Source organism: Spermophilus citellus (genome assembly GCF_964194105.1).
Source record: "Spermophilus citellus genome assembly, chromosome: 3".
In the NCBI taxonomy this organism is placed as follows: Eukaryota; Metazoa; Chordata; class Mammalia; order Rodentia; family Sciuridae; genus Spermophilus; species Spermophilus citellus.
This window is the reverse complement of record NC_138184.1, coordinates 136,957,760-137,029,848: the sequence shown is the minus strand read 5'-3', so window position 1 is coordinate 137,029,848 and position 72,089 is coordinate 136,957,760. Positions and strand designations below refer to the sequence as shown.

General features: G+C 35.9%; 1 protein-coding gene across 2 annotated transcripts; it reads right to left on the bottom strand.

The window, feature by feature from the left end:
* Positions 1 to 16,756: 16,756 nt before the first annotated feature.
* On the bottom strand, positions 16,757 to 59,590 carry HERPUD2 (HERPUD family member 2). Of its 2 annotated transcripts, XM_081287064.1 has the most exons (8): positions 59,434 to 59,590; positions 41,779 to 41,856; positions 38,345 to 38,458; positions 35,329 to 35,474; positions 20,958 to 21,080; positions 19,964 to 20,287; positions 19,155 to 19,269; positions 16,757 to 18,485 (listed from the first exon to the last, which is right to left on the bottom strand). In XM_081287064.1, exons 1-8 carry the CDS (start codon positions 59,578 to 59,580, stop codon positions 18,324 to 18,326), a joined length of 1,209 nt encoding a protein of 402 aa, XP_081143190.1. In that variant the 5' UTR covers positions 59,581 to 59,590; the 3' UTR covers positions 16,757 to 18,323. The 2 variants fall into 2 exon arrangements, with proteins under 2 accessions (XP_081143190.1, XP_081143191.1); XM_081287065.1 differs by lacking the exon at positions 38,345 to 38,458.
* Positions 59,591 to 72,089: the final 12,499 nt, after the last annotated feature.

The following is a 72,089-nucleotide window of genomic DNA, read 5'->3' as shown; positions in this document are numbered from 1 at the left end:
GAGAACTTACATCTGCATTTAAATGCCTTTCTCTAGAAGTGACACATTTTACTTTCTTTGGAACTGCCACGGGACCTCCACTCTACTATAAAGGAGGCTGACAAATGTGACTATCTTTTATACCCAAACAGGATTGGCCATCACACATTGCCTCGGCCACATTGCCCTTTCTCATTCCTGTCTCTTGTAGGAACCATTCCTTTGCTTTTCTTAATAATTAGAAAAAAGGAAAAAAAAATTATAAGTAGCCAGGAAGTACAAATCTGTGAGAGAGAAGGATAATATCGACACTATTATACAAAGGCTCCTGAAAAAAGATGACAAATTGCCTGAATCATAGTCTGACTTCAGCTTCCCTAAGAATTTACAAGAGCTCTTTCTGGGAATGCCAGCAGGCAAGGTCACGGGTGACCCTTGGAAATCACAGGAGTTGACACGGGTGGGACATCTAATAGAACTAAAATTTGGACCAACTACTGTATGTCCATCAGAAATAGCTTCAGAGAGAGAAAGTTACTCTGAATTTTATTCTTTAAATTCACAGTGGTCTTCCATCAGCTCTAAGAGGCTGTTAAAAGCTAACCCAAGCATTAAGAGGGAATAAGAACGGGGTAGTACATAGTTAAGACTAGTCCAATGCTGAGGAGAACCTGGGCCATTCTCACCCAGGCATTTATTCCTCAGAGTAGAAGGACAGTACTAAGGCTGCGGGATCTTGGAATGCATGGGGTTCAGTATGCACTGGCTGCCTTCTCTCTCATCCGTCCATCGGTCATCATCCCAGGGCCTTCCCTCATCATCACCCTGGGGATTCTCTGCACCTCTCCCCTGTGTTGAATTTCCTGATTCCAGGATCCCAGGGCTCCTTTTTTTTTCTTTTGTTTCTTTTTTTTTTTGGTTTACTCTTGATTTTTGTTATTTCTTGAACATAGTCACGATAGCTATTTTAAAGTCTGTAATTCATGACTCCAGTGTCTGGAGTCGGGAGGGCCTTTTCTGTCATCTGTTTGTTTCTGCTGAAACCCAACATCTAGCAGCTTCTTAAGAAAGGATACACAAGAGGGAAATTTTTTGAGAAAATGTAAGTGCATTTTTTTTATTATGCAACATAGTTTTTACAACCATCATATAAAGGATACATGACATTCCATCCAGTAGATATACACTCTTTTATCAAACCATGCCCTTTTTTAGATATTTATATTGTTGTTTTCCATTTTTTATACTACTACTAATAGTACAATGAGCATCTTTCTTCATATGGATGGCAAGTGTGGACCAGGTACCCTGGTGGGCACTAGAGAAAAAAGCCAAATGCAGTCAGTGGAGATGTACACACACACACAAACACACACACACAAACTGAGAATTAAATGATTGTTTCCCTAAGAAATTGGGGTGTTACAAAATAACCTAATGCAAAAGCTAAGTTTCTCTGAGGTCTTTACTGTAACTTAATTGCACATACAAATTCTTCATTTTAATCTATAATTGTATATGATGGTTTTGACATTAACAATAATCTCTTAAATTACCAGTTATCTCATCTGTGTCACCAGCATTGGCTGTCATTTCTCAGAATTCTTCCACATTCACATTCTGTACAATTCATCTCTCAACTTTCAATCCTGTATTCAAAGCAGTCTGCTGGTCCATTTTGCATTATTATAATGAAATACTTCAGGCAGGCTTACATTATAAAGAAGTCTAGTTATCTCAGATGTGGAGATTCAAGTGCATGGTTCCCACATGGGGACTCATGGGGGATGGAGTCACAATGGCAGAAATACATGAGGAAGAAATCACATCTGAAAAACAGGAAGCCTGAGAAGTTGGGGTTCCACAGTCCTTTCTGAGGACAGTACCCCAGTGACATAAGGAACTTCCACTAAGTCCTGCTTCTTAAAAATCGAACCTCCTGTCAGTACCACCACACTAGGAACCAAGCTCCTAACACATGGATCCCTGGAGAAACACTCCAACCATATCCAAACCACAGCATCCTTCCACCTGAAGTCTATCTTCTGCTCGTCTTCCTTCTACCTCCAACTCAGCACATCCAGACCTGTCCCAAAATCCCCATTTCCCACTTCCAATGTGTCCCTGATCCTTATGCTAGCTGGGGTCTCAAGATAAACATTACAAATATATCAGGTACCAGCTGACTCAATGAAGTGAATACTTTTATGCTCTGTAGTTATCTCACAAGAAAATCCTTAAATATACTAAAATATGCTTCCAATGAATCAGTATGGAATTTCCTCAAAAAGCTAGGCATGGAACCACCATGTGACCCAGCTATACCACTCCTCAGCATTTATCCTAAGAATTAAAGTCATCTTATACAGTGATACATGCATCCCCATGTTTACAGCAACATAATTCACAATAGCCAAACCTATGAAACCAGCCTAGGTGTCCAGCAATGGATGAATGGACAAAGAAAATGTTGTAGATATACACAATGGAGTCTTCTTCAGACATAAAGAAGAAAGAAAGTATGTCATTTGCAGAAAACAGATGGAACTAGAGACCATTATGTTAAGCAAAATAAGACCAACTCAAAAGGTTAAGGGTCGCATGTTTTTTCTCATATGAAGAAGCTAGAGAGGAAAAAGGAAAAGAAAGATGGAAAAGAATCTCATGAAAATCAAAAGGAGATCAGTAGACTAAAGGGAGCAAGAGGTAGGAGGGAGGGAGCAGGGAGGAAGTGATTTTGGCCAATTATATTGTTATGTTATGTGCAGGTATGACTGTGAAACAACAAGTCCCATCAACTATAATGAACCAATAAAAAATGTGGAGGAAAAAAAAGAAAGAAATATGCTTCCAATGGACTTCCACACACTGCCTTTAAGAAAAACATAGGGCCACCCTTCACCATTCTAGAAGGGCTCAGAACACCCAGAGAGCCCAGAAGCCCCAGCATCGACTTCTGGTGCTTATTTCTGGTATGGGAAGAAGAATGGAGAGAGATAACCATATGTTGGAAAGAGAATCACACTGGGTGTTCTCTGAATGCAGATCTATAGGACTGGGCCACAAAGAGCCTAGTCATTTAATCAGATGCCTTCACGCTGCTTAACTATGCCTCCGCTTCCTCAGTAGTAAGACAGTAAGAGCAGCTGTCAGCTTCAAAAAATGTGGTCTCAATTGTTTGATTCTTACATGTAATAAATATCTCTAGGGCTAGGGTTATGGCTCAAGTGGTAGAGTGCTGGCCTAACGTGTGAGGTACTGGCTTTGATCCTCAGCACCACATAAAAATAAAATAAAAATATTTTAAAAATATCTCTAGAATATTAGCTGTAGAATCAGTACTAAAGATATTGATAAGGGACATAGTCTCTGCCTTCGTGTTGCCTATTGTCTGCCTGTGAGAGGAAACAGAAAAAAAAATGCAATTGCAATACAGTCACATAAGTGTTACCAAGATGTGCACAAAATTAGATCATGATTATACAGTGGAGTTACCAAACTTCTGAGTGGTGTACAAATGTTTGGTTGTATAATAACAAAGTACTAGACTCTCGTGATCCCACTCAGAGATCTCTTAGTCCTCTATCTCTATCTCTCCTGCTTCTCCAGACCAACCCAGGAAAACAGGAGAGCCTTGGTGCCCAGATCCCTTAGAAGCAGACTTGACATTGAAGCTGCTGTTCAAGGGGCCACACTAAGTGAGCCCTCCCACCAAGCTCCCCTCATTGTCAGGCTGCAGGTGACAGAACCAGGTTAGCACTAACCCAGGGAAGCCAGTGTCTGTGCCAGCTCCCAAAATGTGATGCTGTCTGCCCAAAGACTTTGTGTCAAGCCAATCAGTTTCTCACTCTCAGGAATTTGGACTGGGAAACATAGTAAGGATCCTGCAGTCAACAACAGGGACTAAAATTGCAAAGTTACCTAGAGCCTAACTGAGAGGCAGAATCAGGACAGTGAGGGGCCATGGCCAGCAGAGGTTGTGAGGAAGCTATGCAGAAAGAAAAAACATACTAAGCCAGTAGTGAGAGGACAGCAAAACAGGTGCACAAAGTAGAGTGATAGGAAGATTTGTCCTTATGTGGAAGCTGTCAAATTTTAAATGGCCTTTGCCTGAAAAATAATGGTACAACTTAACCATCAGGAGTGGAGTCTGGACATAGAAAAATCACAGGACAACAGTGAGTAATGGTTAATTTCTGCAAAAACCACTCCATTCCTCACTCTAGTGCCTCCCACCAACACTTCTGAGTAAGTTGTACAAGGAGATGTCCCTATTCTCTATATCTTTCTATAGGTTTGAAATATTCTATGATGGTGATATATAACACATGTAAATTTTAAAAATGTATATTTTTTATTTAACTTTCAAGTTTGAAATAACCTCAGAATTGACCCCCAAAATGTTTTAAAATTAATACAAAAATTCTCATACACCATTCACCCAACTTCCCCAAATATTAACATTTGACATAGCCATGGTTCAATGACCAAAATCAAGAAATGAACGAGCAATACTATTAACTAATGTCCTTTTTCTGCACTAGAAACCTATATTGCATTTTGTTGCCTTATCTTTTTTCTCTTCCAGTCCCCCTCCTTGACTGTGGCAATTCCTCAGTCTTTCATAACCCTGACCTTTTTGGAGAGTCCAAGTAAATCATGGAAACTCACTGACTTTAGGACAAAGTCTCCAAAACAGTATTATTAGAGGGTGCTCATCAGTTATTCACCAGGATGTGAGAGCAGAGTCTGATGTAGATTCCTGCACCAAGGCTCCTCAGAAGCAACCAAAAGGTGGTGAGAAAGTGGCTGGGAGAGCCAGGACTGTAGCCCATTGGGATTACAGAAGAACGGAGTTTGTATATCTGTAGTCTCTTGAGTATCTAACACAGTGCCAAGCTCTTTGCTGCTTAGACATCCCACATCCCCCACAGGAGCCTCTGAGGTGGATGTGTGTGTGTCCAAGTCTATTCTCCAGGACTGGGTAAAACAAAGAACTCAATTTACAAAAAGACTTGGCTGCAAGTCCCAGAGTTGAAAGTCTTCAGCATTCCCAGAATTTAGCATCAAAGACTAGATTATTAGAGCCAAGAAAGTTTCCTCTCTTCCATGCTTTTTCATACTGAAGTAAGGTAGCATCCTCCTCACCAGCGCCTCAAATGCTGAAGAAACTTTGTCCAAGACCCACAGCAGTAGAGATGTGTGGTGTTATAGCACCATCTAGTGCCAAAAATAGAGAAGTTGAGTCATCTATGCCACAATTCCAGTCACAGCCATGGGAAGGTAACCAGTAATTGAACAGAGGTTCACCACCTTGAAAAAGCAACACACCAAGATTTAATAAATTCACTCTAATTTCCTGGTGTGACAAACAGAGTAACTTAAGAAGAAGCAAAGAAGAAAAAACACTGGAATCAGATGAGTCTCTGCTCTGCTCTTAACTCACAATACCTGGTTCAGCCACTATTCCTGGAGCTCTTTCCATATTTAAAATGTGGCTAGGGCCAGGTGCAGTGGTGCACACCTGTAATCCCAGTGGCTCAGGAGCCAGAGGCAGGAGGATCGTGAGTTCAAAGCCAGCCTCAGCAAAAGTGAGGCAGTAAGCAACCCAGTGAGACCCTGTCTCTAAATAAAAGACAAAACAGGACTAGGGATTATTTGGCTCAGTGGATGAGTGCCCCTGATTTTAATCTCTGGTACCAAAAAAAAAAAAAAAAGGTGGGGGTCAGGGGGTTCTGAAGATGGCAGAACAGAGCTAGGTAGTGATTTCCAATCTCCCACAACACAGAAAGAGGGTTCTGGGAAAACGGGAAATCCATATGCAGCAAAATGTAACTAAACCCCTATCTCTCACCCTGCACAAAACTCAACTCAAAGTGGATCAAGGACTCAGGAATTATACCAGAGACCCTGCATCTAATAGAGGAAAAAGTAGGTCCAAATCTTCATCATGTTGGATTAGGTCCTAACTTCCTTAACAAGACTCTTAAAGTGCAGGAAGTAAAATCAATAATTGAGATAGATTCAAACTAAAAAGCTTCTTCTCAGCAAAATAAACAATCAATGAGGTGAAGAGAGAGCCTACATTTTGGGAGCAGATTTTTGCCACACATGCATCAGAACACTAATCTCCAGGATATATAAAGAACTCAAAAAATTTATCATCAAAAAAATAAACAACCCAATCAATAAGTGGGCTAAGGAGCTGAGACACTTCTCAGAAGAAGAAATACAATCAACAAATATACGAAAAAGTGTTAAGCATCTCTTGTAATTAGAGAAATGCAAATCAAAACTACTCTACCATTTCATCTCATGCCAGTCAGAATGGCAGCTATTAAGAATACAAACAACAATAAGTGTTGGGAAGGATGTAGGGGAAAAGGCACACTCACACATTGCTGGTGGGACTGCAAATTGGTACAACCAATATGGAAAGCAGTATGGAGATTCCTTATAAAACTGGGATGGAACCACCATTTGACCCAGCTATCCCACTCCTCAGCAAATACCCAAAGGACTTAAAATCATCATCAATGTTTACAGCAGCTCAATTCACAGTAGCTAAACTGTGGAACCAACTTAGATGCCCTTCAATAGATGAATGGACAAAGAAACTGTGGTATATAGTCACAATGGAATATTACTCAGCATTAAAAGAGAATAAAATTATGTCATTTGCAGGCAAATGGATGGAGTTGGAGAATATCATGCTAAGTGAAGTTAGCCAACCCAAAACACCAAAGGCCAAATGTTCTCTCTGATAAGTGGATGCTGATCCATAATGGTGGGGGAGGGGAGTATGGGAAGAATGGAGGAACTTTGATTGGGCAAAGGGGAGGAGGCATGGGGACAGGAAAGATGGTGGAATGAGATGGATATCATTACATGTATGACTGCACATATTTTGCGACACTACATGGTGTACAACCAGGGAAATGAAAAGTTGAGCTGTAGTTGTGTACAATGAATCAAAATGCATTCTGCTGCCATACATACCTAATTTGAATAAGTAAATAAATATATTTTTTAAAAAGGTAAAAAAAAAAAAGGCAGTGAAGGAAAAACGGATCTGAGAGAGCTTGACTACAAGTTGATACCTGGATTAGAGGGATTGTGGAGAGCAGTATCAACAAGTTTTTCAATTTTCATAAGATTGAATAGTATGTGGCTTGGCTCTGAAAGTCAATAGAGTTCAGTGGCTTCTCTCAAAGTGGTGCTGATGCTGGGAACAGCAGAGGCCACACATGAAGTTAAAGTACCAATACCTGGATATTCACCCAACCCTGGCTCTTAAGAGAAAGAAGCTCATGAAGAAGTCCCTTGCTCAAAAGGAGAAGCAATAACCAACCCAATAGATGGACATACGTATAAACAACATGGAAAAGCAAAGGAAGAAACCACACCCAAACAGCCTATAACAAACACTTCAACCACCGACTTCATCAACACCACAGTATAGGAAATGTCAGAGAATAAACTTAAGTACCTAGTTAAAATGTTCAGTGACCTAAAAGGAGACATAATTAGTGAAATTGGAAAATATAGGAAGTGAAAGACAACTTCAATAAAAAGACAAGAGATAACAAACAGAAATCCTAGAAATAAAAGACTCAATAAACTAAATTTAAAATTCAATGGAAAGCATTACCAATATATTAGATCACTTTGAAGATAGGTTTTCAGGCCTTGAAGACAAAGTATATAATATTGGAAAATAAAGTTGATCACAAGGAAAAAAGATGTTAAGAGAGCATGATGAGAATGATCAAGAAATCTAGGACAATGTCAAGAGACCAAATTTAAAAATCATTAGGATACATGAAGGCTCTGAGATACAAACTAAAGGAATGCACAATGTTTTCAATAAAATAATATTAGAAAAATTTCCTAATCTTAGAAATGGGATGGAAATTCAAATAGCATGTAAAAATCCAAACAGAGTCAGAATAGATTTTCTCTAAGACACATTATAATGAAAATGCCTAATATGCTGAATAAGGATACAATTCTCAAAACTGCAAGAGAAAAATGGTAGGTTATATTTAGAGGTAAACCAATTCAGATTTTAACTGATTTCTCAACCCATATCCTAAAAGCCAGGAGGGAATAATACATAACAAACTCTGAAAGAAAATAGGTACCAACCAAGATTACCAAACCTAGAAACATAATCCTTCAGAATTGAAGATGAAATAAAAACCTTCCATGATAAGCAAAACCTAAAAGAATTCATCATAACGAAACCTATACTACAAAACATACTCAATTATTTCATGAAGAAGCAATAAAAAATAAAAATGAAAACCAGCACAGATATGAATTGCACTAGAAGAACAATCAATTAAAGGAGACTCCAGTCTGAATTAAACATTAGAAGTACATCAAAATAGCACTAAATAAAGAGCATCGTTCTATATAAATGGTCTAAACTCTTCAATCAAAAGACAAAAATTGGCTTAGGGATATAACTCCATTGGTAGAATGCTTGCCTTGCATGCACAAGGTCCTGGGTTCAATCCCAAACACCACACATACAAAAAAAAGACAAAGATTGGCAGATTATATTAATTAACAAGATCCAACAATATGTTTTCTGTAAGAGACAAACCTCTAGGCAAAGACATCCACAGACTGAAGGTGAAAGAATGGGAAAATATATATCATGCAAATATTACCCATAAACAAGCAGGGGTGACTACTCTTATATCAGGCAAAATAGACATCAAGCCAAATTAATCAAAAGAGACATAGAAGGTCACTTCATACTGGTTAAATGAATCATGCAGCAATATATAATAATTGTAAATATTTGTGCCCCAAATAATGACACATCTATATACATAAAACAAACTCTTCTTAATATTTAGAATCAAATAGACCACAATACAATAATATTGGGTGACTTCAACACACCTCTCCCACCACTAGATAGATCATCCAGACAGAAACTAAATAAAGATTCTTCAGAACTAAAAAATACTATTAATCAAATGGACCTAATAGACATCTATAGAATATTTCATCCATCAACGACTAAATTTACTTTCTTCTCAGCAGCACATGGAACAGTTTATAAAATAGATCATATTTTAGGCCAAAAAGCAAATCTTAGCAAATACAAAAAATAGAGAAAATTCCTTGCATCCTATCAGATCATAATGGAGTGAAATCAGCAAGATAAAAAACAGAAACCACTCTAACATCTAGATATTAAAAAGTACACTTTGAATGATGAATATATATCAGAAGAAATAAGGAGAGAAATAAAAAAAATTATTACAAACAAGTGAGAATAGTGATACAACATCAAAATTTCTGGGACAGTATGAAGGCAGTTCTAAAAAGAAAGTTTATAGCACTGAGTTCATACATTAAAAAAAAAGATAATAAATAATCTAATCTTATACCTGAAGGGCCTAGAAAAAGAATAAATCAATGCAAAAATCAGTAGAAGACAGAAAATAATTAGTATCAGAGCTGAAATTAATAACAATGAAAATTTAAAAATACAAAGGATTGATGAAGCAAAGAGTTGGTTTTTGAATGAATAAGCAAAATCGATAAACCCTTAATCAAACTAGTCAAAATAAAGATTAAAATTAACAAAATTAAAGATGAAAAAGGAAATATCACCATAGATGAAATCCAGAGGATCATCAAAAACTATTTTGAAAGTTTACTCTCAATAAACTAGAATATCATGAAGATATTAACAAATTCCTAGAGATATATAACCTACCCAAGTTGAACCATGAGTGTATAAAAAAATCTAAACAGATCAATATCAAATAATGAAATTAAAGCAGCTATCAAAAAAAGCCTTCAAATTAGGGGCTGGAGGTTGTGGCTCAGTGGTAGAGCACCCACCTAGCGTGTGTGAGGCACTGGGTTCGATCTTCAGCACCACACAAAAATAAATAAATAAATAAGGTATTGTATCCATCTACAACTAAAAAAATACATTTAAAAAAAAGCCTTCAAACTAAGATAAGCCCAGGACTGGATGTATTCTCAGCTGTGTTCTGCCATACCTTTATAATTCCATGAAAGGAAAAAAGAGGGATCACTGCCAAATTCATTCTATGAATTCAGTATCACCCTGATACCAAAACTAGACAAAAACACATCAAGGAAAGAAAACTTCAGGCAGATATACTTGGTGAACATAGATGCAAAAATTCTTCATAAAATATTGGCAAACTGTATGCAAAACACATTTTAAAAATCCCAGGAATGCAAGGTTGGTTCAACATAATGCAAATCAATAAATGTAATTCACCATGTAAGTAGATTTAAGGACAAGAATCACATGACTATCTCAATAGATGCAAAGAAAGCCTTTGACAAAGTACAGCACAACACCCATTCATGTTTAAAACACTAGCGAAACTAGGGATAGAAGAAACTTATCTCAACATTGCACTGGCTATATATGACAAACCCAAGGCCAAAATTATTCTGAATTAAAAAAAAACTAAAAGCATTTCCTCTAAAAACAAGGATGCCCAGTCCCATCACTCCATTCAACATTGAAACCCTAGCCAGAGCAATCGGGCAAGAGAAAGGAACTAATGGGATACAAATAGGCTAAGAACTCCTCAAATTATTTGTTTGCTGATGATTCTATATTTAGAAGACCAAAAAACTCCACCAGAAGGTTTCTAGAGCTGATAAAAAACAATTTAGTAAAGTATCAAGATTTAAGATCAACATACATAAATCAATCATGTTGCTACAATAATGAATCTCCTGAAAAAGAAATTGGGAACATTTTCCTTTCACAATAACATAAACAAAATAAAATACTTGGGAATCAATCTAATGAAGGATGTCAATGACCTCTACAATGAAAACTAAAGAACACTGAAGGTAGAAATTGTAAAATACTTTAGAAGATGGAAGGAACACACCAATATCATTCTTTACAGAACTACAAAAAGCAATTCTAAAATTCACTTGGGAAAAAAAAAAAAACAGACTCATATGATTTGTCAAGAGCTTTGTAATGTTGTGAACAACCAATAAAAAAAAAAAAAAAAAAAGACTCAGAATAGCCAAAGCAATCCTAAGCAAAAAGAGTGATTGATGCTGGAGGCATAACAATACCAGACCTCAAAATACACTACAGAGCTACAGTAACATAAACAGCATGGTACCAGTAAATGGAACAGAATAGAAGACACAAAGACATACCCATATAAATATGATTATCTGATACTAGACAAAGGTGCCAAAAACATTCATTGAAGAAAAGATAGTCTTTTTTAACAAAAGGTGCTGGAAAAACTGGAAATCCATATGTCTATCTCTCATTCTGTCCAAAAGTCAACTCAAAGTGGATCAAAAACCTAAGAATTAGACCAGAAAATTCTACAATAGCTAGAAGAAAATTTAAGCCAAACATCTCAACATATGGCACAGAAACTGACTTCTTTAATAATATTCCTAAAAATCAAGAAATAAAACCAAAAATCAATAAGTGGGATGATATCAAATTAAAAAGCTTCTGCATAGCAAAGGAAACAATGAAGAGCATGAAGACAGAGCCTATAGAATGGGGGGAGATCTTTGCCACCTGCTCCTCAGATAGGACATTAATACCCAGAATATCTAAAAACCTCAAAAATTTGACAACAACAACAAAAAAAACCCTAGTTAATACATAGGCAAAAGAACTAAACAAAAGAAGAACTACAATTGGCCAACAAATATACAAAATATGTTCAATATCTCTAGCAATCAGGGAAATGCAAATCAATACTATATCCAGATTTCATCTTACTCCTGTCAGAATGGCAATTATCAAGAATACAAATAATAATGTTAGTGAGGATGTGGGTAAAAAGGTATAGTCATACATTGTTGGTGGAAGTGAGAATTAGTGCAACCACTCTGGAAAGCAGCATCGAAACACCTAAAAATCTAGGAATAGAACCACCATATGATCCAGCTATCCCACTCCTTGCGACCAAAAGATCTAAAATCAGTATACTATAGGGATGCGTTCACATCAGTGTTTATAGCAGCACAATTCACAACTATGGACCCAATCCAGGAACCCATCAACAGATGAATGAATAAAGAAAGTGTGGTATATATAACAATGGAATACTACTCATCCATAAATAAGAATAAAATTATGGCATTTGTTGGTAAATGAATGAAACTGGAGATTATCGTTCTGAGTGAAATAAGCCAGTCCCCAAGTCAAAGGTCAAATATTTTCTTTGTTATTTGGAAATTAGTACAAAATAAAAGGGAAAAAGAGAAAAAAAAAAGGGAGAGGGAATTCCATCAAAATAGAAGACAGATTGGTGTACTAGATGAAGGGAACTGAGGGGGAAGGTGGAGGGATGGAATAAGAGAATAATGGAATGAACCTAACTTTCCTATGTATGTATATGAATATACCAGAGTGAATCTATCATGAATAGCCACAAAACACTAACTTTTTTAAATGATAACATTTATCCAGAGTCAGATTATAAAATCTGGAGTCTGCTCCATGACCAAGAGCAGGGACTCTGGCACCACATTGACTTGCTTTGCACACTCTTAACAGTGCGGGTTTTCCCATCTGTGAAATGAAAACCTCCAGGGCTGCTGTGAGGATATACTAAATGAACACATGCAAAGCCCTTATATCAGGAAGCATTTGATAATTGTGAGCTAACATTAACATTTATTAGTGATTCTGACCCCGAAAAGTAGGGCAAGGGGCATGTATAGGATCCACATCATATTTACCAAAAAAAAAAAAAAAAAAAGTTGCATTTCTTGGCCTTTTAATAGTATGCTCCACCCTTGTGTTTTTCTCTAATCTCTCTTGCTTCCTCCTGTCTCCCTGTATACTTTTTAATCTAGTTCCTCTCTGACCAGCTCCAAGGTGAGGCAGGGCTATGGGCACCTTTGTGAACCTCACAGGCAGCTCAATTACCTCTGCAGGCTGGATACTCTGCTAAAATGAACCATTTATCATTATAAAATACTCCCCTGGCCCTAGAAAGTATCTCTTATTTGATCCCCTAATCCCCTACTATCTAGAACACACCTACTTTTTTTTGGGGGGGGGGGTATTGGGGATTGAATCTAGGGGCGCTCAACCACTGAGCCATATCCCCAGCCCTTTTTATTTTGTATTTTGAGATAGGGTCTGAGTTTCTTAGGGTCTCACTAAGTTGCTGAGGCTGACTTTGAACATTGTGATCCTCCTGCCTCATCCTACTGAGCCATTGGGATTTCAGGCAGGCACTACCTACCTGCTTCTTTTTGCTTCACTTAAATGATAGATCTCTTCTCATCTTTGTTCCTTCAATTCTTTTGTATCCTGATATTTAAGCTGTGTTGTTTTTAAGTCTCAGATTGTTCAGATTTGTTCTTTATCCAGGCTGACAATATTGTCTTTAAAATGGAATGTTTAATCCACATGTGCTTGATATACATACTGATGCATCTGGGTTTAAATCAACCTTCTTAATGTTTTCTCTTGCTCCCCTTGGTTCTATGACGCTTTTACTCCTTACTTGCCTTCTTTTGGATTACTTTGCTATTTCAAATTCCCCAGCTATTATCTTGTTACTCTTATGTTGTTTTAGGAAATACCACAGAAAGTGAAATGTGCCCCTTGCTTTATTGATTGCTATTTTAGTGTCTTCACCATCTTCCAGACAATTCAAGAACCTCAGAGTAACTCGGATCCTGGGTTTTGTTACCAAGAAGTCTTACAAGAATTATTCAGCTTCTCAGCCACTGTCCTTGAATTAGCAAGAGCTTTGAGGGGGAAAAAAATGACACCAATTATAGGTTTCAACTCTGGAATATAGGCTCTTACTTTCTCAACAACCCTCCAGTGCCTTAATAGATATGCATATTCTGGCTTTTCCAATTGTCTCAGCAGAAGGGTTGGTGTAAGACAAGCTCTTCAGTCTGCCTAAAACCAGGTCTCCACAAGCCTTATTTGTGTATAATTACTTTTTAAAGAGTGAAAAATCTGGAGAACAGACACCAGTTCAAATCTGTTATGTACTGTGTGACTTTGGCAAGCTATGTAAATCTTGGTGTTCTCATATGTGTTGTTGTAAGGACTTTTTAAATTGCAGGTATAATGGTTAGCACAGAGCAGGAATACAACCAATGTTCAAATATCAATAATAGTTTGAGCATTCTAGTTCATCATCTTATTATCATGTAGCTGGAAAGGATGGCACAAAACCAGCCTCTCCCCTGCATTTCCTCCTTGAGAGGTGGTAACAGGTAAGGACCATACACAGGTCATAATCTTCCTTCCCATTTGTTCATCCTGTGGTTTTAAGATTCTTGTGTGCAATGGCTTGCCACCCTATATGGCAATGTATGCAGACACTGGAAGGTTTATTTTGGAAAGCAGATCCATTGGGGGAAGAGAGAATTTAGCAGTAGGATCAGGAAGTGAGCTTTGACAACATAACTCATGAAGTTGATCCCCTAGACTGGGGCCTCTAGGGTGTACCCCCCAAATGTAACCACAGGGATTTTCTCTGGAAAGAAGAGTCAGAGCTTCTGTGTCCAATCCTCACCATGGCTGAGGCCTCATGGTGCTTGGGCTTCTTCCCATTTACTAATAAGCATCTTAGCCAGTAAAGAAACCTGAGGGCTCTGAAACAGGAAAGCTGAGTAGTTACTGTGGGCTCCCTCTATAAGAAACAACTTTTTGTCAAGTACTCCACAGTATTTTTTAATAACAGACTTGCATCACTCCACAGAACTTGACATCAACAGCATTACCACTGATTTCTTTGGTTTTAAATGTTTTAATTCTTCTTAAATGTCTGAATATTCAAACATCCAAAGTGTTTGAATAATTCATAATTCATTAATGTAAGATCCAATAAACATGCTTTCAACACACTCTGTAGGTTTCCATGACTTTCCCAGGCTGCAGTTCAAGCTTGTGATGCTGGCATTACCACCCACAAGAGGGAGCCCTCTGGCCACACTGGGCCTCCCAAACAACTTGGTAGTTGAGGTAACTACATGCCAGAGCCTGGGCCAGTTATGCAAATCCCACACCACCATTCCACACAACAGGCCCCAAGCTCTGACTCAGAACTAAAAGCTGATGTGTGAGTCACCACACTGCAGCACCATGAGGCAAAAACTGCCAGTGTGACTGTACAACTGAGGCTACAAACAGGGCCTTTTCTCCCACTAATTTGAAAAACCAAATTTTAGTAGTGATGATGAAAAGAGCCAAAGAAACCAGTCAAAATCCTGATGGGTTGTGGCATCAAATGTCACCAAACTACAATGCAAAGGTCCAACTCTCCAGCCCACAGAATCACTTTTCTTTTACCCACCTCTCACTGCAGAAAGACTAGTTTTTAATGTGATGTGTAAGTAATTGTGAGAAGTTCTTACATAAGGACTTATAAATATGCAAATATTAACATGTTCCAGAAACATATATCCTTGTTGTCACCAGCCACCACTTGGTCTAAGACCAGAGCCTAGGCTTCTCTGTGCTGCTCTCCTGCCATCTGGAAATCTCTAAGCTACCACAGCCATTTTGACACCATCTGGCCCCAGTATGGACAGAGCCCCTCCCTGAATCATCCAATACACAGCTAACACTGGACTGTAGTTTTTTGGGTTTTTAAAAATATTTATTTAGTTGTAGATGAACACACAGTATCTTTATTTTTATGTGGTGCTGAGGATTGAACCGAATGCCACACACATGTGAGGCAATCACTTCACCACTGAGCTACAGCCTCAGCCCCTGGACTGTAGTTTTTGATGAGGACTTACTGAGAGTGAGGCTAATATAAGGGAATTAAAAACTTAGGGAACCCCTGGCCACACCCCTTTAAGGGGGATCTATGACTAGGAACTTTCTCCTTAAACCTCAGCCTGAGGCTGCAGTGCAGTGACCTGCTCATTTCTTCCAGAGTAGTGTCCCCCACAAATTCCACAGTTCCAATTCTCCTCCCTCTAGTTCCCAACAGAAGAGACAGAACTCCATCTTCTCTCCCCACCCTGACCCTGCCTTAGGATCTGACCCATGGAGCATTTCTGCCAGCATTAACAATTAACTCCCAGATTAAAATTCAGACCCTCTTTCTGGATGCAAGGATTCCATCAGCCCTGAAAAGCCATCCCTAGTCATGGACTCAAACAGCATTCAAACGTACTCCTCTGTTGAATAACTGCTAGTTCTAATTTCTTCCAATTACAAAAAAAAAAAAAAAATGCCATGAATATCTTGAAAGCTAAATCTCACATGCAGGATACCTTTTCAAACTTTTGCTGATTGAAACGTATGCACTCACTCAGTGTTGAGTTAAATACCAGGCACTCTTCTAGGGCTAGGGATATAATAAATGAGCACAAATACTCCCCAACCTCAAATCCCTCATATGTTGTGGTAAGTCAAATAAAGAAACAAATGTAAACAACATCATCATTAAATGCAAAGAAGGAAATTGTACTTCCAAGGAAAAGCTTCCGTAAGGGAACTGGCAATTGTGCTGATGTCCATTCATGATTAATATTAATGAAACAAAGGAAGGGACTATGTTCTGAGCAAAAAGTACAGCAATTTCAAAAGTCCTGGAAGGGGAGAGTGCTGGAATTGGAAGACCAGAAATTAAGAGGGAGCTCAGACTGAAAGGAGGCAAGGGCTACCAGATCTTTCAGGATTTTGTAAATCATGTTAGTTTTATCTTTATTCTAAGAATAACAGGATGACAATGAATGATTTGGCACACAATTTTGCTACTTCACATTCCCCTATAGCTTCAATACCAAGTATCATCTTACAAAGTTGATAGTAACTTCTAGATACTATAGTACTTTGCTCCACCCCCACCACCCCAGTGTTTATCACCCACTTCTTAATTGGGTGTTTTTGTTTTTTTAACTGGACCTCAATTTTTTTTTTCTACCGGCTGGAGACTCCATTTATTATATTTCCATCTTTTTTTTCACCTATTTGCCTTTAAATTATATATGCTAAAATATTACATATACAGCAATCTTTTCTTTTAGGAATTCTGCTATAAAGATAGTTTCTTACCCCAATATTATTTTCCTATATTTTCTACTCATATTTCCAAGGTTTGATTCTGAGTCATGATGTCTTCATTGACACATACAGATAGAAGCCTAATTTTACTTTTCAAGGGGTAAACCAGTTACCCCTTGAAATGTCACCTTTAACATTATAAGTAAACAACTTAGATAATAATTCAAAGATATTTTCTAAATCTCCCACTCTGTTCTGTTACCTAACTATACATTCCTATGCCAGTAGTACCTTCATAATTTTACAATGCATTTCACATGACATAAGTTCTCCCATCCACATTTGTTTGATTTTAATTGGCTATCTTATAAAACTTTGCTCCTTTCTTGAGAAATATTACATTGGCTTTTACAGAGATTTTTAAATAAATTGCAAAGGCTCCAGATTACCTAAGAATTAGGAAATATCCATCAGACAGGAAAAAAGGTAAACATGACCTTAAAGACTTCAGCAACCCTTCTAAACAACAGCTGAAGTTTACATAGATTTGTGCAGGTAAATAGGTTAGTTACTGAAAGTTTGAACAAATATCCCATAAGACCATTTACCATAATTCATAATTGACTTTTTATTTAAAAAATTACAGGGAGCAATTTCTGGCATTTTTTTTTATAAAAGTACTGCCTGTATCAAACATTTTATATCACTGTTAATTCCACTGAAGAGCTGCCTTTTTTTCTTTTTAAAGTACTAATTCCAACAGATGGGATACATGCCCTTAAAATAGAAAGTTTCCATCATTTATTCAAATGTCAAAATTAATATTATTGACAAGTTTATTGCTTATGGCTGGGCAAGATGCTACTAGCACATTTTAGGTAAATAATATTCTTTATTAAAAACTATGAGGTCATTCTGTTTAAAACTTTCAGGATAATTCACAGAAAATAGATATATTTATTCAAATTACGCATTGAAGGGCTGGGCTACTAGCTATAGACATTTATAGTTGAAGCAGCTCTTTAAAGAAATAATATGCCCAAGTAAGTCTGTCTTGATACACTACACATAATTGAAATGGAATAAAAAAAAAAAAAAACCTGGAAGACCAATATTGTTATGCTATGTTCTGTTAGGATCTTTTAAAAAAAAAAAATCACACATTTAGTAGTCCATTTGTGCTTAAAATATTCATATGCATGAGGAGCTTAAAGAAAAGAACACCTCTGTACATGATGATCAAAAGAAAGTTATAAATTTTTTTTTTTAAATTGCACTGTTATTTAAACCACTTTCCTAAAGTCAGACCCTCCTTTGCTGCAGGCACAGTTTTTCAGGTCTAATTGGCAACCTGGGGAGGCCCCTCTGGTATTAGTGACGTAAAGAAGGTGGTGATAAAAGACCAAGCTGAAGCTATTAATCCAGGCCTTTGAATTGCACCGACATCTTCACCTCCATCTTCTCCACTCTCATCATCAAACCCATCATCCATAAGGCGCTCCTTTTAAACAAAACAAGAAACATACTCCTGAGTGATCTGAACCACTGGTATCAACTCACAAAAGAAAAAGAGAGTTAAGTTCTTTTTGGAAAGGAAGAATATGTGCATTTAACCAGAAATGGTTAATACATGGTCACTAGAAATCTTTTTGGGGGAGTTGGGATAACTGGGGCATATTCAGGGGCAATCAGCTACAGACCCACATCCCTAGCCCTATTTTAAATTTTATTTAGAGACAAGTTCTCACTGAGTTGCTTAGCACCTTGCTTTTGCTGAGGCTGGCTTTGAACTTGCAGTCCTCCTGCCTCAGCCTTCCAAGCTGCCATTAGAAATTTTGGGGAAGGTCAAAACTAATAAATTTGAACTTACATATACTTGAATTTGGTGGTGAAGTTTAAAGGGAAACCCACCAATGTAGTGCAATAAAGTCTCATCATGTGCATAATTTCCTTTTTAGGCTATTTTCAGGAAGAATGTTAGTCCTTCCCACTTAATTTTAATACATGACTAATCTAGTATTATATTCTAAATTCTCACCAATAAAACCACCAAAATTTATGTTTGCTTTTCTTCACGCGCCATTCCAAAAATATTTATAGAATATGTTGGTCCCACACAATGCTAAGGAAATATCTGTATTTATAGTTTAACAAAACTTCAATAACATACCATTTCTTCAAGTTCTAAGTTGTTTGCATTTTGCCCATCATTGTTAACATCAATGTTGTTGGGAGCCTGTTGCTGACCTCCTTCTTGCCTAAAAGGAAACCATCCAGCTTGGTGTCTGTTCAGTATAATACAGGAAAGAGAAAATAAGTTGAAATTGTTTTTATTTGCAACATTATAAAACATTAATGTCCTACAAAAGAAAAATGATGAAACTATTACAAATGAAAAAAAACAAATCTCCCACTTCAGGTCAGGAACTACCCTTCTCAAAGCAATGACAGCAAAACAAAAATCAATTCAAATATAAGTCTACCATGAGCTTAAATGACTCTATGTGAGATATTAAGAGAAATCGGGAGTCACAAACCTTTTTTGGCATTTTTCAAAATGAAATATAACTAGATATTTGTTGGTTTGTTGTAGAGGAGGGACAAGGGAAAAATCAGTCTACTTGTGAAAATACATGACCTGTATTTATAGGACATCCTATTGGTAACTATAATTAAAACAAACATGTTTAGGCAGGAGTACATCATACATTTCTTCAAGTTCTAATTAAAAGGCCATATCTCATTGAATTCATAATTTTAATAAAATACAATAAACAAAAACTGATTCTAAAATTCTGATAAACATTCTTCTCAACATAGCCTGTCCCTGCTTTTGGTATAAAAATATGCCAGGTATTCAAAGCATAATATCCATAACCCTGCACTCAACATTTACAACAAATATCCTATGTCAGGTTCTGTGCTGAACAATTTTAGAAATTAATTAAAAGAACCCACAAGTTCATGAACATCACTCACAAATAAACCAGTAGCATGGCTCCCATTACCATGATAAACCGACTAAAAGAAGAATAGAAGTAAACAATGCTAAGGAGAATGGCAGCACGTGAGAATGTGTACATCCAGTCTAGCCAGTCACGATTGAAGTCTTCTTCATTCAGCACTGGACCTCCCTGTGCATTCATTTGAACATTCTCATTCATGGGTCGATTTTCTTGGGCCACAAGGTTTGGGGGTGGTGGGGGTTCTTCTCCAGGAACATGTGGCAAATTTAGAGGCTGTGATACAGCAGGCTGGGCTGGGTTAGCAGTTGATGTGGCCTGAGCTGAAACTGCAGCTTGACTGAAATATTCACCAAAAAAAAAAAAAATTAATGAACAAAAAGCTTTACCATACTATATTTTTTAAAGACTTCCTATGGAATTAAGATATTCTTCATAAACCTAATATGGAGTATCACAACTCCTGTACCACATTTTTTAGGTAAGTACAAATTCCAGTGGAAAAGTGGAGCCAAGATTGATCCATGTCCAGCTAAGAAAAGGATGCTCTCTCAGTCTAGTAGTCAAAGATGACAAGGGAGAGGTGGAAGAAATAAGAATAGCCACATTCACCACTCTTCTTTTTCATTAAATTACCTTATAAACTAATTATAAGCTATCTCTTCATGTAGACCTGATGCCATCCAGTGAAACTCTCCTATGTCTTCTCCTCTTGAATTTATAAAATGTTTTACTAGCAAAAGCATCTGAATACTAATAAATATAATAAGGGGAGGAGCCAAGGCCAGGTTTACCTCATGTGAACTAAGGTGAATCCTTTTTCCTTTAGACAAGTAAATTTAAAATAAAGTTATCTGCTGAGATGTTTGTGAATTCTTTCTCATAATTTTGAATAACTGATTAAATACATAAGCAGATAAAATCCCAAATCAACTTACTTAGGATAAAATACAAAATAAAGCAAGTAACAGTGAATAACTGAAAAAAAAAATGAATTCATATTAACTTACTATTGCATATAATACTGATGAGCATACATCTGTTGCCACCACAGCATCTGCAGTGGGCTGAAAGCAGGATACACTGGGATTGCAGGTGCTACAGCTTGCCCAGGAAACTGGTTGTCTATGTTTCTGCAATAAAGAAATGAAAAAATACAGTATTTCAATGCTTCAAGAGTTAAAAGCACTTCTTCTCAATTTTTATTTCTGAATTCAAGTCAACCATTATCAAAATGTTTCAAATCATACTGGAAAGAAAAATTTTCAACATTCTTCAAATAAGACCATGCAACCTAGGACCAAGTATATAGATAAAGCAAGTCATTCACAATGTGTGTAGCAAGCCTGAACATTTCCTATCTTCTCATCTCAGCCCATAAAGCCAAAAAGTACTTTATGTACATTCTCCTTAAGAACCAAAGTCCTAAAATAAATTTCATGACAAAATGTCTTGAGGAATGAGAAAATGAGCCAAATGAAATTTTACATTAGCTTAAAATATTATTAAAAATGTCAGCCGGATGCAATGGTGCATGCCTGTAATCCCAGCGGCTCAAGAGGCTGAGGCAGGAGTTCAAAGCCAGTCTCAGCAACTTAGTGAGGCTTTAAGAAACTTGGCAAGACCATCTATAAATAATATAAAAAGGGCTAGGGATGTGACTCAGTGGTTAAGTGCCCATGAGTTAATCCCTAGTACCAAAATACACACACACACACACACACACACACACACACACACACACGAGCTAATTAGTTGCAAAATAAAAATGAAGATGACAAAAATCTGTGAAATACATTTAAAGAGCCAAGAGTGGCCTAAATGTTGTGCGCGTATAGAAAGTGTGTGTATACATACATATCTTTAAATGTATACGTAATTGGGGAGAGGTTCCTGTGGTGGGTGCTCAAACACTGAACCACATCCCCACCTACCCCTTTTTACTTTTTAAGACAGGGTCTAAGTTGCTTAGGGCCTCAAAAAGTTGCTGAGGCTAACCTCAAACTTGCAATCCACCTGCCTAACCCTCCTAAGTCACTGGGATTATAGGGATGTATCACACTTGGCTATGCATATATTTTTAAAGCTTAAAATTCTATTAATTCAGTAAGCTTGTGGAGAAACTCATTTAACTTCATTATTTCATTATGCCTCAGTTTCTCCATTTCTTTTTTTTTTTTGTAGTTGTAGATGGACAACTATTATTTACTTTTATGTGGTGCTGAGGATTGAACCCAGTGTCTCATACATGCAAGGCAAGTGCTCTGCCACTAAGCTACAGCCCCAGTTCAGTTTCTCCATTTCTAAAATGAAGCTAATAACAGAATCTTCCACAGAGGGTTGTTACCTACATTCCATAAATGTCAGCCTAGTTTTGTTTTTAATTCCCCACAATCCCTATCTCAGAACATGTCTCCAAAGTGTGTAATGTGAGATCCGTAGAAATTCATATATATCCAGACAACTATGGGGATACACATATAAGTAAGGGCAGAATTTATGAATTTGCTAACTCTCCTTCATATTACTTGAACTTTTTAAAAAAATTTTTAGTTGTACATTGACACAATACCTTTATCTTATTTACTTATTTTTATGTGGTGCCAAAGATCAAAACCAGTGCCTCACATGTGCTAGGCAAGAGTTCCATCACTGAGCCACAACCCCAGTCCATATTACTTGAATTTTATCTTGGGATGATAGTAGTTTGTTTACCCAGAGTGTGATGAGTAATTAATGATAATTATATATATTCTAAAAACCATTTACACATACAATTGGCAATAGTTGATAATACAGATCTAATTTAGAACAGCTGGGGGTGAGGGCTAAAACTTACCAAGAGGCTGTACTTTAGGAAACCTGGTACTAAATGAGACACAAATACTCATTTCCATATTCTTCAATGTTCCCTATGTATTACTGAAACTTTCCTTATCCTTGAAGAAGTAATGGGAGCCAATATGAGTATCCTGATAACAGTTTTCCCCCTACTTCCTAAGCTTTCCTGAATACTCAATTAAGATGGAAAAGCAGAGCAGCTTTCTTAAAGTGGCTCCGGGCAATTGACAAGTCCTGTATAAGAAGGGAAAATAAAACCTTAACACAGCTCTTCCCTTAAAAAGATGTGAATTGTTGAACAAACCTAGAAAGAAAACCAGGGAAGAGAAATATTATAAAAAAATTTCTACAAAGATCTCAGCATTTATAACACGGGAAGCTGATACATCTCTGAAAACTATCTAAAGCAAGTACTACCAGTAAGATGGTTTCCAATGAGGAAAAACCACCCCCTTCCTCTGAAAGCATAGCTCCACCAATCTCTACTATAAATAAGAAACACAATCTCAAACAAATCTGTTACTTGAACTTGAAAAATGGGGAGACTGAACTTGGTCATTGTTTTTTAAAGTAGACAGAAGAAAAGCCACAAATAATCACTCAAAAATTTTTCTATAGCTTCCCACCTCACCCTATTACAGTTCAAAACACAAGGCAATTATTTAACACATGTTGCCAAACTAAATGAACTCCCCTAGATGATTCTGACATGCTTTCTTCCTTTTATTCCAATATAAAAACTACTAGCTGGGCATGATGGGGCAGGCCTATGATCCCAGAAACTCAGGAGGCTGAGGTAACAGGATCCCCTGAGTCCGAAGCCAGTCTCATCAACTGTTAAACAAGGCCCTAAACAACTCAGTAAGACTCTCACTCAAAATAAAAAATAAAAAGGGCTAAAGATGTGGTTCAGTGGCAAAGAGCCTCTAGGGTCAATGCCCAGTACAAAAAAAAAAAAAAAAAAAAAACTACTGAACTATATAGAATTGCTAAAATACATTCCAGGCTCAAGTTGGCATACTATAATTTTCAATTGTGCTTATTACCCTTCAGATAACATGATACACATTTAGCACCCTCCATAAAAACAAGAATGATTGGATATTAAATTACAAGTTAATATTAAAGTATATAAAAAGAAATCAATGAAACATATAAGAATTTAATATATTTTGGAGGATGCATCATTAACAAGAAGGAAATTATCTGGTGCTAGAAAAAGTGATTACCAAAGTTGGTGGCAGGGAAAGGGAAATTTAAATGCTTCACTTTTTTCCATTTGTTCAGATAAATTTCAAGTAGACTAAAATAAAGTAATAAAGAGATAATCTAAAAGAAAATGAGAATTATTTACCAAAATTTTGGACGAAGAGCTTTCCTAATTTAAAAAGCAATAGGAACAAACAGCATAGACACACAAAAAGCAACATATTGGACATCAAAATTTACAGAGAATTTTAAAAAACACTTGGCAATCATTAGAACAACAAATGCAAATTAAAACAAAGAGAGGTTTTTTGATTATTTGAAAGTTAAAAAGATTAAAGTAAAATCCAATTCTTTCAGTGCTAGTGACAGTATAAACTGGAAGAAGCCTTTTAAAAACAAGTGTACAAAATTAAGGACCTATAAAAAATGTTCTTTTATACCTATTTGTCCTAGTAATCTCGTTTTTGAAAATTAGCTCACAGAAATATGAAATATGGAAAAAATTCACACCTCTGCCTTTTTAGTCTTTATACATACTAACTCTCAAGACCCACTCATAAAACTATTCTCAGCCCTAATAATAAAGTTTTCCAATGGTGTTGTGATTAAGTTTTTGAAGTTTACACCTACCAAATCTGTTATAAAGAACAGTAAAGTATTGCAGATGAAATGATATATCCAGGTTTTGCTTTAAACTCTGAGTCAAGAATAAAAAAAACAAAGAAAAACCAGAGGAAAATAGATGGAACATGGTAGTTTGTTAATACTTGCTAAGGCTGGTATTAGGTACACTAGTGGTCATTATAATATTTTCTGGGTTTTTAAAAATATTTTAACCTACATCCTGGGAACAAATTTTTACTCCTCACACTTCAGATAGAGCCCTAATATCCAGAGTATACAAAGAACTCAAAAAATTAAATAAGGAAACAAATAACCCAATCAACAAATGGGCCAAGGACCTGAACAGACACTTCTCAGAGGAGGACATACAATCAATCAACAAGTACACGAAAAAATGCTCACCATCTCTAGCAGTCAGAGAAATGCAAATTAAAACCACCCTAAGATACCACCTCACTCCAGTAAGAATGGCAGCTATTATGAAGTCAAACAACAAGTGCTGGCGAGGATGTGGGGAAAAGGGTACACTTGTACATTGCTGGTGGGACTGCAAATTGGTGTGGCCAATTTGGAAAGCAGTATGGAGATTCCTCGGAAAGCTGGGAATGGAACCACCATTTGACCCAGCTATTCCTCTTCTGGGACTATTCCCCAAAGACCTTAAAAGAGCGTATTATAGGGATACAGCTACATCGATGTTCATAGCAGCACAATTCACAATAGCTAGACTGTGGAACCAACCTAGATGCCCTTCAATAGATGGATAAAAAAAAAAAATGTGGCATTTATACACAATGGAGTATTACTCAGCACTAAAAAATGACAAAGTCATGGCATTTGCAGGGAAATGGATGGCATTAGAGCAGATTATGCTAAGTGAAGCTAGCCAATCCCTAAAAAACAAATGCCAAATGTCTTCTTTGATATAAGGAGGGCAACTATGAACAGAGCAGGGAGGAAGAGCATGAGAAGATGATTACCATTAAACAGGGACAAGAGGTGGGAGGGAAAGGGAGAGAGAAGGGAAATTGCATGGAAATGGAAGGAGACCCTCATTGTTATACAAAATTACATATAAGAGGAAGTGAGGGGAAAGGGAAAAAAAAACAAGGAAGAGAAATGAATTACAGTAGATGGGATAGAGAGAGAAGATGGCAGGGGAGGGGAGGGGAGAGGGGATAGTAGAGGATAGGAAGGGCAGCAGAATACAACATACACTAGTATAGCAGTATGTAAAAACCTGCATGTGTAACAATCTGTATAGGGGGTAAATATGGGAGTTCATAATCCACTTGAATCAAATGTATGAAATATGATATGTCAAGAGCTTTGTGATGTTTTGAACAACTAATAATAATAAAAAAAATTTAAAAATATATTTTAAGAAGTTTAAGTCTTTAAAAGTTAAAAATAATGCAATGGGTAAAAAACACTGTTTAACCTTAATATACATCAACAGGAATCAGTCCATTCAATTATAATAATCCACATTATAGAACACTCTGCAACTATAAAAGATGGGGCAGCTATTTTGCATTAATATAAAACAATTATCGACATATTTAGTGAAAAGGCAAGATGTAGTCTAGTATGTATAAAAGAATGTAGTATGTATAAAAGAATGCTATAATTTATGTTAAAATACATGCATGTGTATGTATGCCACGTAAGCACATTATATCCCTGGAATAATACAGAGGAAATAGCTAAGATTGGTTGCCTCTGAGGAGGGCAATTGGGTAACTAGGACACATAGTAACAAAACTCTTGTATACTTTTTTGTTTGTTTTTTATGGTACCATGCACACGTATAAGCTGTTAAGAAACAGCAAAAAGGAAGAAATTGCCTGTTTATTCTCCTTTCTAACCAAAGTATTGTGTTCCCAAGAACACAGAAAGGGCTTTATTCATTATTATATCTGTAGAATTTAGCACAATAAATGTATACTGAACAACTTTATATGTGAACAGCAAGAAAACACTAAAAATACAGTACTGATAGTAAGCAATTACTTAAACTTGTAAATTGTAAATTTCACTTAGTTTATTTTTCAACACTGAATGAAAACATGTAAGGTAAACAACACAGTAAAGAATTACAGCTATATTAAAGAAAATCATTTGAAAAGAAAAAGACACTAAAAGGGAATGCTAACTGTTAAATACAAACTGAGTACTTCTTATCTAAAATCCTGAGAACAGAAGTGTTTCATATTTCAGCTGTTTTTGTATTTGGGAATATTTGCATATACATAATCAGATACCATGGAATGGGAGGAGACAAGTCTAAACATGAAATTCATTTACCTTTCATATACACCTAATACCCAGAGCCTAAAGGTAACTTTATACATTTAGTGTGACTGCATTTTCACTGCAATTGGTCACATGAATTTTTTACTCACGGAACCATGGTGGTGCTTAAGAAGTTTTAGATTTTGGAGCACTCTGGATTTTAGACTTTCAGATTAGAGATGTTTAATCTGTAGTTGTCTCTAGATGAGTGGATAGGGTAATTTCTCCCCTTCGTTTACTGTTTTTACTCTTTAATATACACATATTGCTTTTGCAACTGAAAATAGTTGCTCTTTTGGGCAAAGAGTCAAATAAAATAGCAGAAACATAGGGGAAATGTAACACTTGGGGACGTGTAATATGTCTGTCTCCACAGAAAATGTTTTATTCTTTATGCAAGGAAAACAAAGTAAGAGAATAACTTGGTCTCTCATGGCCCAAGAAAATTCACAACAAGAAAACTGCTGATACAGTCAGTCCTCTGTATCCATGGATTCTCCATCTAAAAATTCAACCGACCATAGATGAAAAATATTTGGAAAAAAATAAGTTGCATCTCTAGTGCACATGTACAGACAGACTTTCTTACTTGTCCTCATTCCCTAAACAATAGAACTTAATAATGAGTTACAATGTCCATCATCTATTTCAATATTCTTTACTATCTTTTCATTTGTATTTATAAAGTCAAAATACTAATGATAGACAGTATTTTTTAGAAAAAATACTTAATCAAATGATAGACAAAATAGCCACTTCAGTAAGATTGTTAAGAACAAAGACTTCTAATTCAGATATGGATTTGAATTCTAGTCCTGACACTGACCATGTTTGTGAATTTCAATAAGCTATATTATTATATTAGCCTTTAAGTTTTATTCTCCCCATCCATAAAATGGAAGAATATTGTACACAGACCAACAGGGTTGGTATAAAGTTTAATGAAGAAAGGCATGTATAAATGTTTATTAATACAATGCCTAGCCTGTGCTAATACTCAGTATTATTAATATCCTTTTAGATAGAGAACTGTCACAAATTTCTCAACATATCAATGAACCAATAAGTATGCAATTCATAAAACAAAACAGAATGTCACTTTATCCTGTATCAAATTAAAACAAGGACATTCCAATTTATCACAATGGCAAGTATGTGCACAGACATGGGGACACATGCTCTTTAACAACTGTTATCGGCAGAATAACATAGCATACAACTTTTCTTTACTGGAATTTTACAATAATCTTTAAGAGCCTCAAAAAGTCTTAAAAACACTTTGACTCAGGAATTTCACTTCTCACAATGTATCCTAAAATTATGACCATACTTAAGAATGTTGGTTTCAGTGAAGTTTAGTAGGAAAAAGTTAACCCAAATATTTGTTACAATTATCTCAAATTATTCACTCTTTGATAAATTATTTGTTACAATTATCTCAAATTATTCACTCTTTGTAACCTCTGCCACACAGTGGCAAAGGTGGCAAGTGCTGATGCATACTGGCTCACAAGAGCTGATGGCTAAAGTTCAGGAATTTTGTGAGTCAAACCTTGGTGTCTTAAAATTGGCCACGGTGAGAGTATTTACACCACAGAAATCAGGAAATCCAGGGCTTATTTTTTTTCCTGCAGAAACACCAGCTGTTAAGCTTTTCTAGCACAGCACTACCTGTAACTTTGTAATATCTCCCCCATGCTAATGAGTATCCCTGTGACTTGCTTTGGACAATCAATATTAATAAATGTAACACATATAAGGTTTTAAATATGCTCAGGGGTTAGCTTGCCTTCTTGTGTTTGTCATTTACCATGAGAAGAACATGTCCTAGGGAATTACTGATCCACAGAGAAGGAACAACATGAAACAGAACTGAACTCAACCTACAGCCTGAAGCAGAGCTATCCTGGGTGACTTACAAACCTGGGAGCAAGAAAAACAAGAGTTTTATTGTATGCGACTGAGATTTTCAAGTTATCAAACAGCAAAACCAATAAATATACTTTCCACTGATAGAAGAGTAAACAATTAGTATATCCAGATAATTAAAAAAACAGACTTTAAATGCTGGAGATTTATATTTATCTGAAAATATATCCAAGCTATGTTATTTTAAAAGCATTTATAAAATAAAATAAAAAGTATGATATTTCCATTGAAAAAGTAGACAGAGAAAAGTGTTTAAAACATATTTATAAAAATGTAAGTAGCAACTATTTTTAAGTGATGGCTTCAAGCAATTTTTACTTTAAAAAACAGACAACATAGGAAATGTTAGTCAGCTTTTTATCACTGTGACCAAAATACCTGACAGAACAACTTAGAAGAGGAAAGGTTATTCTGGCTCATTACTTCAGAGGTTCAATTCCTTAGTTCTAAGACTGAGACAAGGCAGACTATGGCAGAAGGGCATGGAAGAGGAAAAATGCTCAGTTCATGACAGCCAACAAGGAGAGAGAGCTTAAGTTGAATGCAGAGGTAACATAATCCTCCCAAAGCAAGCCCAGTGACCTACTTCCACAACCACACCCTACCTGCCAGTTATCACCATTCATCCACTCAAATTATTAACCCATTAAAATTGATTAATTCACCAATTACATTATATCTTACCTCCAAACATTCCTGCATTGTCATACACATAAATTTTTGGGGACACCTCATATTTAAACCATAACAGTATAATGAGTAGGATTTCAATTTTATTATAAAACAAGGGCTATTACTATTTCAGAGAGAAAAACTGAATATATAAAAAACTGGTTATTCTATAAACCAGTCATCAATTTTTAGAGTTAAGATAAATAAATGTGACAGCACAACATAATGAGCCAAAAAACAGTAAGATTTATAAATGTGACTTTGTAAATGGATAGACAGTGTGGTGATGTGCAGTTCTGCTATGCCCTTCTCATGTTTCCTCATGAGCTGGTTAGACAACTAATCCTCTACATAAGGACTTCTCAAAGTGAAGTTCCCAGGTCTTGTTAGGTTGGCAGATTTCTAAAAACCACCCCAAAACTAGTGATTGAAAACCTCAGGGAGTAGGAAATAGGAATCAGAAATTTTAATAAAATCACTAAAGATTGAGAATACTAACCTACATGATAGAAAACACAAGCCTAACTAATTAAATGTAAATTTTACTGGAATTTAAAAATGAGGAGCAGAGCTTTTATTCTGATGGTGGTTATTTCAGGTCACCATATTACTGCTTTAGTATATTTAAGACTGTGTTAAATAAAATTTAAAGATATAAAGCCTTCATTTGTAAAATATAACAACTATATAGTCAAAACATATTCATTGTTGAACTAAATAATGTATTTATTGAACTTTCTTATCAATTGTTTTGTAAATCATAAAGTATTCTCTCCAAATATAAAGTCTTATTTTCTAGCACTATGCACTGGCATTCATTCATTTGAATGCTTTAGTATACCAGGCACACAAAATGCCTATAAATTGTCTGCTGAATGGATGTCCAATATTCACTCATAAGGATGAATGAATTTAAAAGTAATTGCTAACACATCACTATGCACCTATTATTACTGTTTTAACCACTTGACATCCACTAATTCTTTTAATCCATATAGAAATCCAACAAGTACTATTGCCCTCCAAGTAATGAACAAACTAAATAAAGCATAGTAGTGAAGAGACTTGCTTAAGTAGTGAATAAATAAATTCTGGATTTAAACCCAAGCAGGCTGGCTTCAGCATCTGTGTAAACACTAAACTATACTGCCCTGCTGACTAAATATACGTATTATCTAGCAATAGACTCCCTAAGTGAAGCTCAAATACCTAAGTGAACAGTTTTGTTACTATTTTCCCCCTCACTTCTGGCAAAATAAATACTATTTCAGATTTTTCTAATCCATTTAATAACACTTTTATGATCATTCAATTTCTTCCTCTGTGAAGTACCTGTTCAGTTCCTTTGCCCATTTATTGATTGGGTTATTTGGGTTTTTTTGATGGTATGTTTTTTGAGTTCTCTGTATATCCTAGAGATTAATGATCCATATATCCTGGAGATTAATAATCCATATAAGGTGCAGGTAGCAAAGATTTTCTCCCTTTCTGTAGGCTTTCCCTTCATGTTCTTGTTTCCTTTGCTATGAAGCTTTTTAGTTTGATAACCATCCCATTTATCAATTCTTGATTTGACTTCTTGCACGTCAGAAGTCTTGTGAGGAATTTGGTTCCTAGGCTGACTGGATGCATAATTGGGTCTACATTTTCTTCTAGTAGGTGAAGGGTCTCTGGTCTAATGCCTAGGTTCCTGAGCCACTTTTAGTTTTGTACAGGGTGAGAGATGGGGTTAAATTTCAATCTACTACATATGGATTTCCAGTACCATTTGTTAAAGAGATTATGTTTTCTCCAATGTATGTTTATGGCACTTTGTCCAGTATGAGATAATTGTATATATGTGGGTTTGTCTCTGAGTCTTCTATTCTGTTCCACTGGTCTTCATGTCTGTTTTTATGCAATGCCATGCCATTTTTGTTACTATAGCTCTGTATTACAATTTAAGATCAATTATATAATTTAAGGTTTATTTAATGGTTAACATACAAAAAAATGTTCAACATCTCTAGCAATTACAAAAATATAAATTAAAACTAGACTTAGATTCCATCTCACTCTGGTCAGAGTGGCAATTATCAATAATACAAGTAACAATAAATGTTGGTGAGGATGTAGGGGAAAAGGTACATTCATACATTGCTGGTGGGACTGCAAATTGGTGTAACCATTCTGGAAAGCAATATGGAGATTCCTCAGAATATCTGTAATGGAATCATCATTTGACCCAGTTATCCCACTCCTTGATGTATATACTCAAATGACTTAAATCAGCATACTACAGTAATACAGCCACATCAATGTTTATAGCAGCTCAATTCGCAACAGCAAAGCTAGGTGCCCTTTAACAGATAAATGAATAGAGTAAATGTGGTATATACACACAATGAAATATTACTCAGCCATAAAGAAGAAGAAATTGTCACATTTGCCAGTAAATGGACAGAACTGGAGACTATCCCGCTAAGTCAAATAAGCCAGTCCCAAAAAATGAAAAGGCCAAATGTTCTGATATGTGGATGCTAACATACAATGGAAGGTGGGGGTGAGGAACAGAAGTTCACTAGATTAGACAAAGGAGAATGAAAGGAATGGAGGGAGGATGGGATTAGGAATGACAGTAGAATGAATTTGACATAACTTTCCTATGTTCATATATGTATATGCAATCACTGAAATTCCACATCGTGTACAACCACAAGAATGGGATCCTAATTACGATAAGTTAGATTCTACACATGTATAATATGTCAAAATACACTCTACTAGCTGGGCTCGGGGTTGCATACCTATAATCCCAGCGGTTTGGGAGGCTGAGGCAGGAGGATCACAAGTTCAAAGCCAACCTCAGCAACAGTAGGGCACTAAGCAACTCAGTAAGCCCCTGTATCTAAATAAAATACAAAATAGGGCTGGGGATGTGACTCAGTGGTCCAGTGCCCCTGAGTTCAATTCCTGGTACTACCAAAAAACAACAACAAAAAACCACTCTGCTGACATGTATAGCTAAAAAGAACACATTTTTTAAATTTTAGAAATTTGAAAAATAAAAATAAATTTCATTAAAAGCTAAAAAATAGTAATAATACCTTAATTAGCTGGCTTTTAAAAATTTTTTAATTTGTCTTAAGTTATACATAATAGTAGAATGCATTTTGACATATTGTACACAAATGGAGCACAACTTCTCCTTCCTCCTGCTGAACATGGTGCAATCACACCAGTAGTACAATCATACATGTATATAGGATAATAATGTCCATCTCCTTCCACTGGCCTTCCCATCCCCATACCCCTTCCCTTCCCTTCACTCCCCTCTGCACAATCATTGCACATTCTCCCTGCCTCGCCCCCCATTATGGATCAGCATCTACTTATCAGAGAAAACATTCAGCCTCTGTTCTTTTGGGTTTGGCTTATTTCACTTAGCATGATATTCTCCAGCTCCATCTACTCATGGGCAAATGTCATAAAGTCCTTCTTTTTAAGGCTGAGTAATATTCCATTGTGTATATGTACCACATTTTCTTTATCCATTCATCTTTTTAAGGGTACCTAGGTAGGTTCCACAGCTTAGCTATTATGAATTGAGCTGCTATAAACATTGATGTGGCTGCATCACTGTACTATGTTGATTTTGAGTCTTTTGGGTATAAACCAAGGAGTGGGATAGCTGAGTAAAATGGTGGTTCCATTCCAAGTTTTCTGAGGAATCTCCATCCTGGTTTCCATAGTGATTGCACCAACTGGCAGTCCCACCAACAATGTATGAGTGTACCTTTTTCCCATATTCTTATCAATACTTATCATGCTTATATTCTTGATAATTGCCATTCTGACTTAAGTGAAATGAAATCTTATTTTTGATTTGCATTTCTCTAATCACTAGAGATGATGAACATTTTTTCATGTTTGTTGATCGACTGTATTTCTTCTTCTGTGAGGTGTCTATTGAGTTCCTTAGCCCATTTATTGATTGGGTTATTTGGGGGTTTTTTTTTGAGTTCTTTATATATCCTGGAGATGAATGCTCTATCTGAGGTACATGTGGTAAAGATTTTCTCCCATTCTGTAGGCTCTCTCTTCACATTATTGTTTCCTTTGCTGAGAAGAAGCTTTTTTAGTTTGAGTCTATCTGATTTATTGATTTTACTTCTTGCACTTTAGGAGGCTGGTTAAGGAAGTTCATAAGCCAACGTGGTGGACATTTGGTCCTACGTTTTCTTCTATTAGGCGCAAGGTCTCTATTCTAGTGCCTAAGTCTATAATCCACTTTGAGTTGATTTTTGTGCAGGATGAGAGATACAGATTTAAATTCATTTTTCTGTATATGGATTTATAGTTTTCCCAGAACCATCTGTTGAATAGGCTATCATTTCTCCAATGTATGTTTTGGGCACCTTTGTCTAGTAAGAGATAATCGTATTTTTGTGGTTTGTTTCTGTGTCTTCCATTCTGTATCATTGGTCTACATGTCTACTTTGGTGCCAATATAGCTAATTCTTTTTCTCTCTTGTTGACTGATTTCCCCTATAACCTAGTTTAGAAAAATTACTAATCTTTTACTAATATGTCTTATTCTGAAGACCTGCTATCTTACAAGCTTTATTTTGTTTATTACAAAATAAATAAGTATGGAAAAGTTTAAAATCATCCAGAGATAACCACTATTAATATATCATATTATATTCTTCTAGGCTTATTTTTAAAACTCCCACCTTCCGCCACTATACTAAATAAAATAAGTAAAATCATCTGTATAAGAGGCACTGTACTGTCTTACTCTGACAAAAAGAAAGGAAATGAATCACTGTCATAAGACACAAAGTATTATAAGCTACTGTTCCACAATGAAAATTCTAAGAACTCTGCCTGTTACAAATAACTAAGTTTTGGCTTATACTTATCATATTCTAAAAATAAAAATATTTTCATAGGGCCTTATAAAAGTCTATAACCAGCTTCATCTTTAAATGCTTACTTTGACACGAAAGTCTTTATACTAAAGAAATATGAGACAAATGAGGCTTCTTATATTTTGCTGTATATTCAGTTTTATTCTTCTATATTAAAAAATGAACTAAGATAAAAGTTCTAAGTAAAAGGTGTGAACCTGAATGTTCATGTCATCCTATTTAGTATAGCAGTCCTCGGTTACATCACCTACTCTACCATTCTGGGTCCTAGCCATTTCTAGCTCGCCAACATACACTGGGAACAGTGCCACACACTACAGCCCCAGAGTTTCATGTACAATGCAAAGCAATCATCACTACCTGTTACTTACATTTCCTTTACTTCAAAATACAAATAAATGAAAGTATCCCAATAAAGCATCTGCCTTCACACAACAACTGAGGTCTAAACTATATTTTCTAAGATCCTATCTCTGATTTCTGAAAAATGTGCTTTTACCCCGTGGCTGTTAGCTGTATTTCCTACGGAATTGCCAAACTAAAGAGGCCTGTTGTAGTTGTTAAACATAAGGTAGGCATAGTAAGCTTCTTTAAAAGCCTCCTCTATAGAACACTCAATTCAGTGATTCTAGATAATATAGAAGGGTCATGTATCTTTGTAAGCCAGGGTGGTTTTTTACTCTATCTCAGTTGTTCCTAAGTCTGGAGGATCTGAGTAGAGCTTTTTAAAAACAGATTGCAATTCCTACTCTCACAAGTATACCTTCCCTCACCCACCTACTCTCCAGAAGAATAAATTGAGTAACTCAATAGTGAAACTGAATGAAGGAAAAAAAAAATAGTTTCCTAGGCGCCTACCTACTCAAAAGTATGATCCAAGCACCCTAATTTCACTTACCCTTGCATTACATATGGAAACTGTGCTGGGTCAGTTTGTGCTTGTGGAAGGGTACGCTGCCTCAATCCTTCAGAGGAAGACGCGGCAGCTAATGACAAAGTTTCTTGACTGGATGATGGAGTTGTTGATCCTGAATGATCTGAACTCTAAAACAAAAATGGAATTATTTTTTTTCAAGGAAACTTAATTTATTACACTCACGAGATTACAGGCATGCTAAAAAATGTACTCATAAATACCCTCCGCAAAGTAACTGAATTTTAGAAATGACCCAATATGATTCAATCTTAATAAAACTAAAGAAGTCAGAAAGTTAAAACTGCTTAACTAAACAATAAACATAAATGCATTTATCAACTACATAAAGCTGAGTAAAAGAACAATAAACAAAAACCGCATACCACATTTTTGGATTAAACTAATGAATGCAAAGTTCCTTTCATGATGCCTACACACAGAAAATGCTCAATAAAACTAATTACTAGGTCATTTAAATAGATACTATGCACCAGGTACTGTGTAACATGCTCTTGGTAACACACTAGCTTAACATGATGAGGAACAGGAAGGAATAAATGATTTACAATCTGATGCTACCTCTGATATTAACAAAGACTACAACCTTAAAGATTCACTTAATCTCTCAAGAATCTCTATTTTCTTATAGAAAATGAGACTGAACCAGATTTTCAAGATTCCCTTCAGTTCTAAAAGTCTATTAGTTCACAGATGCCACAAACAAATATTGGTTTTTTACAAAATGAGTAAAATATCAAACAGGACTTTTTAATTCTCATGTTCAAATGATGTAATAACTCACTGATTCAATAACCTTAACCAATATAGTGCCTAAAATATCACCTCTGTTTGTTGAAAGTAGTTTATCCAACTGTCTTATGTAAATTTAAAACATAATTTCATTTTATATAAATTACAGTTTTTTCACTTTTGTAAAAGTTGGGTATAACATTGTTTTAACATCCTTTCAACTTTGGTGAAACTGTATTTTACCTGTACTGCCTTCCAATTGACAGAAGTCTTGGTCCCAAGCACATAGGTCTCTTGCAAAACTAACAAAAGCTTTAAGATGTTAATTCGGGGAGGAGGAGAAGGAAAAGGAGAGAACTGGGGAATGAAGTTGACCAAATTATGCTATGTGCATGTATGAATATATCACAATGCATTCCAATTTTATATATAACTATAATGCACTGAGTAAATTAAATGGAAGATCAACAGAGCAGAGGAAGGCAATAGGAGGAGGGAGGAGAGGAAGAAGGGAGTACTGGGGTTGAAAATGGAGAAAACTACATTATACGCATTTATGAATGTTAAAACGAGTTCCACTGTTATGTATAATTATAATGCACTAAAATTTAAAGCAATAGGGATAGGAAGAGAAGAAGGGAGTACAGGGGATAAAAATGGAGAAAACTACAATATAGGCATTTATGAATGTCAAAATTAATTCCACTATTATATATAACTATAATGCACTAATTTTTTTAAAAGTTAAAAAAAATTATGCTACTTCACACAAACTAGATACCAAATAAAGACTCCAATTATTTGGGACATAAACTTGGAAAGGCTTTTCTTGGCGAGATTTCTCACTAAAGGAACATCTTGATATAATATTCATTAATATAGTTAATAGAAGAAAAACCTAGTCATTCATCAGCATAGCCTAATTTCACTAGACCTAATGACTTTTGACCTTTTAGGTAATTCTTTCGTGATTAGATTTTTAACACTTTTTTTTTTCTTTAAATCCCTCTGAAGGTTTTGAGCCACAAAACATTTAGGGTAACTCAATTTAACATTCCTTTGATATTCTTTAAATTTTTCTTAACACTCTGAAAAAAATATATACATACTAATGACATGAAGTCATAGCTTAGGAACCACTAGACAGGAAAGAACCTTCTGATTTAATTGACTTGTCTAACAAAAATCTGAAGCAATACAACTGTGTCTAAGACTACATACAAAACTTCATGCCAATGCCAATATTTGACCCTTGGTCATAATCAAGGTAGGAAGCATATAAAGAGTTTTGGGTGTTCAGATAAAGCATATTTCCATTTGATGTAAGCTAAATTCCGATAGCTGTTACTAGAATTTACCATGCTATATTATTAAGTAAAGCAACTAGAGAACCTAGTTTCATAAAGAAGCAGTTTACTAGCATGTATTGGAAGATATTTCAACTAGTTATCACTCCTGCCACTCATCCCTTCCTTAAAAGTTTTGGCTAGATTCTTGATAAAAAGTAAAGTATACTTATCCAAATCATAGCTACCTGCCTGAAGTTTAAAGCAAGCTTCCACTAATCCCAATCCTCTCACTCTAAATCTATCGTTTAAACTTCAATGGAAAAATCAAAAATAATTTAACAAAAAGATATCAGCATCAATGTCTTTAAAATTTGTAGAGACTGTTAAATTGAAAAGTTCAAATATTACAAAATTTTTCAAAACAATTTTAGGCAGATGGAAAAACAGAGAGATAAATAAACCAAGTCTGAAATAGGTAAAATAGGTAAGTACATTAAATACTTCTTCCCCTGTAGTCTGAATGTATGCCCAAATCCAGTGATTTAAAATAAAAATACATACAAAATCCTTGATCAATTACTATTTCAAGAAGATTTAAGGTATTTGCAAATTTAAACAATTTAACCTACCTTGAATAAATACGTTAGATATATTATTTTGTTGAAATTTCACTGGCCTGAAAATCTATATAATATAACCATTTCATAATTCTGTTTTCTGAGTATTTCAGTCATTAATTAAATCTGTGAAGATAGGCTCTATTAATGCCTGCCATTCAGTAAATTATAACCCACAGTAAATAGGATTCTAAAAACAAATTTTAAATGCCATATTCCAATTATTCAAAAAACAATCTCAAAACCCACAGGTTACATCTCTTCTGTTTTCCATTTAGATTTTGAGAGGCAAAGAAGAAGAATCAGAAAACTTCAATGTTTACTTCTCCTAAAACAACTCACAGAATTGCTGCTGGATGCCAACGCTTCCCGACTTTCTCTATTGGTACTGGATTTTGGAGAACTGGGAGGAGTCCGAGAAGTACAAACTAGATGAACCATATGATACTCATCTTGCTAAAATTAAAGAAGATTACATATTTAAAAGGGAGTCCTAGAAAATATAATTCAAAAAAGTTAGTACCTAACCTAAAATACTTAAAACTTACATTCCTTTCTAGTCTAGCCAGTTATTAGTAATAAACTGTTGTCATTTGAAGGTAACTTTGCCATTTTAATATTTGAATTAATTATGTAATTCAAATATTGAATTCAATATTTTCCCTCCCTGTTTGAAAAATAGTCTAAGTATGTGCTATATTAAAAAATTATTATTTTGCATTCTAAGCAGTCTTGAAGCAAACAATGCTGTAAAGTTGGGAGAGCAGAATCTATTATTTCAATATATAAAAGAAATAGCACCTTAATATCAGAACTGTTAAGAGTCACCATGAAGCTTAAGCCTACCAACTTTCAATAGTGAAATTATTTCAATTACTTAGAGTTAGCACCCATAAAAGAAACTCAAATAACTTCATTGTAGTTTCATTTGTCTTAATTTTAGCTGTTGTTGAAATGTGCCCAATTTTTAAGTCAAACATTTTTTATCTGGAACAATTATACGTATGTTTAAACTCTGTTTTATAAACATTCCATGTGTTTCCACAAACCTACAACTGAAGGAAAATATGCTAAACAATGATTAAGCATGGCATTTTAGCTTAGTTCATGCATATTTTACACTCAGATAAAGCTAGTACAAGATGAGGAAAAAATAAAGGTCAAAGAAGAATGATGCATTAGCAATTTAAAAAGAAGAAGATGAAGAACAACAACAGAATGATAAAAAGAGGCAGAAAGAGAACAAGAGATTTTTAGTGGTGAGAAAGGGAAGCAAAATTACTAGAAACTAAGAACTGATTATCAACTGCCTACCACGAACCCAGAATCATGCTTAATGATGAGATGAACCCAAGAAAGATAAGCTCAGCCCCTTAAAAAGCCTCAAGATATCTGTTAAGAGATCAGACAAGCCCATTAGAGCATAGTTAGAGAAACATATAAAAGAGTCTCTTGCATAAAACCTGAGAAGCACAAACTCTAACTGATTTAGGAATTCAGGGGAAGAAGTTAATGGGATTAAAATGCTAAGAAAAGACATCACAGATAGTGCGCAACATAAAATATGCTTGAAGGTGCTACTAATTTACAATGTTCTCTCAGCTTCTGAGTATGAATATCAAAAAGTATTTAAGTATAGGTTGGGCGCTGTGGTGCATGCCTATTAATCCCAATAGCTCAGAAGGCTAAGGAAGGAGGATTTTGAGTTCAAAGCCAGCCTCAGCAAAAGCGAGGAGCTAAGCAACTCAATGAGACCCTTTTTCTAAATAAAATACAAAACAGGGCTGGGAACATAGTCAGTGGTTCAATGCCCCCGAGTTCAATCCTCGGTACCAAAAAAAAAAAAAAAAAAAAAAAAAAAAGTATTCAAGTATAGAATGTTTACCCTTAGAAACCTAGGTTCAAATTTTTCATACTAATCATAACTCAGTGTTCATTCACTTTGGGGGCACGTTTCTATAAAATATTTTATAACTAAACAAGTAAAGCTAATGGCAAAATTTAACAATGCCTTTAACAAAACCAGTTCAATGGTCTACTCAAAATGTAAACATACTGCTCAAAATGCTTGATCTAACAGTTCTTTCACTAAAGCAGTTTAATTTTTAAATCTTCTTCTCTAAAACTATTTCTGGCAGCAAAAGCCTTTAAAAAAACTTTTTAAAGTATTTCTTTAGTTGTAGGTAACACAATATCTTTATTTTATTTACTTATTTTTATGTGGTGATGAGGATCGAACCCAGGGCTTCGCATGTGCTAGGCAAGTACTCTACCACTGAGCCACAACCCCAGCCCAGCAAAAGCCTTTTATTTATTTTTTTTTTTAAGAGAGAGTGAGAGAGGAGAGAGAGAGAATTTTTTTTTTAATATTTATTTTTTAGTTCTCGGCAGACACAACATCTTTGTTTGTATGTGGTGCTGAGGATCGAACCCGGGTCACACGCATGCCAGGCGAGCGCGCTACCGCTTGAGCCACATCCCCAGCCCGGCAAAAGCCTTTTAAAGAGTATTCATGTGTAGGTCCAAGCTATCCTTAAGATAAAATAGTAAGATATCTACATTTCAAAGCAGACAGCAGAAATAAACAGGAAAAAAAAAAAAAACAACAACCATGCAGACACAGAGGTTTTTTGGGCTATTCAGCATGATGCTATAATAGAGTCATGTCATTATTCATTTGCCAAAACCCACAGAATGAATGTACACCAACAAGAGTGAATTTGAATGTAAACTATGGACTTTAAGTGATAATGTGTCAATATAGGTGCATTGATGATAACAAGTGTACTACTCTTGTGCAGGATGTTGGCACTGAGATGGGTTCAGCATGTGAAAGGAAATCTCTGTACCTTCCATTCAATTTTGCTATAAACCTAAAACTGCCCCTCCCCCAAAATAAAGTCTACTGTAAAAAGAGAAAAGAGAATCTGCCACAAAATTCCACTATTTCTGAGAGGGCAAATATTAAACCACTTTAGCTATTTGAAACTACATAATGAAAATGACTGTACCAAATCACACTGGCAAAGCTAAAATGTCAACTAAGCAGAAAAAACAACCGAATACATAAACATCACAATAAACATCAGAATAAAATGCAGATCTTCTAAATCAGATCAGGTCTATCCACAACAACATTAAGAATTATTCAAAGATCAAAAAATATATATATAAAGCTATTCAACTCTGCTATAATCACAAAAAGTAAAATTTCAAAGTATAAATCCTACAAATAAGTATGAACTAAAAGCTGCCATTAAAATAACTAGTATTCAAGCTCATTGTCAAAAAGATACACTGAAATAAATATATTTTAGTGATGAGGATTAGCATTCAGAGCTTGATGATGGGAACAAAAGTAGAACTTCATTCTACTTCCTATCCTGAAATGAAACTTCCAACCCAAACAATCTGTATTAAACTGTCATGCAGTGAGGTTTAAAGGGTATTAGAGGAAAAATTGGTACTAGTCTTTCACTACCTACTGAGCACTCTATTCCTATACCACTTATATAAGTCATTAGTGTTTTCTTCCAAAAGATGACAAATAACAACACAAATATATAATCCTTCCTCAAATTTAGCTATCAGATGAAAATATAACACTGTTACTCAAACTAATCTGAACCTATTACACTGTTTACTTTCTAATTTATTTTACCTGTTAGGCTAAACCACAGGGGTTGATTTAAATAAAAACCGAACTAGATAAAACTGCAGAAACGTCTCTCACAAAATAAATATATTTGGTTTCAAAAAGTGGAAGAAAAGCTTACTTTTCTGAGAATGTCTTTCAGCTGCAGATGATCAGGAAGCAGTCTGCCAGAATAAACCAATCTCTGATCCTTTGTCAACTATAGGATAAAGAAAAGAAATCACTTTACTAATTATACAAATTTTAAGTTGGGAAAAATATGACTAAATATAGGTAATATAAAACCCCCTTTAGGGATAATTCAGCAAAAAAACTGACATAATTAATAATTTGTTTTTCTAATTCCTACTTAAGATAATTAAAGTGCTCAGCAGGGCTGGGGATGTGGCTAAAGCGGTAGCGCGCTCGCCTGGGATGCGTGCGGCCCGGGTTCGATCCTCAGCACCACATACCAACAAAGATGTTTTGTCCGCCGAGAACTAAAAAATAAACATTAAAAAAAAAAATTCTCTCTCTCCTCTCTCTCTCCTCTCTCACTCTCTCTTAAAAAAAAAAAAAGTGCTCAGCAACTGGAAGCAAACCTATAATAAAATAATACAAATAATTATCATATTTTTAAATTGTGGCCAAAGAAAGGAAAAATTGGGAATCTGTCTTTTCAACTATAATGCATGTATGACTATCATTAAAAACCTCCAATAAATGAGAAAAATGGTTGGCCTATTAACAGTAGGCCAGGTATGGTGATGCACACCTATAATCTCAGAGACTCTAGGAGATGAGGCAGAGGATCACAAGTTCATGGTCAGCCTGGACAACTTAGTAAGACACTGTCTCAAAAAATTAAAAGGGCTGGGAATGTGGCTTAGTGGCAAGGTGCCCCTGGGTGCAATTCCCAGCACATACACAAGAATATTTAAGTAGTCAATAGCAGGATAAAATTTCAAGGTCACCAGAATTATTTTGCATTGTTTTATCAGTGCTTTTAATCTAAAATATATACATAAGACTTATTTTCTTCTTTACTAACATAATGCAGAACAATTTATTGGTTTTAATTCAAGAGCCACTTGAATTTAATTACAATTTGGGTAACTATTCTAGTTTTTATTATCTCTGACACCGTGCACAACTAGCTTTATATATTTTCAGAATCACAAGACTTGAAAAAATTTAACACAAATTCTTGGAGATTCAGTTGCCATCTCTATATGCAACCAGGATACAAAATATATACTGGTTAGCTCTGTCATATTTTATTCTTAATGATAAATCTGCTAATGTCTATACTGCTTGCATACTTAATATTAAAGCATCTTCATTAGATTTATTTGCCTTGAACATTCACCTGCAAATAAGCCTATTAAAACAATATCAGCTATATCAACTGTTAAATCCAAAAATCAAAATCTATAACAATTTTTAAACAGACTATACGTTCAACATGGCTACTATAAAAGACTATGTGAGTAGTTACTATATATATAGTTATATATACTATAAACAGTCATAACAGAAATTATCCTACTGACTAAGATCTGAGGTTCAGGTATCCTTATACCCCACAGATGAAGGGAAAGGCACTGTTTGCCAGGATACTTAACTGTTAAGTACAGTTTCTCCTTTAAGTAGCCATTTCTAAAATAGATAAATAGACACTCCATATGAAAACAACCAAATACAACATAAGAGGTTTTTTGGATAAATATCACAAGTCTCCAAAGTTCTTATTAATTCATATAAAGTCTGAGTGGGGTACCACAATGTTGTGAAATATGTATTTGGTCTTCATCCTATTTCCTTCCAATACAGCTCCTAAAATCCCTAGACTCTGCAATGATAAATGTATCTCTTGCATGCTAAGGAATGACTGGTGGCTAGGGGTCCCTAAAGAGCTCATGTGGGGCTGGGGATGTGGCTCAAGCGGTAGCGCGCTCGCCTGGCGTGCGTACGGCCCGGGTTCGATCCTCAGCACCACATACAAACAACGATGTTGTGTCCGCCGAGAAATGGAAAATAAATATTAAAAAAAAATTCTCTCTCTCTCTCTCTCTCTTAAAAAAAAAAAGAGCTCATGTAATTATAAAAAGTTAAAACTTTCAGTCTCACCCTCCAAATTCCAAAAAGAGAGGCCAAATTTTGAATTTGAATTAACAAACGAATGGCCAATGATTTAATCAATCATGCCTATGTAGGAAAGCATCCATAAAAGACTAAGTTCTGAGAAATTCCTCAGCAGAATATGTTAGTAGTAGCAGAAGTTCCACTAGAAAGTGGTATGTCAGAAAGGACACAGAAGCTCTCCAACACCGCTTCTCCATATCTCCCCATATGTATCTCTTCCATCTGGTCGTTCATCTGATCCTTTGTAATATCCTTTACAGTATATAAGTAAACATAAGTCAATGTTTCTCTTGGGTTCTGTGACCTGCTCTAGAAAATTAACCAAACCAAAAAGGGAGTCTAAAGAAACCTCATTTATAGCAGGTTGGTCAGAAATACAAATTGTTCTCATACTAAGAATTTATAGTGGGGAGAAGGACTGAGCCCATCTCCAGATAGTGTCAGAACTCAACTGAATTAGAGGACACCCGGCTACTGTCTCCTGGAGAATTATCTGCAGAGTTGCTTGCTTGCTGGTAGGGAGAAATTCTCACATTTTTTTCAGCCGAGATCACAGAAGTATCTGTATTGTGGATGGTAGGAGAAACTGAATTTATTTTTTTGTTTTTCCCCCATATCCTTACCATCAGTGAAGTGTAAATTACATATAAGTAACTTAAAAGCTAAGTAGATAATGAATGATGTAAACCCCTGGCAAAAATGAATTATCTAATTCTTTATAAATTTCTATAACATGATTATTGAAGGACAGCCAAGTCACAGATCTAACCAACTTCATTTTATCCCTTTCTAATTCCATTTACCTCTTTTGTTTTCCTTCTGAGCCACATTTTTTATTTAAAAAAATTTTAGTTGTAAATGGACACAATAACTTTATTTTATTTGTTTTTATATATGGTGCTGAGGATCAAACGCAGTGCCTCACATGTGCTAGGCAAGCACTCCACCACTGAGCTACAACTCCAGCCCCCAGAGCCACTTTCTTCTGCAGATATCTTAGATTCCAGGACCAGAGGTCTGATTGACAAGCATCTTTATGATAGGGAAATAAAATTGTCCCCAAGCAATGGCAAGCCTCCCAGAACAGATCATCCCATGATAAGACTGCCCCACTAAGCAGGAACAATTATCCCATGACAGAAACACCCTATTCCTATGAGGCATTTCATCCCCATGACAGAAGCACCCCATGACTGAAGGAAGGCTTCCCACCTACACAGAAGGAATCATCTCACCTAGGAATTAAATTGTCCCCCCTCAGGTGATGATAGCCTTCCCAGAGTTTCACAGAACTAGTTCTGAAATAATGATCAACCAGACCACGGCCTTACCAAGATGGCCTGCCAGCTATGCAAACACCCCACCCACCTAAGTCCCCAACTTTTTCTTTTATTATAAAACCTCACATTTTCTGTCAGCCCCTGAAAGAATTGTTGAAAGATTGTTGATCAATGAATTCCTAATCTAATCTTCCCTGTGTGGTCACACTGATTAAAGCTGTTAGTGCCCTTTACCATTGTTCATCTCTTTGGCATATTGGGACAGGTAGCCACGTTTGGTCTATTGAGATCCCCAGAGCCAGGGCCTGCACCCTAGAACTCCAGAAATTACACTGGAACTTAAAGAAATTATCAACAGATACTTCTATATCATATCATTATTCTGCATAAAGGACACCTGTCTTTTTTTATGAGTTTTTGTACCTTACTATAAAAATTCTCAAACATACACAAAGTGGAGGAAATAAAATGAACCCCCAGGTACCATCTTCAAGAACTCACAGAATACTCAGCCTCAACCACTACAAAGATTCTTCTATTCTTATTTTATCTATTCCATTTCCCCTTTCTCTCTCCTCCACCCAAAGTATTTTAAAGCAAACAACACATATCATCTCTTTCTACCTGTAAAGATTTAGTGTGTATCTGTAACCCATTTTCTTAAAATAACCACAATGTTACCACATTCAACAACAACAACAAAAAAATCCTTATTATGTAATACAATACAGCTCAATCTTTCCCACCTACTCAAAAATATTTTTTAGAGATGGTTTATCTGAATCAGAATTCAAACGAGGTTCACACACAGGTTTGGGTTGTTATAATTTATTTAAATTTTTTAACAGTTCCATTTCCTTTTCATTTTTCCCATGTTATTTGTTGAAGGAATCATGAAATCTGTCTTAGTGAATTTCCCAATCTGTTCTGGCTGACTATATCCTCCTGATACTATACACTGTGGTGTTAGCTGTACAGGGTTGATTATATTCAGATTCCTTTTTCTTGGACAAGAGTACTTTATATAACAGTGCTATGTGCTTCCTGCATTACATCATTATCAGCACATTTGGATTAGATGATCTACTTTTAATAAAGCTGTGATCAATCAGTTCAGATACTGTCAGCCTAATCCATCCCTTATAAAGATCCCATTAACCTTATTGATTACCTACATTCACTTGCCTATTATTTCTCTTATTTCATTAGGGTAGAGAACTGTTATTTTTTTTAAACCCTATAAGTCCTTCTGTATTTATTAGATACAATTCTTTTGAAAGACCTTTACCTATAAACTATTCAGTTACCCAGTCCATATAAGCAGCAAAGATGTACAAAGAACTCTTTCCCTTTATCACTTTTCAAGGTGACTGTGCAAACCACCTCTACAGTGACCAATGAGCTTTTTTTTTTTTTTTAGTATCATTATAAGCTTGCAGAATTGTATGTTTTTCAATATAAAGATATCTTTCCCCCCCTTTTTTATACTCAACTTGTTCCATCTTTGGCCAGAAGATCCTTCAAGTTGGTTCTAGTATGGCATGACCTGAGTCTACTCTAATAGCTTCCTTTTTTCAGATACAAAATCCTAGGTTCATCCTCTGTACTTATAGACCTGGAATCAGTCATTGCTCCAGGAGCTTTGATTCCTTTTAACAGGAAATGATATCTGAAGACCAAAATCTGAGAGATAACAAGTGCTTATTTTTACTTGTCATCACTTCTGGGATTCTTCAATGAGCAAAGCTAAAAAAAGTATTTTTTAGAAGGAGAAACTTAAATCCTGAGTTCATATTTTTATTTTCCATTTAAATTAAACATTCTTATTTTATCTTCTTGAAAATCTTGCTTGCTAATGACATTAAAAAATGTGCCACTGGTAAGTGTACTTGTTTTCTCCTACCATATATAAGCCCACAATAAAGGATTGGTTACTGTCAGTATTATATGAAATCTAAGATTTCTTGTAGCATTTTTCTATCCTTCAAATATATGCCACTAGAAATATGCAACCAAAATATTGCACTTCAAAGTAAGTTGAAATAATTCTTCTCACTGCTTTGACCATCATCATATTGTTAAGTTCTTAAATTACTTCTTAGGAATGATTTACTATTTAATTGGGTTTTTTAAAAAAAATGTATATGACATACATGGGAATAACGTTAAAACTTTAGAAAAAGGTACAGAGAAATTTAATTTTAGATTACTTTCCATCGTTTCTTTTTAACGATATAACAAACCTGGACACACATTCTTCTATTTCTCCTCCTTTCTTACATAAAAGGTTGTACGCTATACTTAGCTTCCATGTTAAAAATACTCTCAACACCAAAGAAGAATAAAACAGAATTCCAGACCCTCTCTTGATGCCACTTTCCTTCCAGCTATTGTTCTATTTCTTTTCTTTCCCTTCATGCAAAACTCCTTGTATATATTATATATATTTAGTTGTATATATTTACTATTTCTTACTATCCTCTCCTTTTCTCCTCATCTATAAAATGAGGACAATAATAATATCTAACTCACAGAATTAAATTTTCATTAACACTAAAATGCACATCAACCTCTTAGAGCACAATGCTTAGTGAGCATTCAATGAACATTAGGTACTAACTTCTAGTATATGCATTTTGCAGTTTCATCAATATCCAATGTGATTATGTGAAAGTATTGAAAAGTTATGTGTAACATCAGACTGCATATGTTCATTATGCCTAAGAACATGATTAAGACACCACAAAAATAGGTTTAAAACTACAACGGTTATCTTTTATTAATTAAAAAGGACAGTTCCAATCAATATTAGAACAACTTCCAAGTCTCATATTAAAATGACATTTGTGGGCTGGGGATGTGGCTCAAGCGGTAACGTGCTCGCCTGGCATGCACGGGGCGCTGGGTTCGATCCTCAGCACCACATAAAAATAAAATAAAGATGTTGTGTCCATCGAAAACTGAAAAATAAATATTAAAAAATTCTCTCTTCTCTCTCTCTTTAAAAAAATAAAATGACATTTGTAAATAACAAAAGGAAGTCTTAATTCATTTTATCTTCTCTACACAGAGAAAAAATTTAAAGTTTATTAAAATAAATTCATGTCCAAAACATGAGTCAGTTTGCTTCAGATTTTTATTGAAAAATGCAGTTTACCAACTACTTGTAAATGTAAATGATCTATATATTATCTGCTTTCTATATGGATAATCTCCATTTTCCTATTAAGCTATCATTAATCAGATGCTTTATCAAAAGTGTCATTTCCAAATAAGAAACAAAAATGCTAGAAAAATTTATATTTGTAATCACTGGATAAAAATACATACATTAAGTATACTGACTATCTAATTTTAAAAGTTTACTTTCATAATTCACTAGTAGATAGGTTTTAGACCAATTGGTTCCAGAAACAAAAACTCAGAGACTTTACAGACATCAAAAGCCCAAGCTTGAAAAATCTACAATTGTCGGACACAGTAGCACAGGTCTATAATATGAACAGCTTGGGAGGCTGAAGCAAGAGGATCACAAGTTCAAGGCCAGCCTCAGCAATTAAAGAGCTGTGGATGTTGCTCAGTGGTTAAGCACACCTGAGTTCAATCCCTGGTACAAAAAAAAAAAAAAAAAAAAAAAACTACAATCCAGTTAAACATACTTAGGAAGATTATTTAGCTAAAAACATAGAATCTCTTGATAGCTATAAAGTGATCATCCAGACTATCAAAGATTTTAAATACTCCTAGTTTGAAAACTGTGGGTCCCAGTTTGAAAACATACACAAACAATTAAATTTTAGGAGCTAACACAAATCTTATTTGACCCAAAATATAGTTGACTGAATTAGTATTACTAGTACCCAGAGAAAGAGTGGTAATCCCTTATCCCCAAATTCTTCTTAAAGCCTATACCTACTGAACAGAAAGGCTGGGCAATGGCTAAGTCCCAGGACAAGGGAAAGACTCAATAGCACCCAGCAAAAGATCCTGACATTTGCAAGAAGAAAAGACCCCCCAGCTTTCCCCACTGGCACCTCTGGAAGAAGGATCAAGGCACAGAAAAAAACATTATGAAGCATTTATACACTTCTTCAAATGACTCTTCTTTGCCCTTACAGAGTCCTTTGCTAAAGTCTCCATCCAATTCTAAAAGCTAGATTTCTTCATATGTTTTACAAATTTGTCTCTCTATAAGTCCTCTCTCTCCCTCTCAGACCCAGACTCATATCCAACTGCAACAACACATGACACCTTCAGATGTCTTAACAGGCAACTCAAAGCCAAAACATCTACAATGGATCTCAATTCTCAAAACTTTCCTCGTTTCTTCCCTATCCTAAAACAACTTGCCATCAGTTGTTTAAGCAGAATACCTAAGCATAATTATCCATTCTTCTTTCTTTTATCTTGCCTCCCATATCTGGCTGGAAGTAAATCCTACAGATCATATCTACAAGTCCTTCACAGATATATCTACATTCTTCCATCACCATCTCCTAATCTAAAACATTATTACTTACTTACCCTGGGCTTCTGCAATAGCTTCTTAATTGATTTCCTTGCTTCCATTCTAAAGTCAGTAGTTCGTGTGATCTTTTAAGAACAAAAATCATTCCTGTCACTCTCTGATGGATCACCACTATACTGAATTTAATTCTAATTTCCTAACTATGGCCAGACCTGGCTTCTGTCTCTCTCCAACCTCTTATGATAGTATTCTTTCCTCCTTACTAGAGAAGAGAACTGGCATTCACTTAGATCCCCAAGTTCTTTCCCAACTCACACACCCTTCCTGCACTACTCTCTTCCAGCTCCTATATAACTGGGTCTTATCATCTTTTAGATGTTAGCTTTAACAATGTCCTCAACCAGGTCTCCCTGACTTACAAACTTAGTACAGTACTTATTCCCTTTTGCACACTCTGCTTATTTCCTTTGTAACAAATCACATTCTGTAATCGCGCTCACATATGTACCCCTAAGTGGAACATAAATGTCAAGAACAAAAAGGTCCCTATCCCTTTTACTGAAAATAGTAAAAACCATTATGTTTGTACCTTGAGAGAGCAAATTTTATAGTATGTAAATTATAACTCAGTAAGAAAAATATTGTTAATCTCATCTGCATATTCAAATGCCTTCAGATTATCTGAAGTTATAAAAGGAAAAGAAATTCTTTCATTTTACTATGACTGAAAACAGAAAAAAATAAGTTCTTTATGTGCCTAAATTAGGCAAAAAATTAGACTTGAAAATTTTTCTGTCACTAAAAATATTGCCTCTTCAGTTTAATTAAATGTAAATATCAGGTAAAATACTTGTCAGACATAACAAATGACAGTTAACTGAATTTTCAACCAGTTATTTTGTTATTATAAGCCATAGCATTAAACAAGGTACAGATTTTGAGATCTCAATCAAAATTAAATCTAACTTTAAGTTATATTGTTATATCATGTGCATGTACAAATATGTAACAACAAATCACATCAAAATGTATAACTAATGTACCCACCAATAAAAATGTGGAAAATTTTTTCAATTAACTTTCAAAACTGATATGACTTTATTTCTACAAACTTTCTTATAACACTTTTTCCTTGATTGAAAAATCTCTTTCTTACCAATGGTACAGAATAGAGGATACAGAGACTAACTCACAAAATTATAATTATCTTATATTAGACAAAGGTGCCAAAAACATGCACTGGAGAAAAGACAGCATCTTCAACAAATGGTGCTGGGAAAACTGGAAATCCATATGCAACAAAATGAAATTAAACTCCTATCTCTCACCATGCACAGAACTTAACTCAAAATGGATCAAGGACCTAGGAATTAAACCAATGACTCTTCGTCTAATAGAAGAAAAAGTAGGCCCTAATCTTCAACATGTGGGATTAGGCCCCAGCTTCCTTAATAAGACTCTTACAATGCAAGAATTAAAACCAAGAATCAATAAATGGGATGGAATCAACTAAAAATTTCTTCTCAGCAAAAGAAACAATCTGTGAGCCTACATCGTGGGAGCAAACTTTTACCCCTCACACATCAGATAAAGCACTAATCTCTAGGGTAAATAAAGAACTCAAAAAGCTAAGCACTGAAAAACAAATAACCCAATTAACAAATGGGCCAAGGACCTGAACAGACACTTCTCAGAAGAGGATATACAATCAATCAACAAATATATAAAAAAATACTCATCATCTCTAGCAATCAGAGAAATGCAAATCAAAACTACTCTAAGATATATCATCTCACTCCAGTCAGAATGGCAGCTACTATGAAGACAAATAACAATAAGTGTTGGCAAGGATATGGGGGAAAAGGTACACTCATACATTGCTGGTGGGGCTGCAAATTGGTGCAGCCAATTTGAAAAGAAATATGGAGATTCCTTGGAAATATGGGAATGGAACTACCATTTGACCCAGCTATTCCTCTCCTCGGACTATACCCAAAGGACTTAAAAACAGCATACTACAGGGACACAGCCACATCAATGTTTATCGCAGAATTCACAATAGCTAAACTGTGGAGCCAACCTAGATGTCCTTTGAATGGATGAAAAAATGTGGCATATATACACATCAGAATTTTACTCAGCATTAAAAAAGAACAAAATCATGGCATTTGCAGGTAAATGGATGGCCTTGGAGAAGATAATGCTAAGTGAAGCCAGCCAATCCCCAAAAAACAAATGCTGAATGTTTTCTCTGATATAAGGAGGTTGACTCATAGTGGGATAGGGAGGGAGAGCATGGGAGGAATATGAATTCTAGATAGGGAAGAGGGGTGGGAGGGAAAGAGAGGGGGCAGGAGATTAGCAAGGATGGTGGAATGTGATGGACATCATTATACAAAGTACATGTATGAAGACCTGAATTGAGTATCAACATATTTTATATACAGAGATACGAAAAATTGTGGTATGTATATGTATTAAGAATTGTAATGCAAAAAATAGCAACAAAGTAAATGTATAAAGGCATAAATTGACGTGAACATACTTTATATAGAGAGATATGAAAAATTGTGCCCTATATGTGTAATAAGAATTGTAATGCTCTCCACTGCTGTTGTGTATTTTAAAAATAAATAAATAAAAAGAAATAAAGAAAATGCTATCCATAAATTTAATGAACCACTCATGAAAAAAAATCCCTTTCTTTATTAGTTTGCATAAGTGATGCTGGCTGTTATAACAAACCCCAAGATCTCAGTAGCTTAACATGATAAAGATCATTTTTCTCTGAATTAAAAAAAAAAATACGGGCATACCTTTTATAAGAATCCAGGAAACTCAGGATTAGCAAATCAAAAAGTACTAACTAAATTTTCAATTAAAAGATTCTACTGATAAAACTACTGGCTCCACAGAGTAACATAATTAAAACTATTTCTGTTAACACCACCACTATTCTTCCCAGCACTCACTCCTATAACAAATAGCAACTCCTATGAGATACACACCTTTTATCACATCCACTATCCTACCTTAGATAAAACCTGGTCATATATGATAGAGCAGAGTCAGCCAAACAAGATCAAGATCAAGATGGAAACATCCTAATGGTATTCTGAGTAGCCCAGACACAGAAATGTTCCATTCAAAATAAATGACTGCTTAACCTTAATAAACAGTGGGTCAAAAAAGTTCTAGTACTCACTTAACAGATATTGCAAAATAACAAAGCAAGGAAAGCTCACCTACTCGTATATTATTCAAAAATAAGTCCAAATATGAATATTTTTTCTTTTTAAAACATTTACATAACTATACCATTAATATATATACTTACATATTAATATATATACTAATGTCTAACTAGACATCAAAAACAAATGAAGGAGCTGGGGTTGTGGCTCAGTGGCCGAGCACCTGCCTCACATATGTGAAGCACTGGGTTTGATCCTCAGCACCACATATAAATAAATAAAAAATAAAGTACATCAACAATTAAAAAATATTTTTTAAAAAATGAAAATAATGAATCCCACTATTATTTATAATTATAATGCATCAATACAAAATTTTTTAAATTTTAAAATATTATCCAACTCAAATACACTTAATACAAAAAAGAGCTGAGTTTACAAAACAATATTTTTATATTTCAAAAAATTCACAGTATTAGAAGATTAAATTTTTTATGTGAAAGATTAAATGTATGTCATAATTATGTATGCCTTAAAAATCACATTCCTACTACATTTGACTTTAGTATAATCAAATTCCACCTGGAAATTTTTTTTTAATATTTATTTTTTTTTAGTTTTAGGTGGACACAATATCTTTATTTTTTGTATGTGGTGCTAAGAATCAAACCCAGTGCCTCACGCATGCTAGGGGAGTGCGCTACCACTTGAGCCACATCCCCAGCCCATCCACCTGGAAATTTTAAAATCTTAATTTTTAAAATTTAAAATATCTAGTCTGTACTGGATCAGTAAGAGTAATCTTTACCTAACAAAATAATTTAAATAACTATAATTCAAATCCTTTGAAAGTAATAACTTTTAACATTTCAGTATTTACATATAGTTCAGTCAAAAGTGTCAAACAGCTTTAAAGCACTAAGTACAAGGAAATGCACAAAATTTCTGTGGAAAATAAATTGTGTGAATTTGTACTGGATACATCTCCCTTCCATTTACAATTAAACTCACCCAATCTAAAGCCCCAGGAAATTCAGAAACACTATGAATGCAAGCATGGTTACCCAAACAGCCTTGTCCAGTTGTTGCAGCAACAAATGGTACAAAGACTAAACACAAATATTCTGAGCCAGGTGCAGTGACACACATCTATAATCCCAGAAGCTCAGGAGGCTGAGGCAGGAAGATCATGAGTTCAAAGCCAGCCTCAACAATGGTGAGCGGCTAAGCAACTCTAAATAAAATACAAAATAGGGCTGGGGATATGGCTCAGTGGTCTAGTGCCCCTGAGTTCAATCCCCAGTACCCACCCCCACCCCACAAAAAAGAGTAATATTCTAGAGTTCCAAAGGGATATTTCCTGCTTAGCAGTTTCCATTCACTGGCCATTCACATAACAGATGTATGTACAATAGAGAATACCCAAACACAGAAACTATGAAAAGATAGGCCACAACAATGTAGTTTGCAGAGTTAAGATTATATTCCCACAGCTTCCCTATAAATTTATCAGGATAAACATAAATAACTACATACTAGACTGCTAAGTGTTAGCATAATAGCAAGGCTACGTTACTCATTCAACACGGCTGTTATTAGATAACAAACCATCCAAATCTGCCTCTTTTTATAGTGGAATTGGTTCTTTTTAGTTCACAGATATAACTGACATGGCCAAGACCCTAAATGCCTTTCTTCATCTACTCTACAGTCCTCATAGCTAATGTGAATAAAATGGTTAAGGGCCTAGGTCAAACCAACCTGGACTCAAATTCCAATTCTACTGAGAGTTCTATGACCTTATGCAAAAAAAAAAAAAATCACTAAACTTAAGTTTTCTCATCTATAAATCTTATGCCATAAGGTGTCTATAAGAAATAAATGTGATGAAGCATAGCAAGTAGAATTACACAATAGTAACTATTTAGCAAATGGTAGTCTAAAAATCACAGCTGAAAAAAAGGATAATAGACAATAAAAGGATTATAGACAATCAAATCAGTAGGATGTAAAGAAGGGAAACTTAAACTACAAATTCTTAAAAAATCTTTTTTAAAAAAGCATTAATGCACGATTAAAACAAACGTTACCTTCAGAGTACTTCTATTTTTCCAAAAAGATATTAGGAAAAGGCTTTAAATGACTGAAATTTTAGTCAGCAGTCATTAAAGTTTTCAACTTAAGTCTATTTCTCACCATCCTTCACATTCAATTTGATAGTACTTTTGTTCACAAATGGTTTTAAAAATTTGAACTATATTGCGGTGACATTTATAAGACAACAGTCTTATATCTATGTGTATGGATTATTATAGCCCCTTGAAATCAAGAGTTCTGAAGTGGTTACGCTGACCGATTTTTTAAATTACTATGTAAGGTAATAGGGAATTACAAAAATAACAGATACAAATTTCAAATGATATAATACAAGCTACTTCCTCTGAAAATGAATGGAAGACTTCCTTCTGGATTGTAGGCACTTTGGTTATGGAATGTTATTATAGACTCAGAATATATTCTCAGAATAGAACCTATATGCCTGGTTCTATTCTTGCTTTAATTCTAACAGAATCTCAGAATTAAAAGAAAAATTTGAAAAAGTAGCAGACCAGATCGGCTCATCAGCAAAGCTAAAAGACCTAAATATTCAAAGTCACTGCTTTAGTGTAACAGTAAGAACAGCCAGCAAGAACAGCAAAGACAGAGGGAATGTACCCAGAGAGGAGACAATCAAGAAGCACTTTGATCCCAGAACTGGAAAATGGGAAACAGGGAATGCAAGCGCAAAAAAAGGTTTTGCCTTTAACACTGAGTTCAAGGTGAGTCAGGTCCATCTTAGTTACAGTTTGCCTATAAAAACAGATAGTAAAAAGAGATAAAGAAAAAAGTAAATAATTGAACTTACAAATTTGTATTTTTTAAGTTTTCTTAGTCCATTCTAACTGAACAACATTAAGTTCAACCATTTAGGTATCTACTTCTCTGATAATTAAGTCTAAACTCAGATCAAGGTCCCAAACTCAAGTGAAAGTGACCTTTCTTGACAAGTATCTTCACCATCTAGTAGCAATTACCTAAATTTCAGATTTCACACTACAGTCCAATTTCAGGACCTAACTAAAGTCATCAAGTTAAAAAAAAGAAGTCATATTAGAATAGGATCCACAACTAACTATTCATACTCTCATCAATATGAACTGATACACTTTCCAGTTCCTAAACTAAAGCTTAAACCAATTATCAATACCATTCAAAGTTAACTAAACTGCAAAAGAGCTCAATTCCACATCTGAAGATTTTAATGATTTGGAAATAATTTCATAAATATGGCAACTTCATGAATTCTTACCTAGAAAGTACCTTCCCCTCCATAGCCCATTAAAGATCTATCATCTTTTTACTAAGGACTGTATTACTATGTGATAAAGTAATAGAAAGCATCTAGACATCAATTCAACATTAACTACGAAAGAACACTTAAAAAGGAAATTATTAGACTCTGACTTCTCTCCTTCCTTAAAACTGCTATCAACTCTTTAATAAAAATGTAAATGTCCCTGTGAACCCTGTGAATAGCTACATTCCCTTAACACTCCCAACACAAAAGCTAACCATTCCCTTCCTGTGCTCCTACAACACACTACACCCCTCCTGTATAACACTAGTCACCATAGTGGTATAGTTACTTATTTATATGTCTGTATCCCCCACTAGACCTGAGCTTCATAAGAGCAAAGGACAGTCATCATCATCTTCACACTGCATAGATATTTGAATGCCAAGTCAATAAAATCCTAGTTAAATAAATAAATGAAGCTCAAGAAATGTGCTTTTTGAAGAGCGGGGTACGTGTATGGTAAGTTTACAGGGGGAGGGGGAGTTGAATTTTAAATATTCATGTGGAGATTAAATATTCACCTATGATTAAGTCAAATCAATATCTGACCATACAGCATGTAAACATGTGACCTATCCTTACAGGAATCCTAAAAAAGACAACTTCAAATCTCTATTCTTCCTCCTCCCCCAGCAGATTCCATTTACTTTCCCAGAAGCCACTGCCACAGGAACCAAGGCCCATCAGATCCAAATAGAGTGGTATCAACCAAAGCCATCAACTTTTCTCCTTCTTACTGGGGGAACTCCTACTCCTACAAGGCACTGGAACCCCTGCTTCCAAGTCCACCTACCTCCACCAGGCAGATATTAAGGAAGAGGCAATAAGAAATGATCTCTTAAAAACCAAACAGCAGGGCTGAGGCTGTGGCTCAGTGGTAGAGCGCTTGCCTAGCATGGGTGAGGCACTGGGTTCGATTCTCAGCACCACATATAAATAATTGAATAAAATAAAGGTCCATAGATATAAAAATATTAAAAAAAAAAAAAAAACAGCAGCCAAGAGTGGTGGCACATGCCTGTAGTCCGAGATTCTTGGGGGCTGAAGTGGGAGGACTTCTTGAGCCCACAAATTGCATACCAGCCTGGGCAACACAGCAAGACCCTATCTAAATAAATAAATAAAATTTAAAAAACCACCAAAGAGCACTTGAAAATCTGTAACTGTGGGTGGACATAAAAAACATAATTTCTGCTATACTATTGCTTAATTGTGAAAATAACATCAAAAAATAAATTTTTAGGACCCCAAGTTCCACGTTGATGACTACCATAGCTATGGGATACCACTGAACAGTTGATTTGCTCAACGACTGTGATACTTCAAATTAATCTCTAATGATCATAACATAAACCTGCCAAATCTAATAACCATACAGTTTTTAGTGAAATTTGTAATAGTAAACACATGCACCCCTGTCCAAATCTCATTAACCTGGAAATGACAGTCTATTACTTGATATTACAATCTACTTGGAGAAAACTTGCTGGAGGATAAAAAAGTTAGGTTTACCACAAGGCTGAGTCATGAATAGGATGCATATTATTTGGTAAAGCCTCAAAAAGCATCTCTGTGTGTCTACAAAAGGCAGAAGGGTTGAGAAAGAAGTTTTGCAACTGATATCCTCAAGCAGCTAATAAATGACGGCACTTACAGTCCTCCACTAGTGATTAGCACTACATGGGGAAAAATGCCAAAAACAGGTTTCTCCCAGGCAGATAAGGTAAAAAGGTTTCATATTCCCTTCTCTAATACTTAAAAAAAAAAAAAAAAAAAGTTACAGAACAGTAATAATTTGTTCTATCAGACTGCAGACCAAGTCCCTTTTGCTTTAACAGTACAACATGAAGATCTCACATAAGTACACATATGATCAAGAATGTACTTGGGCTATGATATTAATATTATGATATTAAATGATATTTTGGCTGTTGTGAACAGCACTATGACTTTCAATTCTGACTACTCTGAAAAGCTACTTTTCATTTCAAATATGTGTAAAATTAATCATATGCAATAGAAAATTTTTTTGTAAAGCAGAAATTTTTTAACAAACTGCTACCATGTGAAACTTTTAAACAAAAGTTCTGAATAAACCAGAGCTCCAGCTATTCTGTTCCAAGTACTTACATACCTCAGGGGGGGTTTTGCCCTCTACTAAAAATATTTGTATCATAAAATACTGACAAACACAGCTAATGCCAATGAGTTGTTTTTCTAAACCTCCTGTTTTCACAATAATTGTCCTAATTCCCTGATTATTCTAGAAATCTAAAAGCCTAACCAAACTTAATACTGCAACATTGAAAGAGTCCTAATTCATAAATATCTTAAGTGTCTTCCTAATTTAGGCTGTAAAACAAGACTAGAAGGCATTGTAAACCCATGTGTATATCTGTCTGTTGCAAAAATAGTTCCCACCCTAAAATCCACACTTTTTCCATATTTAAACAAAAGTTTAAGTAAATGAACACTGTTCAAGAATGAAAAATTTATACAACAAAGAATATGGAAACCTCACTCTACATGAGACTATCCTTCTTTCATTAACTATTTCAAGACTTCTTAACTACCAATTAGGTTCTTTCAAATCCGACTTTAGAAACAAACAGATCTACACTGCCCATCTGTATTTATCTTTGCAATCTCCACATATGCTTCAGAATGGGAAACAAAGTCACACTGATCTTGGGGAAACAGGTGATGTGAACTCCCTATGAAAGGAATAAAAAGATACTAAATGGTTGGGAGGTAGACAGAGGGTTGGAAGGACTTTTCTAAATTAAAGAGATTTCTGTGTCCTTCCTCTTCAGGAGAAAAACGAGAAAGGAGTGCTGGTGGAAGAAAATTAATATACAACTTGCTCCTTGAAACACAGGCTTTAAAGTATAATTTTGGAATCATATACTTATTTTCAAGAAAAAAAATTATCTTCACAATGAATGAATTTCTGGATGAGGTACTTAAGAGTAAAATGGAATTCTAGTGTAGAAGGGCTGTAGCACTTCTTTATCTTTAAAAAAAAAAAAAAAGAATGCATGTCATTCTCCTTTTAGGCTGTTGACTACGGAAAACGGTCCCTTTCCATATCTGCCAATTTTATGTCTCTTGATATTTCTGCACCCTGCACCCTCTTACTAATTAACTGGTCTTCATCAGGAAGATATTAATAATGGTTGAACACTCAGGAGACACCCACAGCCTCAAAACTAAAGAGACCTATTCAAGAAGAGACGGGATGAACCAGCAGAAGGAAGGTACATGGCAAAAACACAGCAGGTCAGAGCAGTTGTGCCCGGCTTTGCACACTTACTGGTTTGCTAGGGTACACGTTAGATAGATGCGTTTTTAGTTTCCCCACGGTCCAGTTCAAGAAGCAGCTAATAGTCTGGTCACTGTATTTCTGATTCGGTGCTTTAATGATGAGGGTCACAGGAATCTCCATCCCACTTTGGTCCATGGTGCCCCCCAAAGTCGGACGGTCAAAGAGGAGCAGCAATGAGCCCTAATGAGCCGAAGTGTTTACCGCCGGCGAGGCTAGGATGGGGACGGAAGTGAGTTCTTAGTATTCTGTGTTCAATTCAGTCACAAGTGCATCGGGCGATACGAAGGCCATTGCCAGTACCAAGGATGGACAGAGACGGTGGTGGCGGCGGTGGCGGCGGCGGCGGCGGCGGGGTCTGGGTGCCCGGCCGTGGGTGCAGCTCTCCCCGCCAGGTCCGGGCTCCGCCTGGCTCCGGACTGTGGAGGGAGGCGGGGGGAAAGAGAAAGCGATGAGAAAGCAGGATGGGAAGGGTGGGGGCGCGACCACCAGGGTCACCGCCCCGCCCCTACAGCGACCCCCAACCTGAAACGCAATAAGGCCCCTACGCGACTGCCCCGCCGCGCAGGCTGGGGAAGTAGCTGGGCTGCGCAGGGCGGCTAGTCGGAAAAGGGGTACCTGAGACACGGCAGCGGGGCCCGCCACCGCCGCCCTCCGCGCCCAACAGGGCGGCCAGCAGCACAGTCGGGGCGGGCGTTCTCGGCGGCGGCCGCTCCCTTCCTGCTGCTCCGCGGCGGCCGGCACGGCCCACCCCGGGTCTCGCGAGGCGGAGCGGGTAGCAGTCAGAGAAGTTGTCCGAAGGGCGCGGCCCGGCTCTCCAACTGACCCCTCGGGCGGAGGCGGCGCAGGTGGCAGGAGGGCGGGACGACGACCGCGGCGCCAGCCCCGAGCGCGCAGATTTTGTTGTTGTGTACGGGGTCCAGCTCCTCTTTAAGCCGGAAGGCGCAGAACGGAAGTGCGTCACGCGCGGAACGCCCCAGCGTGAGGCCGGGTCAGCCCCGCCGCCTCCCGCGGTGTTTGCACTGCGGGTAACTGGACGTAGTCCTGAACCTAGCTGCGCATCGCCGTAGGCTGAGGCCTGAATGCGGTGGCTCTTGGTGCAACCCTGGCCCCCAACACCAATTTAGGTGACGTTAGCATATCTTGTTGACCACACCCTGGAGGTGCAGGAAGTGCTTCTTCATCCCATGGGTTGTCTCTGCTAAAGTTAATACCCTCCCTAATGCTGACTCAAACTGCTCAAAATTTTTTAAATATCGACTATCTGCAAAGCACGGTGCCAGGAGGGGAGGCCATGGGTACATCGTGTAAGGAGCACTCTGCTTTGTGGGAACCTAGCTAACCTTTCTGAGTCTCTATTTAGGGAACAGTCCTGCCTACCCAACTGCATGCTGATAAAGGAAATGAACTATCCATGTAAAGCGAGGTATAATTAGGGAGTATGGCAGTCTCTCAAACGTCAATTCGTCTTGGTTCTCTTAACAAACATTGACAAGTGCTTATCAAATACCTACTACTGTGTGTTCGGTACAATGGGGCTTGAAGAGGGATAATAGTATTTTTCCATTTTACAGGTTTGATATAGGAACAGAGGTTGATTTAAACTTTTTCACATTTCCTTGCAACTAGGATAGGTTTGATATAGGAACAGAGATTGAGTCCACAACTTATTGCTGGTTTATTCTTCGTTGTTTGCATGGGTTTAGGAGTCAGTAAATTTAAGTTTGTTTAATGTGCATTTTCACTGCTTCAGACTTCAACTTACAGGAGAATGCAAACTGATAATACAGGGAATTTGGGGAAGTTGGTCTTTTTCTTTCTCAATACAAAAAGGACTTCAAACTACCACTGGATTAGTGACCAAGTGGAAGAATTTCCAGTCAGCAGCTAATGCAGCAGTATCCCTTCCATCCTCCTCCCCCATTACACACCACCTTTTTATGGTAGGACATTTTACCTATGTTAGCGGTAGCCTCCCAAGTGCTGTTCTGAAATAAAAGTGAAATCCCCTTTGTTGCCGCCAATCATGGAATGACCACAGCTTTCTGTGATCGAGTTTTCTATAGCAAACTCTGCTCTTTGTTTACTCTGTCACCCAAACAGAACCTTAACATTCTAGGTTAATAAAAAATAATTTTTTTAACTTTTTCACATTTCCTTGCAGCTAGGAGCAACCATATGACACAGGTCAAGCAAAGGAAATGAAATTTGAAGTTACTACTGGGGTTCCCAGGAAAGTTTTTAGAAGACAAGCTCCATACAGCAGAACTCATCCTTATCCTACATTTGTCTTTTGAAGGTATGTTATGCAAGAGGTGCAGCAACCATGCATGAAATAACACGCAGAAGAATAGAAAGTCTGCATGCCAAGCATGGTAGAAGCTAGGTCCTTAGTGGCAACATCATGTCATCATATAAACCCTTGACTGTCTTTTCTAAAACTTTTTATATCAAATTCCTATTAAGCCAAGAAGTCTCAACCACCACCATCCTTCCATCCCTACACTTATGCTTGTGACTCAGACTTCCAGGAATCCTTTAAACATGATGTGACCATCTTGACTTGGCACAAGAAAATGTACATTGCTATTGAAATGTACATTAGTAATTATTTAAAAAGGAATTCTTTGCTCCAGTAATAACAAAGAATATGGTGGTATAAATGAATAAATGAATAAATAAAAAACAATTATTAAAACAGAAAGTGCATTTCACAATGTTAGGCACAATTTAAAGCAGAGTCCATCAAAGATTCACTAGTGTGAACAAAAATTAAAATTATAATGAATGCCAGGCTGTATGGTGCAAACCTATAATCCTAGCAACTCAGGAGACTAAAGCAGGAGGATCACAAATTCAAAGCCAGCCTCAGCAATTAAATAAGGCCCTAAGCAATTCAGTGAGGCCCTGACGCAAAATAAAAAATAAAAAGGACTGGGGATATGGCTCAGTGGTAAAGTGCCTCTGGGTTCAATCCCTAATACAAAAAATAAAAATAAAAAGTGGAATAATTTGAAATATATGGGCATAGTATCAGACAAAAATGATTTTAACTTTATAACTACTTGAGTAAGTACCTAAAAAAATGTTCTGATACTGTTGAAATGGGCCACAATAAAAAATAAATGTACCATTTTTGTCAAAATATGTATATATGTGTATATAACAATGTATGAAAGGGTGGTCCCCAGAATATTGATAGTGTTTGACTTGGAATTTGGGATAGAAATAATCACTATTGAGGGGATACAAGATAATAACAGTTGGTGAGAGACTGCTGTAAACTAATTAATCTGCCAGGTATGGTGGCATACAGCTATAATCCCAACGACTTGAGGGTTGAGGCAGGATGATCAAAAGTTTGAGGCCAGCTTCAACAACTTAGCAAGGACAATCAGTCTCAAAATAAAACATAAAAAAGGGCTGGTGATGTAGCTCATTGGCAAAGAACCAATCACCAGCCCTTTTTTATGTTTTATTTTGATATGTTATGGTCCCTAGTAATCAGACCAAAAAAGAAAAATCATGTACATGTTGCAGATTGGAAATGTGAAATGTGAAAGAACGATTTCTATTAAAATTAAGACTTATTTTATTGACTTGTTTAACTGTGAGATCACAAATGTCCACTTAGATGGATTTGATTAGGAGGATAATGAAGCACCTGACTCCGAAGAGGAAGAGGATTAGGATGGAGATGAAGATGATGGAGATGAAGAGGAATATTTAGCTGGTCCACCTGAAGTATATGAGGAAAAGGAGGAAGAGGAGGAGGAGGATGAAGATGAAGCAGGATCAGAATTGGGAGAGGGAGAAAAAGAAGTGGGCCTTTTTTACTTGATGAAGGAAGAAATTCAGGATGAAGAAGAAGATGATGATGATGTTGAAGATGGGGAAGAGGAGGAGGAAGAAGAAGTTCTGGGGGGGGGGGTAGGAAGAAGATGACTAGATCATTCTAATACCAGGTTCCCCAGCATTTCTGGGTGTGTAATAGAGTGATTACATCTTTGTTTTTTTATGTACAATAGCTATCCCAACATAAGACAATGTGTAACTTTTTATAGAAAAGTGTGCTTTTACTAGTTTTGCCTTATCATTCCAGTTAAGATTTACTAGTCTGTTAATGATCATTGTATGTGGAGAAAAAATTTCATTGACACTCCCCCCATTAAGATATTCTCTAGCAATTATATTTAGAAGCTTAATTTTTGTAATTCAAGTTCAAGTTCATTGTATTAGTAATTTTTAGTCCATAATTAAAAAAATGATTGCTTTTACACAGGTGAAGTTTGGTACATTCATTCATAAGATTTTAAAGTTATTTATAAATTAACTGAAATTTCAGTCATCTGTAATATGAAATGACAGTAGTCTCTTGAATAAGTTGATTATTATTTTTTTAGAGATGATCCAGGGATCTTTATTTTGAAGGCATTGACTTTTTTTAAAAATAGCTAAGGATATTCAGGTGGTTTTTTTGTCACATGAATTAAGTTGGAAAGTAGAAGCAGAATAATAAAGGTTCTATTCAGCAATATAGTTTGTGGATTTGGGGGAGGTTCTAACCAGTAATATAATTCATGGATTTTGTGGTGATTGATAAGATTTTATTTTTGAAGGAAAAATTGCCTATACTAAGTGAGACACACAGGTGAACCCGCTCTTTAGGCTGCAGATCATGACATGCCAATGGTTGTTTATTTTGTTTTGTTTTAGATATGCATATGTTTTCCTCTCATCAATTTCTTTATGATCACCTTCCCTTCTTATTGACTCCCCTTTCTCTATCCCAAAAGAAAGCTGGGAACTTCTGTATACCCAGAAAACCTTATAAAATTCTTATACTTCAACCACCTTTTCAGATCTTTCTGGGTTTTAAACAGAGTGGAAGAAACTGAGAATTTTCTGAGACACAAATATTGTTATTGATAGAATTTTAGGCAGCAAGCTCTGCTTATTGTAAATCTTTCTTGACTGACAACACTTAAGACCATAGAAGTAGGATGAAGAAAGTAAAGGACCAAGGGAGGGTTTTTGAATTAGCATCAGTGTTCATTGCCTGTTGATAATTAATGAGACATTTAAGTCAATTTTTAAGTTGGCATCCCAAATTATTTGGATACCAACCCTGCGCAGTTTTAAAATTTTTTCTTGGTAGACCCTTTAGTTTCTATAGTTTTAAAGCATTACCAGATTTAGCATTTAATTGGAATATTGTAGGCAGTTGGAAAAATATTTGGGATTAAATATTAAAATTAAGATTTATTTTCAAGTGAATGTCCATTAAAATAGAAAAATATTTGGGATAAGTATGAGTATGTGCCTACTTACATGGTTACTAAATAAAATATAATGAATAGACAGTACATCTCTGTTTTGGTCATGGAGGCTCCATGTTCATGGTAATTGCTTTGTTCTTCTTGACTATCTAAACATTTTTTCTTTGTTTTGAATATTTGTAAAGTTTTTAAAAGTTGGTGTCAGGAAACTAATTGAAGCTATTCTTCTCTGCTGGGACACATCTCAATTATGAGTATAGTACTGCTGCTGCTTTTTTTTTTTTTAGTTTAAAATGTATGACTTGGCATTTTAAAGGTTATTTGTGGAGAAACTAAAACAGTTGCACAACTAACTGAAATAAAACACTTGGAATAAATTTAGTAGGGGAATCAGAAAGTACAGAAGATTAACTTTTTTTCTCCTAATTTTTAACAATTGATATGCCCTGCTTTTCTAAGAATTTTCATTACATACTATTCCCAGATTATAAAATACTTATTTTTAAAATGGAATCTATATATTGACTTTCTTATCAATCATCTTATTGTGTGATCAAAATTAGAGTTCTTTGGTTTGAAAACAACACATAGTGAACCTCCAGATAACTTTTAAGAACTTATTTAGCTTTGTGGGTGGTATTTTCATGCAAATAAGTTAGGGAGGGGTTATATTTTGTAGAAGTTTGGGGTCCTATTTTAATGCTTTTTGTATTGCAGTATGTACATAGTGTGTTAAGTTCTTTAAGAATCTCTCCTTAAACTTTGAGGTTAATACTTTTGTGCAACTGTGTTTCGAATAAAGCCATGACAGAAAAATAAAAGACCCAGAATAGCAAAAGCAATTTTAAACAGGAAGTGTGAATCAGGCGGTATAGCAATACCAGATTTCAAACTATATTACAGAGCAATAGTGACAAAAACAGCATGGTACTGGTACCAAAACAGGCGGGTGGACCAATGGTATAGAATAGAGGACACAGAGACTAATCCACAAAGTTACAACTATCTTATATTTGATAAAGGGGCTAAAAGCATGCAATGGAGGAAGGATAGCATCTTCAACAAATGGTATTGGGAAAACTGGAAATCCATATGCAACAAAATGAAACTGAATCCCTTTCTCTCGCCATGCACAAAAGTTAACTCAAAATGGATCAAGGAGCTTGATATCAAATCAGAGACTCTGCATCTGATAGAAGAAAAAGTTGGCTCCGATCTACATATTGTGGGGTCGGGCTCCAAATTCCTTAATAGGACACCCATAGCACAAGAGTTAATAACAAGAATCAACAAATGGGACTTTCTTAAACTGAAAAGTTTTTTCTCAGCAAGAGAAACAATAAGAGAGGTAAATAGGGAGCCTACATCCTGGGAACAAACTTTTACTCCTCACACTTCAGATAGAGCCCTAATATCAAGAGTATACAAAGAACTCAAAAAATTAGACAATAAGATAACAAATAACCCAATCAACAAATGGGCCAAGGACCTGAACAGACACTTCTCAGAGGAGGATATACAATCAATCAACAAGTACATGAAAAAATGCTCACCATCTCTAGCAGTCAGAGAAATGCAAATCAAAACCACCCTAAGATACCATCTCACTCCAGTAAGATTGGCAGCCACTATGAAGTCAAACAACAAGTGCTGGCGAGGATGTGGAGAAAAGGTACACTTGTACATTGCTGGTGGGACTGCAAATTGGTGCGGCCAATTTGGAAAGCAGTTTGGAGATTCCTGGGAAAGCTGGGAATGGAACCACAATTTGACCCTGCTATTGCCCTTCTCGGACTATTCCCTGAAAACCTTAAAAGAGCATGCTACAGGGATACTGCCACATCGATGTTCATAGCAGCACAATTCACAATAGCTAGACTGTGGAACCAACCCAGATGCCCTTCAATAGATGAATGGATAAAAAAAATGTGGCATCTATACACAATGGAGTACTATGCAGCAATAAAAAAATGACAAAATCATAGAATTTGCAGGGAAATGGATGGCACTAGGGCAGATTATGCTTAGTGAAGCTAGCCAATCCCTAAAAAACAAATACCAAATGTCTTCTTTGATATAATGAGAGCAACTATGAACAGAGCAGGGAGGAAGAGCAGGAAGAAAAGATTAATATTAAACGGAGACATGAGATGGGAGGGAAAGGGAGAGAAAAGGGAAATTGCATGGAAATTAAGGGAGACCCTCATTGCTATACAAAATTACATATAAGAGGTTGTGAGGGGAATGGGAAAATAAACAAGGAGAGAAATGAATTACAGTACATGGGGTAGAGAGAGAAGATGGGAGGGGAGGGGAGGGGGATAGTAGGGGATAGGAAAGGTAGCAGAATACAACAATTACTAATAGGGCATTATGTAAAATTGTGGATGTGTAACCAACGTGATTCTGCAATCTGCATTTGGGGTAAAATTGGGGGTTCATAACCCACTTCAATCTAATGTATGAAATATGATATGTCAAGAGCTTTGTAATGTTGTGAACAACCAATAAAAAAAAGAATAAAGCCGTGACAGTGTTAAGAACAACAACAAAAAAAAAGATTTATGATAGTAATAAATGTACCTAAATAGTATTAACTTTGCAATTCATGGAAACTATTTTATTAACTCAGGGTAATTTCTGCCCATTTGGGTAGCTGTCTTCGTTAACAAGGTAAATGAGAAATTTGAAGAAAATTACTTATAAATAATAAAACATGATTTCCAGTGTTTGTGGAGTGTTATTTCTAATTCTTTTAATCATCAAGGTAAGAAAGAGAACAGCTAGAAAAGCACATACTGATTCATTCTATGAGATTCCAGATTCTTTTAAAAATTCAAAGAAAATCAAGTGTTTGTTAGTGAAATTTTCTTACTAAAATTTGGAGTACCTTCCAGGAAGCTAAATGCTCTTTTGGTGTTGGTATATTTGAGTTTCTTCATTTGTTTGTTTGATTGCTGTCTTGGGATAAAAGGCTTTAATCAAGTGATGATCTTGCAGTTGCAGATTTCAGAGGTGATGTTGACCATCTGGCTTCTGATTCCTTCCATTTCCACTTTCTCAATTCTTTTCATTTCTTAAGATGCTGTGCCACAAAGCATCTAATCAAATCTCAATCAAGTGTATTGTTTTAAAAAAAAATGAAAACCAACAGTGGAACCCTATGAAAACTAGTTCATTTCAACACTGTACTTTAAAAATCTTAATTGGTCCCAGATGTTTGATTTAAACCATCTTATAGAAAATGGAAGGAAGAGCCACATGCAGTGGCTATGCCTGGAGTTTTAGCTATTCATGAGGCTAAAACCAAGGAATCACTTGAGCCCAGAAACTTAAGACCAGCCTGAGCAACATAGAAAGACCACATCTCCTTAAAAGGGGGGGGGGGGGAAGCATGCTGTGCATGCCTTAAATGCCAAATATGTGTTTTGAGTGATATGTCATTTAATGAATTTTCAAAACAGCCCTGTTTCAAAACAGTAGTTAGGATATATTTGTATCTGGCAAGTGGAGTTTCTCGCTCTGCTTCTGATCATCATATGAGCTGCGTCCCTCCAGCACAGTCTTCTGCCATGATGTTCTGCCTCGTGTTCAGCCCCGAGGAGTGGAGCCAGCTGTCTATGGATTACGACCTCTAAAACCAATACCCAGGAGAAGATTCCTCTCCCCATACACACCTATGATTTTCAATTCCTTTTATTCATGCCTTTAAATGAAAGGGTTGAGTATACAAGACTCAGATTCATACCTTCCACAAAGCTGGAGGAAAATGAAGAGCAAGATGGCCGCATCCCAGTCTGTGGAACCCATTCCCCCAAAGCCTAAGCTTCCTTGGAGACCACCTTGTTTCAACTTAGGCAATTCCAGGAATGTAACAGAGATCTAAGAAGAGGGTGTCACAACAACAGCTCACCTGTGATGAAAGGACAGATGCATTCCTTTCTTTCATTTTCCTTCACTCTAGCCAGTGGCAGCCACTGCCTCAGGTTTTATTTACCTTTCCTCAGGCCTGATGAGGACATTATGTTCTTAAGAGATCCCTTCAGGTTGTTTCAAAGGAACAAAAGAGTAGTGAGCAAAAGAAAGAATCATTATAATGAAAAAAATGTTTTCCTTTATCTCCTATTTTTTTTTTGGTATGTTTTTGAGAGATGTGAAGGAAAGAAAAGTACACCATTTTCCCCCTAGAATAAGATTTTGGATCATTGTTGCATTTGATTACATATTTCTGCAAACTCTGTGTTCTTGAAGAAAAATATATTTTCTCATGTTTTTTTTTTTTTTTAATGGATGCCTATACCAAAATTTGGCTCTCATTTCACAGGAGAAAGGAGAGACTGCATAGATCCCAAAACTATGAGCTGTATGCGTTCCTCCTGCAAACTATCCCCTAATCAGGCATCAAAAGTGTCTCATTTTTGAGGTTATATTAAATCTTTTTATATTTCCCTTTCTGTCCTAGATGTTACATGTCAGGATGCAGCCAGAATAGGTGTAACATACCATAGAGACTGTTGTTTGGTGCAGAGGGAGATACAGAGTTTGATCAAGACCTGCTTGCTGAGGTGGGCTGGAGCCCAGGAGAGCTGCTGCAGGGATAGGAACAGAGTCTGGCAGAAAATGTGTAATATTTAGGGGACATTGATTCAGAGATCCCTAGAGTGCTACAAGAAAGAGTTTGAAATTGAGAAGGAATCAAGTAGATGCACATTCTGACTCTAGCATTAATTTTTATTGGAGTTCTTTAAGATTTCATTTGAAAAAAATAGAATTCTGTTGCAAGAAGAAAGAAGAAAAGGAAAGAGAATAATTAGATGATGATGATGATGATGATGATGATGATGATGATGATGATTTGGGGACTGGGGAGTAATCCAGGGGTGCTTAACCACTGAGCTCCATCCACAGCCCTTTTTTGTATTTTATTTAGCGACAGGGTCTCACTAAATTACTTAGGGCCTCCCTAAGTTGCTGAGGCTTGCTTTTAAATCATGATTCTTCTGTCTTAGCCTCCAGAGCTGCCGGTATTACAGATGTGCGGCACCATCTTAATAATTATTGAGACAGTTTAAAATAGGATAGTCTGGTTCACAATATGTCATCCATATTGTCTGTGCTTGGCACATAGTGGGCATTTGGTGCATAATTCAGCAATTTCATTTAAAAAATGTCTGAATAAATGAAAGTATCACAGATCAGTTGTTAACAGGTGAGCTGAGACTATGTAATGGGATATATCAACAGATAAACAGAGAACAGTGTTGATTAATTCAAAAGGTAAAAAGGCAGACAGGTAGTGCCTAAGTCTGCTGACTGGAAGTAAGGTCTTAGACATTGGGGCACATTCTGGGGCCTGGGAGAGGGCCTAGGTAGAGGAGGGCAGGCTGAATATGACAGCAGACAAAGCAGGGATTGACCTAGCACTTGCAGCAAAATGGGAATGCAGTTTTCAAAGGTGACACTAGGCTAGGGGCAGACTTTCAGAAGGGAGACTCAAGTACTTAAGTCGGTCCCACCTAATCTGATAGGCTCTGGGAGCTGGGGTGAATTGGCAAACAATCTCAGTCATGATTAGAACTTGGGGACAGAAGCTAAAATCCAGCCTGGGTTTTCACTTAATCTCTTTTCCCATGTTACCAGCAATAAACTCAGTTTCCTAAGTTTATTCGGCAATTTCTTTTATCTTTAAAAAGGTTTCACTGGGGAAAAATCACAGCTGGGTAAGGGAAAAGGTGACTTTTAGAGGCAAGAGAAAGAATTGAGGGAGCTCTATAAGCCATTTCACATCTCACATGGAAGAGTTTGAAAGCCACTGATACAATACCTACCAGGTAACTTCTTCACATTCACAGTTATCACGAGTGAATGAAGTAAATTAACTTTCTGGACAAAAAGTCTGATCACACAAAACAAAATGTTCTTTATCAGAGTGCCATGAAATATGGAGCATTCTCTACAATGCAATAATACAGTATTTACCAAGAAGATTAAGATTATACTTTTATTTAATTAATGTTTACTATGAGACTGTACATGCTCATGATAAAATATTTAAACAGTGTAGAAATAAAGTAAATGTGGTCTTCTTCCTTTGTTCAGTATCATTCACAAGAATGTCAAAAAGTGTATTATAAATGGTTTTAAAATATTCTATAAATAAGCAAATGTATGTGTTTGTATTTTTCTTACACAAGTGGAATCATAACATATTGAAGTTTTGCAACCTGTTTTCTGTAAATAATATTTCTTGAACTTCTTTCTATGAAGGGACATATTGATCTACAGATCTACTTTCTTTTTTTAATATTTATTTATTTTGGTTTTTGGCGGACACAACATCTTTGTTTGTATGTGGTGCTGAGGATCGAACCCGGGCCGCACGCATGCCAGGCGAGCGCGCTACCGCTTGAGCCATATCCCCAGCCCCTACAGATCTACTTTCTACATTTATCTATATAATATTCCATCTTCGTGTAAGTTGTATTGTAATAAACATTCTTTAGCATGTTATCTGTCCATTTATGTGAGTATGCCCAATGGATAAATTTCTAAAGGTGAAATTATTAGATTGAAAGGGCATACACTCTTATTCATGAGTACCATAATAAATAAATAGCATTTTTGTTTTTATTTAATTCTACACTATAAAAAGACAAACTATATTATTTTGCAGTATGTATAAATGTTAATACTTCCAAAAGTACTCATTTATATTATTAAACCAGAAAGTACCATATCTGATAAATAAATATGACATCCTTACTTAAAAAAAAAAAACAGTAGTTAGGATACTGAAGCTCAGAAAGGGTGTCTGTTACACAAAGTCACACAACTATTAATTTTTAAATATAATTTTGATTCTATTGTAATACTCGGTCTTTCCATTACACTGAACTTTCTCATTTAAAAATATTCATGTATATTATGAAATATTCAAGATGAAAAGACTTTCAAGAACAACCTTAGAGGTCATCTAGATCAGTCTTTCAAATACTACCAGAATCTCTCTTCCCATTTATCTGAAGGACTATGGATTTAAACCTTTCCAGGAAGAAGCACCCCAGTTTTCACTGCAGCATGATCAATTGTTAAACAGCCATAATCATTATGAGTTGAAATCTGTATTCCCATCATTTGTCTTTAGGTCTACTCTTCCCCTCTTTACCAGTTCAAAATATGTCTCCCCTTATTCCCTTCAAATAAACATAAAGTGCCTTGCTGCCTTTTTCAGACAACACAGCCCTGAATCCTTCAGCCAGCCTTGAGAATGATTTCCAGATCTCTCAGAATAGTGACACCTTTGGAAACACTAGTTTATAATAACTCATAAATTTTGGTACATACAGTAGTTCAGACATTTTGTGATTT

Coding starts and splice junctions, on each gene's coding strand:
- HERPUD2 (XM_081287064.1), bottom strand. CDS start 59,580: ATGGACCAAAGTGGGATGGAGATTCCTGTGACCCTCATCATTAAAGCA. Junction 35,475..38,344: donor TGGCATCCAGCAGCAATTCT/GTGAGTTGTTTT, acceptor TTTTTGTTTTAG/AGTTCAGATCATTCAGGATC. Junction 18,486..19,154: donor ACTTAGAACTTGAAGAAATG/GTATGTTATTGA, acceptor TTTGTTTAAAAG/GAGCGCCTTATGGATGATGG.